Source organism: Chionomys nivalis, chromosome 24 (genome assembly GCF_950005125.1).
Source record: "Chionomys nivalis chromosome 24, mChiNiv1.1, whole genome shotgun sequence".
Classification (NCBI taxonomy): Eukaryota; Metazoa; Chordata; class Mammalia; order Rodentia; family Cricetidae; genus Chionomys; species Chionomys nivalis.
The window spans coordinates 38,534,396-38,605,325 of record NC_080109.1 but is presented as its reverse complement, the minus strand read 5'-3'; the positions used below and the strand labels follow the sequence as shown (position 1 = coordinate 38,605,325).

Here is a 70,930-nt window from a genome sequence, read left to right as displayed (position 1 = left end):
TTAGTGTTTGTGCTGCTGGGGTTATACGTAGGAAGTGTTCTCCTGTGCCCCGTGGAATATTTGTTAATGATGCAAAGATGTGTTGCATTCTTTTATGTTGCATTTGTTTGGTTCTGTGACTCTGTGTTACTTTGCCTTTCTAAAACACCTGATTGGTCTAATAGAGAGCTGGACAGCTAATAGCAAGGCAGGAAAAGGACAGTAGGGGCTGTCAGGCAGAGAATAAATAGAAGGAGAAATCTGGGAAGGGAATCAAGGAGCAAGAAAAGGAAGGAGAAGAGAACATCAGGGGCCAGCCATCCAGCTACACAGCAAGAGACGGAGTAAGAAGTAAAGAAGGGTAAATAGAATAGAGAAAAATAAAAGCTCAGAGGCAACAGGTAGATAGAATGATTTAAATTAAGAAAAGCTGGCTAAAATAAGCCAAGCTAAGACCGGGCATTCATAAGTAAGAAAAAGTGTCTATGCGTGATTATTTGGGAGTGGGGTAGCAGGCCCCTTAAGTAACTGCTGCCCTAATCGGCAATTGCAGCTCCACAGCTACCAGTAGCAAATCAGCTACACTGGCCATAGCCCGGCAGGAATTCTGTTCCCCCTTACAACAGTTCTATTACTGCCTCTAAAGGAAACTTTATCTGCATCTATCCCTCCATAGAACTCAGGATTCAAAACTTCAGGTGAAATTCTGTTCGCTCAGAGAGGCTGAATAGCAAGTAACTAACCTTCTCCCCTAGCTCGAGTCTCCCCCAAAAAACCAGGCGCCCTTCTGCTCAGTCCCCACTTAAGAACCCTAGCTACACATGGTTCCTCCCTATCACTCCCTGTCAGCTAGCTGCTGACTTAACCTCCTGAACCCAGGTTAATTTGATTTAACCAAATGTAACACATCTTTGCATCATTAAAAAAGTATTCCAGAGCATAAATGAATGTCGCACATCTTAAATTAATATTTCACAACACTGCAGCCTGCCTTTGTTAGAGCTGAGGCTGCATTCCTGCTTCAATAGCGATGTTGACTAGACACACCAGATACATTATGGTCTAAAGAGCCGTAAGATACATAGTTACCATTAAAGATGATAGATAGATAGATAGATAGATAGATAGATAGATAGATAGATAGATAGATAGATAGATAGATAGATAGATAGATGATAGATAGATAGAATATATATATATATATATATATATATATATATATATATATATATATATATACCCTTTACAGAATAAGTTTGTCAAACCCTGGTCAAGGTCACTGAAGACTCAGAATCAGATAATTGACATGACCTGTAGTGAGGGAGTAGGTCATATCTTCGGGTTTACTTAGCATCATGGAAAACCAGCAACTGCAACCCAACTGCAAGAGATGTTTTAACTTGCCTCAGGGAGATCTCTGAAATACCAACTAGACTGAGATCACCACAGTATTCACTGTTGTTTGGCCATTGGCTATTCCCATAGTTTTCCAGTCCAAAGCCAAAGATAGATCAGGGGCATGGTAAGAACAACCTCGTCCACTTCTTGGTCTTTAGTAGTGCTGCAAATTCCAGGATTGCAGTTTTCATGACTGTTGTTGTGCCTTAGAGAAAGGGACTACCAGCTCATCTACTTGGTCCTTTCCACTAAGGTATTTCTCCATAGGTCAGGGATCCAGTGTGGAGACTCTGAACAATGGATTCCAATGATGCCTCCAGAAACTTCGGTACTACCTGCAAGGTGAACTGAGGGTCCTGCTGGGCCCAATAAGAGGTGTGCTAGCCCCCAATAAACTGCTCCTGGCAGAAAGGATAGGCATCCAAACATGCTCTAGTTTTGCTCAAAGCCAATTTCCAATGTTCTCTAAAAGACCTAAAACACAGCTTCTTGGGGATTGGCTGCAGAGAAAAGTGGGGAAATGTCCACAGTATCTGTATGCAACGATATTGTACCTCCTTCCTTCCAGGAGCCTGGCCTCCTCTTCCATCAAGGAGCTCTGGGACTTCCAATATCCACATAGATATGACCACTAACTCCCATGTGGCTTGCCTCGGGCCACTATTGCTGACCCTGGAGTTGGTGAGAGTCGACTGTGACAGATTTGTGGAGTGCCCACTGCCTTCAGTCTTGTGCACCCATGAATGAGCACAGTCAGATCTGTGTGAATTAGTCACCTCCGAAATCTGTTTCTCACACTTTGATCTCTGCCTGATGTGATAAGCACGCTGGATTTGCTTCTGGCAGAGTCGCTGCCACCTAGGATGTCAACACCACAGGCATAAGAGCTTCTGCTGCACCAGGAACTCCTGTCATTAGCATTCTAAACCAGGGGAAGCAATTAGTAAATGGACTCAAAAAGACTCCAGGCCCTGCAGGAAACATACTGGATGGGCTGAACTCAGCAGTTCTCTCTTGAGTCCCTGCTCCTCTGCCATGCCAAGAGATTTCTAGCCCTTGTCACCATGTAGCCTGAGCCAACAATTGGTCCAGGCTCTGCACTGGGCATCGAAGGCCTGCACCAGAATCCTAGCGCATGCTGAGGCCATCTGTAAGGACATCAGGATCAATCAAATTTGCTGGACTTAAACTTAGAGCTTGTGTTCCTATGTCAAACATTTTCAAGATCTAGCCCTATGATCACAGCCCATTTGGTAAAATGAGTTGTTCCCTGTGATTTTCAGGATAACTGCTGGATCTTTTTCCATGCTGAATTGTACATAAAATGATGATCAGCAGAGAACACAGAAGTGCTGGCCAATGGGGGAAATGCTAGCTAGCTCCAGGAGTGACATTCTGGACTCATTACAGAAGAAAAGTGCTGCTTGTTTGGAAGAACTTCATAATCGGACATCTTCCAGTCCCTGCACAGTCCTAGATGTCTCTGTTTTAGTTAGAAGGACACATGGTACTCTTCTCATATGCCATAGACACAAAGGAAACTCATATCTCTCTCTCTCTCTCTCTCTCTCTCTCTCTCTCTCTATCTCTCTCTCTCTCTCTCTCTCACACACACACACACACACACACTTTCTCTCTTCACAGGTGCCTCCTCCTACCTCAGCTTCCTGAATACTAGGATTATAGGTATTTGCCACCACATCTGGGTTGAAATGAATTCTTTTTTTCATGTTCATATAGACAATACGTTCATCCTATTCTTTGAAAATTCTAAAGACTTGAGGATGTTGACCCTTGCATTAAATTACCTAACATCTTTTGAAAGAGCACAGTTCCCCTCCGCTGTTTGCCTAGGATATTGGATGGATGCCTGTGGCTCTGGCATACAGCCTCAAACAACACAGTTGCTAACTTGACTGGCTTCCCATCTGAGCACTGTGGTCTGCAAGTTGTCAATTAGAAATTGAAGTGGAAGTCCGTGCCTTCCATTGACTCAGAACTGAAAAGTATTCAAACACCCTTCCTGAACCCTTGCCCCTTGTTCTCTGAAACCAACCAGGGACCCACCATGGTAAATGCTAGAATCTAGCTTTGAATAATCAACAGGAAGAGGTCAGTGGAAGGGTGAAGAGTGACTCCATCACCAAAGGCCCTGTAGCTAGACACTCATCTACTTTAGAGGCTTCCCTTTGGTTGGGCATGGTGGCACACGCCTTTAATACTAACACTCAGGAAGCAGAGGCAGGTGAATCTCTGTGAGTTTGAGGCCAACCTTGTCTAGAAAGTGAGTTCCAGGACAGCCAGGGCTGTTGCACAGAGAAACCCTGTCTCAGAAAACTGGAAGGGGAGGAAGCTTTCCTTCTGGACATGCCCATGAGCTGACGCAATGCCTTCCCTCTTCAGACAGTCAACCCAAGATCCAGGTTTTTAGAAAACAATCTATTGGCCAAGCCTCAGAATATACTGAGCCAGACCTATGATAGGGAAGGAGTCATTCATCAAAAGAGAAATGAGGCCATTATAAACAAACAAGACAATAAATAGCAATGCCTTGAAAACCTGTTGAGGATAGTAAATGTCAAGCACCTAACAGCTGGCCTCAAGCTGCTGCCTGTTCCTCTTCCCGCACAAGACCCAGCTGCTAGTGCCTTACAAATGCTTCTTATCCAGCAACGCCTCCAGAATTGAAGTTTTTAATGTTTTTATTTTCTGAGAAACAATGTGCAGTCCCTGTGGTACAAATATTTTAAAATGGTCTCAAGTATCTTGAAATCTAGCTAGGAGGGCAGGTGCACAAATGAAACATGCCCTCTAAAGCGTGTGCTATTGTGTGATGAATAAGGCATAGTATGTCTGCTAGAGTTTCTGGAAATGTGAGGACAGCAGCATTTAGGAGAGGGGACTGACTGAAGGAGAGTCTTCCAATCAGGTTCATCATGAGCTAAAGCGTGAAAACCAGATAATTAGAGCAAGGTGGCTCACACCGTTAAACCCAGTACTTGGGAATCACAGACCTTTAGTCACAGCACGAGGGAGGTGGAGAAGGAAGGGATATGGCTGTGTGGAGAGAGGAATAGAAAGAGGGAGGAGGGCCGGGCGGTGGTGGCACACGCCTTTAATCCCAGCACTTGGGAGGCAGAGGCAGGTGGATCTCTGTGAGTTCGAGACCAGCCTGGTCTACAGAGCTAGTTCCAGGACAGGCTCCAAAACCACAGAGAAACCCTGTCTCGAAAAACCAAAAAAAAAAAAAAAAAAAAAAAAAGAAGAAGGAGGGAGGAGACAGGAGCTAAAATCTCTGTCTGAGGATTCAATCTGAGCAAGCAATCTGAGGTTTTGTAGGTACAGCAGTCAGTCTGAGGATTTCATATGGACAGGATCTCCCCTTTGGTTTGAGTATTGGTAGAGGTAAGAATTCTCTAGTGATTGGCTGCTTTGCTTCTCTGACCTTTCAGCTTTCATCCCTGAAAACTGACTCTGAGTTTTTATTAATAAGACCAAGTAGAATTTGTGCTACAGACAAAATTCCATTCAAACCACCACCTTCCACCTCCTATCCCCCATAGCCACATGGCCATGTCATAATACAAAGTGCATTTAGTCCAACTTCCAAAGTCTTATAGCCTTTCAGTCTTAACACAGTTTAAAAGTCCAAACTTTCTTCTGAGACTCAAGGCAGTCTCTTAATTGTAACTGCCTGTAAAAGAAAAGAAAAAATTACATATTTCCAACATACAATGGCACAGAATATGCTTTGATATTCCAAAGGGAGGAATCGGGACATAGTGAGGAAAGGAAGCAAAGCAAATCTGAAACCCAACAGGGCCAACTCCAAATCCTGCAGTTTCATGGCTGATGGCAGAGGACTCAAATGGCTTGCCCCTTCTGGCTTTCCCGCCTGCAACACGTTTCTCCCTCTTGGACTGACTTCACCCACTGAGTGCTGAATTCCTTGTCAGACAGCCCACATCTCTGTCACCACTAACATTGTGGGGTCTCCAACTCAATCCAGGCTTCCCTTTCACAGCCTCAGGCATGGTCTCTCAGGAAGACCCATGCCGCATGCCTGGCCTCAGAGGCTCTCCCCAGGGAAAGATTCTATCACCTCTTTATGTTCTCTTCCTGTCTCTCGAGCCAGAACCACATGGGCAACATGGCCCAATCCAGCTGCCCTCTTGAGATGGAGCCTGGCCCCCTTGAACCAAATTTACAGCAGCTTTTATTTTTTGTTAGTTTTAGGGGCAGAGAATTCCTTAGTCCTTTTCTTTTTCACGTTAGAATCTCTGCTGCATGGGGTCTTGTCCTGGGCTACCCTTCCCCTTGTCTCATTTTGATCAAGTCTTTCTTTAATTTTTGCATCTCTTTCAGCACAGGCCTTGACTCCAACATTAAAATTCCTGGAGATTTTTTTCTATTCAAGCTGTATATTTGCTTAATTTTTTTTTACCTACTTGTTTTTTTTTTTTCATTGTAGACCTGTATAAAAGTGATTACTAAGAACCACAGAGTCAATATTGCACTGTCTTGAAATCTTATCTACCAAAGAAACTAATTCATTACTTTTAGTTAACTTTGGGAATATTCTTAGGACAAGGGCATAAGCTGCCATATTTGCCAAAATATAACAAGAATGGTCTCTAACCCAGTAAATATTGTTTCCCTCTGAACCCTCTTGAACTACACCTCCACAGTCCACATTGCTCTCTCCACAACTGTCTCCTAAGCTTCTAGAATGTTCCATTAAGCTCTGCTTACAAAATTCAACCACTTTTCTAATCCAAAGTCTCAAGGTTTTCCACATTCAAAGAGAGAGAGAGACACCAAATAGTTCACCCTTTAATAGCAGTACCCCACTCCTGGTACTTAGTTATTTTTCAATTGCTGTGAGAAAACGTCATGGCCAAGGCAACTTATGAAAGAAAGCATTTAATTTGGCTTACTGTTCCAAAGAGTTAGAGTTCATAATGGTGAAGCAAAGCCATCATCAGCACAGTTGATAACTCTTAAGCTAATAACTCACCTCTTGATCCGCAAGTAGGAGCCCTAGAGAAGCATACTGAGACTGGCATGAGTCTTTTGAAACCTGAAAGTCCATCCACAGTGACACACCTCCTCCAACAAAGGCCACACTTCCTAATCCTTCCCAAACAGTTTCACCAGCTGGGAACCAAGTGTTCAGACATATGCACCTGTGGAGGTTATTCTTACTAAAACCACCAAACTCTCTGCATAGTGGAGTGTTGATGTGACAGACCGGACCATGTGTTTGGAGAATTTTAGTCAGAGTTCTTTGATACTTGGGGAATTGAGTGTTGTCTTAATTAGGCTTCTATTGCTGTGCTAAAAACATACTAACTAGGGCTGGAGAGATGGCTCAGAGGTTAAGAGCACTGTCTGCTCTTCCAAAGGTCTTGAGTTCAATTTCCAGCAGCCACATGGTTGCTTGCAACCATCTGTAATGAGATCTGGTGCCCTCTTTTGACGTACAAGCAGAACACTGTATAGATAATAAATAAATAAATCTTTAAAAAATACTGACTAAGATCAATTTGGAAAGAAAAGGATTTGTTTAACTTACAATTTCATTAGATTGCCCATCACTGAGGGAAATCGGGGAAGGACCCTGGAAGCAGGAGCTGGAGCAGGAGACATGAAAGAACACTGCTTACTGGCTTGTTCCTCCTGACTTGTTCAGTTTGGTTTCTTACATACAGCAGGACCACAGGCCCAGAAGTGGCACCACCCACAATGGGCTGGACCTACTTAATCAATCATCAATCTAGAAAACGCCCCACGAGCTTGCCCACAGGTCAATCTGATGAAAACTGGTTTTCCATTGCAGTTCCTCTTCAGAGTTGACTCAAGTTCCTGTCTAGTTGGCAAAAACACAGGACAGGTGTAATTAAAAGTCCTGCTAGAGCTGAGTAGAGCATATTCTCATATTCTCGGAATATTAAACAGCCATGGATCTTTGTATTAGTTGCCGTCTACTACAAGTAATCTGAGAGGGTTGACAGATGCCCTAATCTATGGGTCTGAGGGAGAACTCAGAAGGCAGTTCATTACTTTGTCCATTTAGAAGGATGATAGTATTGGGCTAAACCCTATGACAGAGCCAGCCATGAGGTTTTGGCCTGGTTAATAGAACAAAGCATGAGTTTCATACTGTGGATCAGACCTTAAATCCAATCCAAAAGGGATTGGCCACTCCTGTAACATTTATGTCACTATTCTACCAGTGGGAATATCTAGTAAGGACAGTTATTACTGAAGCTCATGGGGTTCAAATCTGGGTAAGACTATTGATTATATATCCCCCCCCCCGGTAGAATACAAAGAGCCTTCTAGCACTGTGAAAGCTAGCTAGTAAGGAAGGGAATTCATGGTCAGTACCAGCTTGATCTCTATGTCCTATGAATCAAGTATGTAGCATCTTCAGCATTAAAGCCTTACCATTAAGTTCTGCAGGGTTACCAAGAGCAATGGCAATAGCTGTGAAGTTTTTGTGGGGGCAGAGGGATTATGTGAACTCACTGACCAATGACTGAAAAGGAGGTACCCAATACAAGGCACTGAGTTATTTTATTTGATAGCCTGTGGTGTCTGGGAAAGTCATTGTCCCCTGTTATATGGTAAATCCATTTAAACTCCTTTTATGTATGTATTTTAGGAAGCGTCTATCATAGTAGGTTTCTGTCTTAGGGTTTCTATTGCTGTGAAGAGACACCATGACCATGAGAACTCTTATAATGGAAAACTTTTAACTGGGGCTGGCTTACAGCTTCAGAGGTTCAGTCCATTATCATCATGGTGGGAAGCATGGCAGCATGCAGGCAGACATGGTGCAGGGGAAGGAATCTTGATCTGCAGGCAGCAAGAAGTAAACTGACTTGAGCTTCAGAGACCTCAAAGTCCACCCTCTAGGGCCACACCTCCTCCAACAAGCCACACCTCCTCCAACAAGGTCATACATCTAATAATGCCATTCCCTCTGGGCTAAGCATTCAAACACATGTGTCTACGGGGGCCATACTTATAGTTTCCATATTTTTGTTTATTTGTTTTTTTATTTTTCTAGACAGGATTTTTCTGTGTATCCCTGACTGTCCTGGAACTCACTTTGTAGAAACCAGGCTGGATTCAAACCCAGGGATCCACCTGCCTCTGCCTCCCGAGTGCTTGGGTTAAAGGCGCTGCCACCACCGCCCCAAATCAACTCTTTCTGATTGATTTTTATTTTCCGTGCATTGGTGTTTGGCTGCGTGTGTGTCTGCATGAGGGTGTTGGATCCCCTGAAACTGGGATTTCAGACAGTTGTGAGGTGCCATGTGGATGCCCAGAATCGACCCCAGGTGCTCTGGAAGAGGAGCCAATGTTCTTAACCACTGAGCCATCTCCCTAGCCCCTCCATGTGGTTTCTTAGCATTTGTAATCCATATTCATATTCCCTCTTTCACCTAGCCCTCCTGTCTTCTCTCATAATTAACCTTTTTGGTCCATTATTCCTCTTTCTCTTTTCCTATAAACTGCATTCTATCCCTCTTTACTTGAGACAAGGTGGTGGAACTGTTTGAGAAGAAGTAGAAAGCATGGTTTTGAGGTTTCAAAAGACTCTCACCATTTCCAGTGTGATCCCTCTTCCTTTTGCTTGTGGAACAAGATGTGAGCTCTCAATTGTTCATACTACCATGCCTTTTGGTCCATTATCATGGATGCTCATCCTCTGAAACAATTAAATGCTTCTTTTCATAAGTTTCCTTGCTCATGATCTTTTGTTACAGCAATAAAAAGTAACTAAGACAGGAATTTGTACCAGGGAGTGAGCTATTGCTGTGAAAGGATGGATTGTGGGGTTTTTTTGTTTGTTTTGAGGGGAAAGTGGAAGACTTAAGGATTTTGAACTAGAAAAGTGGTTGGATGTTGTAACTGTTACATCTTCCTAGGAGTCTGAAAGACAGTAGTGCTGAAAGCAAAGTAAGCTGCAGAGGCCCAGCTCAAGGGCTTTTAGGGGGGGAATAATTAGCAACTGGACTAGAAACCATTCTTATAATATTTTGGCAAAGAATGTGCCTGCTTTTTGCTCTGTCTTACAAATTTCCCTGAGGCTAAATTGAATTATTTCTTTTGTAAAGATTTCATGACAGCCTGATATTGACTCTGTCACATGATGGTTATTAATCATACTTACACAAGCCTACAATATGACAAGAAAAAGATCACCAGGCCAGGAAATTCAGTGTTAGAGCCAAGGCATGGGCTGAAAAAGATATATAAAAAAAAAAAAAAAAAAAAAAAGACCAAGATGAGATCTGACTTGTACTGAGTAGACATGACCCACCCAGCTAAGCATTCAACTTGTGAAAGCAAAAAGTCCAAAGAATCATCTGCTCCCACAAAGCAACAACAGAAACCTGCTGCAAATGTAAACCATTGGGACCAGACTCCTGCCCAAGTGGGCAGCCTAACTTAGCATCCTTGTCCACATGGTTTTAGCTTAGAGTCATGAGGGAAACTCAAGCAAAGCAATTGTGGAATCCTTATCCAAGGTTAAGAAGAACAGCTGGTGCCAGACACATCCAGGGGAGGAAGTCTCTATGTGGAGGCCATGAGAGGACGCTGGTGCCAGACACATCCAGGGGAGGGAGTCTCTATGTGGAGGCCATGAGGCCAGAACATTGTCTGAAGCTGTGAAAGTGAAGCTTGGATTGAGCTGAAGACCCCATGATGTTAGAGATACCAGAGCCATGAGATATTTGCCAAGGAGAGATGCAAACAGTGAGGGGAGTCATCTAAAGCCTTGACATCAGACGTGGAGCTACAAGACTTGGAGTTTATTCTGCTGTGATTTGAACTCACTTTGGTCCAGTGTTTCCTCATTATGACCTGTTCCTCCCTTTTGAATGGTAATATACATTCTGGGCCATTGTATGTTGTAAGTATGTAATTCACATTCTGATTTTACAGGGGGTTACAATGAAGAGATTACCTTGAAGCTCAGAAGAGGTTTTGGCTTTGGACTTTGAAACAGCATCAAGACTAATTTGAACTTGAACTAAATATATTTTGCCTTATGATGTGGTCATGAATCTATGGAGTGTAGTATGGTGATTTGAATGAGAATAACCCTCCTCCGGGCTAATGTGTTTGAAGATTTGGTCCCCTGATTGAGAAGGATTAGGAGGTGTGGCCCTGTTGAAGGTGTGTCACTAGGGGCAGACACCATTCCAAGTTAGGTCTGTTCACCTCCTACTTGCAGATCAAGATGTAAGTTCTCAGCTCTGTTTCCAGTGGTCCATGTGTCAGGCCAGACTCAACAAAAACACCTCTTGCCAGGGTAGGGTTGTGGGGGTTTAGAAATATAATTAAAGAATATAAAGACATGTGAAAAATAATAAAACAGAAACCATAGAATAGTATTGGGAATGACTTCCAGTGAATACTGAAATCCCTGCATTTAATTTTTCATGTGCTTTTATATACCAATACAAAAGGGGGAAGAAGGCAACAAAAGACTGCTTTAACATGATACAAAGGACAACTTGAACAGTTCATTGCTTTAAGACCTTGAGGCATCAAGTCATTAGCATTCGGTTGTTTAGGCAGTGAAGCCACTCTAGACCAAGTATCTTGAAGACAGCCATTCCCCAGGTAACCTCATATTACATTTAGTGACTAAGATACGTTTTTCATCTCTAGTAAACATTAAAGTAGAACTGTGCATATGGAAATAAATTAAAAGCAGCTGTTATTATAAATGAGTATTCTGTGATCCAACTAAAACATGTAATATTTGTAGAGACAGTATAGGGCCTCATGGTATATTCTGAGGGTAGGGTGTGGGTAGAGGGATCAAGCCATCCAAGCAGACTGACAATAATGCCTATCTCTTCAGTTGAAACAAGGACAATAATTTGAATGTTTCTGTAGAAAGGGCTCAGCCGTAAAAGTGCATGCGACTCTCCCAGAGGACCTGATGCTGTTCCCATGACCCAAGTCAGGTGGCTCAGCACCACCTGTAACCATAGCTCCAGAGACCTGAAGACTTCCTCTTAGTTACATGCCTCATGGCAACAAACCTGCCTGTCACTGTTGAATTACTTGATTGTCTTTTCAGTTATTTCAGTCTTGCCTCACGCTATTAGAATTCGTTGTTACACCCATATGAATTTGTAATTGTTTTATTTTCTTAAATAACTTGACACTGCATTATACAGTTGGCTTTTCTACATATGTATATTCATGAAAATTTCATTTTGATTATTACTCTAACCCCACTTTGTTTATTTTATAGTTGTTTATATAGCATATCCCTAAACTTTCAGCTTACTTGTATTTCTGTAATGTGTATCTACAGAAGAGAGGTTATAGTTGTATCTTTATAAGTTCTCAATAACCACTTTTGCTTTTAATTTGTTTAATCCTTTTATATTTGGTATTGTTATTAATGTGATTGCATAAGTGTGATGGATAGCTTTGTCAATATGACATAACATAAAAAAAAAGAAAAAGAAAAAAGAAGGAACAAAAGTGTGCTTGCATATCCTGACTATCCTTCAGGATGGAATGGATCTACCTATATGCGTCATCTTAATGACAAAAGAACTAAGTAACCATATCCTGATTGAGGATGTGTAAATCACTTGTTGTCAACAGTTTTGAGCAACCTCCAAACTCTCTGACCATCAGACGAGATTGAAATAGGCTCACATTTTTGGGCCTCCACACCCGTGCATTTAACATCTGCTTTACAAAAGGTGAATTCATGCCATATGAAACTGTTGCTTCCTTTAAAATCTCTTCAAATCTAATATTTCTATAGGATCCCAGTTAACTTATGAATAGCTTCATAGGTGCCTATCATCTGGTGGTCATTCTTTTTTGTTTTTGGTTGGTTTTGGTTTTGGTTTTCAAGACAGAGTTTCTCCATGTAACAGCACCAGAACTCACTCTGTAGACCAGCTGGCCTCAAACTCAGAGATCTGCCCAACTCTGCTTCCCAAGTGCTGGGATTAAAGGTATATGTCATCACAGCTCCTCCACCACCCAGCCTGGTGGTCATTCTTGAGTGGTAACTGGATAAATTAAGGTTGAGTTTCTAATGACCTTGTGTCACTCCTCTTCAGTTTCATAATTCAGTGGTGCAGATGGCTCTGCTCTAAACTCCTCTGTCTGTGTGTGAATTTTTTTTTTGTTTCATTAGTAGGTCTTTCTAAGGATTGTATCCTACCAGTCAATGCCTCATATTTAGCACCAAAATCAAATAATATTTTAAAGAATAAAACACGAATTACCGAACTGATAAAACTCACTATTATATCGATTCCAGCTGAGTTGATTAACCCTTCATTTAATTGTTCCATTTTTAAACCATCCATTGTGGAACTATACAGAGACCTAACTCCCTGCATCATAATATTGTCTCCCTTTTTAATGTTGGGGGAAACTTTTTTAAAAACTAATTTCACCCTTAAGAATTTCCAGGTGTCTCACCAGATCTGTTGATGATGACATTGAAGGATAAGGCTGACTGTGGCTTCATAGCTCAGCTGACCAGAGAACACAGGTGATGCACAGCCTGGCAAGGGCAGCTGCAGCTGCAACTGCTCACACGCAGTGGGGACTGAGAGTGTGTGGTGGATGCAGAAACAATAAAAGCCTGAGCAGATATTGAGGTGGCTGACCTGGTGGCAGTAGCCTGAAGAGGGAGTCCAGGGAAAGCCTGCAACCCATGGGGAAAGGGAGCCACCTGCCTGAAACGTGAACACAGGGGAACATGTGGGAAAATCATATGTTTTGGGAAGGGCACAGGGCTGACTGAAGGCAGAGCCATCCTGTGGTGGGTGGCTAATGCCAGTGGTGTTTGGAGCCCAGGCACCTGAGAAATTTGGGACCTGTGGAGTTTGGGGTCGAGAATGGATGGCAACTGGAGGCTGTTGTAGAGAGGCCACAACAGAAAAATCCTAGGCTCACTCAGAGGGCTTGGGGAGAGGGAAGAAAAGCCAGTCACAGTGGCAGGCAGCTCCAGTTGCTACAAAGCCTGGGGCAAGCAGCTACCTCATGATTTCATGCCCGGAGTTGAACACTAGATAAAGCATTTATCTATTTATTCTTTATCAATAGAAACTTGGAAGTCAGATAGTAGGGTAAGAACCTGAAGAATCAGAGAAGCAATCAGTGACTTACTCTTTCTCTCATTACTCAGTTCAAAAAGGGCCAAGACTCTCTCTATGCCCTGCCCTTCCTCTGATCTCTAATTTTGGTCAGCTAGTAGCTAGCTCCATCCTCTGATTCAAAGCAAACTTTATTGGCAGTCTTCAGAGCATCAGTGTGCAATCAAAATATTCCACAACAGTCAAATATCACTGTTGCTCCCACACAGGTCTGTCAGTTACCATTTTAAAAAGTAAGTCTGTTGGTACCTTTGAAAGAACAACAGTTTTTGTGTCCTGCTTATGAACAATGTGAGTAGTCTATGATTGTTCTTGATAATATCTTTTAATATTTTTCTCAGAAGTACTCTTTGTTTTATAGTTTACTTCTGAGATTGGAGGAACATCAACCTGTGTTTTCCATTGCTGCAACAAGTCACATCTCCATAAATTCATGTCTATGTTAGCTATATATGGTTTTAATTTTTCTATCTGTATTTCTTACTTTATACACTCAACCCCATGTTGTACTTTGTTTACCTGAGATAAAATTCCAGTCCCTAGGTACTGAAGAGGCCAATTTGGATGCCAAGATTTTTGATGAAAGTATTGTTACATCTGTATCTACCAAACCTTCGATTTCAATGCCATTTATTTGTATTTTTAGTTTTGGTCTCTGATTATTTATAGCAGTTTTCCAAAATATTTGATTTTTGGTCTCTCTGGAATGTTTTTCTTTATCTAGCTGTTCTGTCCTTGATCATATCAAGAGTAGTATGGTTTTAAACAAAAGGCATTTACCTTTTAATTGCTCTGTGGATGAGTTTCTCCAATGTGGAACAATTGAAACAAATTGACATTGGGGCCTGCATAAGGGTCCCTATGGTTTTTTTCCAATGACAAAGGGTTATCTTGACTGTCCCTTGTTGATTTGCACTCATTAGTCCAATACTGGCCTTTGCCATACCTTCTGCATACTCCTGAATGCTAAAGCCTTCTGTTTGGATTATCTCTATAAGAAATATTGTTTCTAGGAAAGCCTTACCTACAATCCCTTTTCAGATGACCTTGCTTATCACGATTAAAATATCTGACACTTTGATTTTTCTTAAAACTTTTAGAGGAAGCAAGCTTCACTGGGAGCAGAAGTCAGGAGCAAATCCAGACCCGGAAGCCAACCCAGGGACACTGGCCGACCAGGATTGAGCTAGTGACCTGACTCAGAGTCAGCGATCTACACCAGAACCGGAATGGAACAGAACCAGTTACCTAGGACAGAGAGTGAACAAGCTCCATCAGGAGCAGTAGCCAGGAGCAAATCCAGGCCCAGGAGCCACCCAGTCCTGGGACACTGGAGGATCAGGATTGAGCCAGTTACCAGATCCAGAGTCAGCAATCTCCATGGGAACAGATACAGGGGAATAACCAATGAGCGAGTGAGCCAGAGCCAGAAACTGCTGAGGGTCCAGATGTGATCTGGGATCTTCAAGGGAGTGAACTAAGCCAAGACCCCAGTGGGTCTGGGAGTGAGTCTAGGACCTACCAGGAACTAGGCCTGAGCCAGGACCTCTGCCAGTCTGGGTGTGAGTGAACCTGGGACTTCTGAGGGAATAGGCAGGAACCAGACATCTCAGCAGGGCCAGGCATGAGTCTGGGTCCGCAGGGGGAATAGGCCGGAGTCAGGATCTCTGTGGGTTCAGGCATTGGTCTGGGACATCAAAGGGAATAGGTAGGAACCTGGAACCTCTGCAGGTCAGAGCGTGAGTCTGGGATCTCTGAGGGAGTAAGCAGGTCCTCTGCAGCTGTGGGTGCACCCGAGCCGGGGACCTCCGAGGCAGTAGAGCAGAGCCAGAAACCTTTCCAGGTCCAACTCCAACCCAGGGACTTCTGCAGGAAGGAATCCAGACCAGGATTTACAGATACAGGTAAAAGCCCGTAACCTAGGCCTCATTTGCCCTGAGACAAGGAACTCCGCAGGAGTGGTTCTGAAGGAGACTCCTAGGTCAGAGAGGGCCGAGGAGACAACCTGCACCTGGAACAGCAGAAGCCAGGAGCAAATCCAGTCCGGGAAGCCAACCCAGTCCTGGGACACTGGTGGACCGGGATTGAGCCAGCAACCTGACCCAGAGTCCAACTCCAAACCAGGGACTTCTGCAGGAGGGGCAAAGCTGGTAACCTAGGCCAAAGTAGGCCTGAGACAGCAAACTCCAAGGGAGTAGAGCAAAGCACAGGAGTGTTGAGCTACTTCCAGGAATACCAAGTAACCAATAGGGTAACTAGAACCATGGCACTGACTGGACCACGAGGAACAACCATCTGAGCTTTGGATTCACTGGCACCTAGAAGATTATTCAACAGAATCTCAGACAGCCCCAACCACACCTATTAGAGGAAAAGAAGAATAGAAAAGGTAAGATCACATGCTACACCACAAAGAGCAACACAACACTAGTAAAGCCTAAAGACTCTACAACAGCAAGACCTGAATGAATAACCAAATATGGATGAACCAGAAGAAAATGACCTAAAAAATAACTTCAAGAGAATGTTTGAAATTCTTAAAGATGAAATGAGAAATTCCCTTAAAGAAACTGAGGAAAAGACAAATAGAAAATTAGGAAACAACCTTCCTCAAGACCCAGTAATACCACTTTCGGGTATACGTCCAAAGGATGCTCAATCGTGCCACAAGGACATGTGCTCAACTATGTTCATAGCAACTTTGTTTATCATAGCCAGAACCTGGAAACAACCTAAATGCCCCTCGATCAAAGAATGGATAAGGAAAATGTGGTACATTTACACAATGGAGTACTACACAGCAGAAAAAAATGACGTCTTGAATTTTGCAGGAAAATGGATGGAGCTAGAAAACATTATTTTGAGTGAGGTAACCCAGACACAGAAAGACAATTATCACATGTACTCACTCATAGGTTGTTTTTAAACATAAAGCAAAGAAAGTCAGCCTACAAACCACAATCCCAGAGAACTTAGACAGCAATGAGGACACTAAGAGAGACTTACATAGATCTAATCTACATGGGAAATAGAAAGTAGAAAAAGACAAGATCTCCTGAGTAAATTGGGAACATGGGCACCTTGGGGGAGGATTGAAAGGAGAGGGGAGGGGCAGGGAGGGGAGCAGAGAAAAATGTAGAGCCCAATAAATATCAATAAAAAATGGAAAAAACTTTTAGAAATTACTTCTTTTATCAAAGTAGTATCATATTCATGAGATTCAATATCAGTTGTATCTGTTGTCTATTCATCTACTGGTGCTGATCTTGCCTTGAAAGACCAAATCACCCTTTTGCATTCTGAGTTTTCAAAAGTCACAAATTCAAATAATATTTGTCTGACTTCTGGATCTGATGCTATTTTATTTACAGCTGAAGTTAATCTTTGCAAAAAAAAAATCTGTGAGGGCTTCTTTGGGGTCTTGTATAATGTTAGTAAGTGACTCAGATATCTTTCCTGAAGAATCAGGAATCTTCAACCTTGTCCCAAGCATTTAAAGCTGCTAAAGGACAGTGTGCCCAAGGTGTGATCATCAAATTCAAGCTGCCTTTGCAATTCAGCATGCTGGCCTTCACACACATAGTAACTGGTCTAGAGAAATATCAATAACTCACCCTATTTCATTGGTCCTAACATCGTCTTTCCACCATGTTCACCATTGTAACTGAGGATGAGCTTCCAATATTGCTGTTCCCAGATCTTCCCAGTCTCGGAGGATAATTCTGTCCTGAGTTGCCCATGAATTTAATATCTCTTTCACATAGATTAAATACATACTGTTGTAATAGGAGCGGCGGGCTGCGTCCCGCCACCCGGCTAGCTTTACCCAAAATAATCACACGGAAACTATATTCTTTTAAACACTGTTTGGCCCATTAGCTCCAGTCTCTTATTGGCTAGCTCTTACATATTGATCTAACCCATTTCTAATATTTTGTGTAGCACCACAAGCTGGTAGCTTACCAGGGAGGATCTTAACCTGCGTCTGTGTCCGGTGGGAGAATCATGGCAACTCCCTAACTCGGCTTCTTTCTCCCAGCATGCTGTTCTGTTTACTCCACCCACCTAAGGGTTGGCCTATCAAATGGGCCTAGGCAGTTTCTTTATTAATTAACCAATGAAAGCAACAGATTAATACAAGACCTACCTCCATCAACATACCATGGGAAATGATCACTTCCTTCAAATCTAACATTTCTATAGGATTCCAGTGAACTTCTGCATAACCTTGGGGGTGTCTCTCATCTGATGGTTGTTCTTCTGTAGTAACTGGACAAACTAAGGTTGGTTTCCTAATAACCTTGGGTCTCCCCTCTTCAGTTTTGCCATGCAGTGGTGCAGTAGGTTCTTGTCTAACTTTCTCTATGTCTGAATATTCTTCTTATTTTCATTAGTAGGTCATTATACCTTTTCAATTATAAGTCTTTCTAAGGTTTGTTTCTTATCAGTCAATTTTTCATATTTGGCACAGTAATTAAACCACTTTTTCAGAATAAAGTATGAATTACCAATTATAATTATAATCGACATTATTTCAATGCATCCCAGCAAAGTCCATTAGCCCTTCATTATTTTTTCCATTTTCAAGTCATCCAAAGTGGCACAATACAGAGTCCCACTTCCCTGCATTTTGATATTCCCCTCTTAATGTAAGAAACATGCAGTATTACTTAACTCCCTCCTTAAGGAGGGCTTCCCAGATGTCTTACCAGTCCTGCTGGCTTTCCAGTGTGTCAGCAGCAGAGGAGACAGCGACAGTGAAGCTGTCTGGGCAGCAGTGCTCAGGGCTGTGTAAGAGGCTCCTGGGGGTGCAGGAGGCAGGGTCATGGCAAGAGGTGAGGGCATGTATGTGAGTGGGTGCAGCACCACCTAGACGACCACGCCCCCAGTGGGCAGCTGCAGATCTGCAGGAGCATGCAGAAATCAAGTATCCTTTGTGCACATGTGGAGGACAAGTGGCAGGACAAGCCTGAGCAGGTGTTGTAGTGTGAAGGGATGTTGTGCAGTAGGTGTGCCCAGGTGATGGAGGAAGGTCATTGGTTAAAAAATAAAGAAACTGTTTGGCCCTCATAGGTTAGAACATAGGTGGGTGGAGTAAACAGAACAGAATGCTGGGAGGAAGAAGAAGTGAGCTCAGACTCGATAGCTCTGCTCCCTGGGATAGATGCGATGAAGCTCCGACCCAGGATGGATGTAGGCTAGAATCTTCCCGGTAAGCGCACCTTGGGGTGCTACACACATGAATAGAAATGGGCCAAGCAGTGTTTAAATGAATAGAGTTTGTGTGTCGTTATTTTGGGGCATAAGCTAGCCAGGCGACCAGGAGCTGGGGTGGCAGGAATGCAGCCCACAGCTCCCACAACACCCAGGGGCAGACACAGGGACACCATGAAGGGAAAAGCCTGTGACCTGCAGGGAGGGCTTGGGGTGGCGGTAGAGAAGCCACCGGGAGCATGTTCTATTATCTAAGTTGTTCTGTGTCCATAAAGACTCGGGAGTCAAATATTGGGGTAAAAACCTGATAGATCAAAGAAGCGGAGGAGGAGTGGCCAACTGACCTTCTGAGATTTTGTTGGAGATCCAGCAAGTGCCTCTGTCTCCACAAGTCTCAGATCGAAGAGACTATGAGATCTCTAATCCCCTCCCTTCTCCTGCCTATGTGTCTTACCTATCCATGTTCTTGGCTTCTCTATAGCTAATTCGTGTCAGTTAGTCACTAGCTCTGCCCCACATTCAAGGTTAACTTTATAAACACAGTTTTGGGGTGTCACAATATGATCAAATATCCCACAATAGTATATAACTCATATCAGATCCCATACGGGTCTACCAGGCCCTCTAGCACCAGATAGTGTTTTAAAAATAATTGATCAGCTATTTGCAAGAAATGTGTTAGAAGCTTCAGAATTTCAGAGAAAAAAACCCTGTTTATAGAAAAGGTTTGAAGAAAGAGTTTCCTGTCACTTGGCAACAAGACAAGTAAATTAAAAGGAAATGTCCTACATGTTCCTTGTATAACCGAAATCCATTACCTGCAGAAATCAACCCAAAAGGTACCCAAAGAAATAAAATTTGGCAAATGGATGTGTTTCATTTTGTAGAGTTTGGAAATTTAAAGTCTGTTCACCATACCCTAGATACATATTCAGGGTTTCAATGGCCAACTGCTTTGAGTTATGAAAAGGCTGATTCTGTAATTACACATTTATTAAAAGTTGTTTCTGTCATGAGAAGACCTCTCCCAATTAAGACTGACTATACTCTAGCGTATGTCTCTAGTAAGGTCAAAGTTTTAGGCAGACTGCATGTTTACTACACCTCTACTTCCTGCCTGGTTGCCCCACCTGTACTTCCTGCCTAGCGACTGGCCAATCAGCATTTTATTAAAAATAACACAAGTGACAGGATAAAAGACCATTGTACCACAGCAGAAATTGGTCTTTTTTTTTTTTTTTTGGATCCTTGTGTGGTTTAGGTATCTGGGCAATTGTGGCCTCATTAAAAGAATTAAGCAATGTTCCTCCCGTTTTGACTTTGTGAAATAATTTGAGGAGTATTGAAATTAATTCTCCTTTGAAGGTATGGAAGAATTCTGTACTGAATCCACCTAGCCTTGGACTTTTTTTGGTTTTTTTGTTTGTTTAGGTTTTGTGTGTGTGTGTGTGTGTGTGTGTGTGTGTGTTTTGGTTGGGAGACTTTTAATTACTGCTTTTATTTCAATAGGAGGTTATAGGTTTGTTTAAATTGTTTTTTTCATCCTCATTTAATTTTGGTAGGTTGTATTTATCACAAAATTCATCCTTTTTTTAGGTTTCCAAGTTTAGTAGAATACAAATTTTTAAGTATGTCCTTATGATTCTCTGAATTTTCTTGGTTTTCGTTGAATTGTTTCCGCTATAACCTGTAATTTTATTAATCTGAATCTTCTTTCTATATATTTTGGTTAATTTGGTTTAAGATTTACCAACCTTGTTGATTTTTTTTCAAAGAATCAGCTCTTAATTCCACTAATTCTTTGTATTGTTCTTTGTTTCTATTTCATTGATTTCAGCCTCACAGTTGATTATTTCTTCCCATCTCTTCTTCTTGGCCATGGTTTCTCCTTGTTTTTCTAGGGCTTCTGAGTGTGTTAATATAATATATATATATATATATATATATATATATATATATAATATGTTAATATAAGATTTCTCCAGAGTTTTTTAATGTAGCATGTAGCACTCTGAACTCAACTCTTAGAACTGCTTCCACTGTGTTCCGCAGGTTAGGGTATGATGCGTTTTCATTTCCATTCAGTTCTTAAAAGACTGAATTTTCCTTCTTGACCCAATTTTCATTCAGTAGTGAATTGGTCAGCTTCCATGGGTTTGTATACTTTCTGTTTATGTTCATATCCAGCTTTAATCCATGGTGGTCAGATAGAATGAAGGATGTTATTTCAATTTTCTTTTATCTATTGAGATTTGTTTTGTGTCCTAATAAGTGGCCAAATTTGGAGAAAGTCCCATGAGTTGCTGAGAATAATGTATATTCTGTAGTGTTTGGGCAGAATGTTCTGTACAAGTCTGCTAGATTCATTTGAGTTATATTACTTGACTCCAGCATTTCTCTGTTTAGTTTGCCTGGGTGGCCTATCTATTGGCAAGAATAGGGTATTCAAGTCATCCACTATGAACTGTGTGTGGTGGTTTGGATGATAATGGCTCCCCAGGCTCTTTTGGCTGAATGTTTGGTCCCCAGTTGGTGGAACTGTTTGGGAGGGAGTAGGAGGTGTGGGCTTATTGAAGAAGATGTGCCCCTGGGGTGAGATTTAAGGGTTCAAAAGCACACACCATTTTCAGTACCACATCTGCCTGAATGCTCCCCACCATAATAATGGACTGAACCTCTTAAACTATAAGCCACCACCTCAATTAAATGTTTTATTTGTAAGAGTTGCCATGGTTATGGTGTCTTTTCACAGCAATAAAAAACCTAAGACAATGAGTGACAATAATTACCTTAAAATCATCTTTTTATCATAGATTTAACCTCATTATTAAATTTGCCAGTTCAAAATTTGTTCATCACTTTTCATCAGTTCCCCACACACCCCTTTTTTCTTTTTCTTTTTTTTTTTTTTTTTTTTTTTGGTTGTTTGTTTGTTTGAGACAGGGTTGAGATCTTTGTGTAATCCTGGCTGTCCTGGAACTTACTTTGTAGACCAGGGTGGCATCAGCAATCAGCCCCTATGAGTCACAGCTTTTGTAGAACCTGAAAGTGCCTGGTATTGCTGTCCATTTAACATCTCTCCCTTTGTATAAACACCATATTAGTTTGAATGTAAGTTGGTCTTGGTCACAGTTATCCAGTTTTCCATTGTGGTGACAAAGTACAAGACAGATATGTTCCAGGTGCAGAGAGGTGCTTCCTTCCTACGGCTGGTGTGTGAACCCAGGGTCTTCAGTAGGCTGAACACACACTTCCTCTGAGCCATGTCCTCAGTCTCCAGCATGTTCTTAGTTTTAGAATACTTTTAGAAGGTTGATGTAGGGCTAAGGATTTGGGAAGGTGACAGAGTGCTGGCCTAGCACACATGAAGCCCTGGTTTGTTCTCCAGTACTACCACCAAAAAAACACCCCAAAAGAATAATTTTTATATCCTCCAAAGGATATAACTTTTATCTTATGTGACTTATTCAACTTTTCAAAGCCCATTATCATATATTTAAGTGAGAATAATGGCGTGTGTATTGTGTAAGCATGGTTGTTAAGAAGTTAAAATATGGTGAGTTCCTATTTGTTACATAGTAGACTTAGTGACAGCTACTTCTAATAGGATTTTATTCTTCCTGCGCCAAGCTTTCCTTATATTAGTAGAAAATAAGGAATGACATACTCCTCATAATATTAGTAGGATGGCAAAATGAAATCTGCTGAGGTTGGGAGGCAGGGCTGAGAGGAGTGGAGGGAGGAGAAACTGAGGTCAGGATGCGTTGTATGAAAGAATGATGGTGATGGTTATGCCTCTAGATCCCACATGTCAAGGGCCTGCCCCTTCTTTCCTATTTCTCCTACAAAATGGTTTGCATGTGCGGGGCCAGTGTGAGATGGTAATCTGACAGCATAGAGAATCCACACAACCAAACTTTGGGGTGATGGGGTGTGGCCACCTCTTCTGGGGAAACAAGGAACTACAAGCACACCAGAAGACCTTGGTGCAGGCAGCAGGGCAAGTGGGCCTAGGACTTTTCAGCTCCTCTGCTCACGTAGGTAGTAAAACAGCTTCCTATTGGCCAAGGACAGCACCTGGAGAACCTGACTACACAATCCGAGTTCACTTCACTGTCATGAAGAATGACGACAGATGCAAAGAGAGCATGTCCTGAGTGTAAAGATAAAAACCCTGGGAAGGAAAAAGGAAACGTTGAGCATGTCTGAAGTCTCTGCTCCTCGCCTGTGAAACAGAAGAGGACTCGACATGGCGATTCTGGAAAGAGGAAGAGCTTCAGTGCCATGGTCAGCAGGCAGGGAAGGCTTGGTGACCACAGCCCTGCACAGTGCTCACTCACACCTCATGAGTTCTGGAGACCACACCCAGGGCTTCGCGTGTGCAGCATTTACAGAACAGAGCACTAAGAAAGTCTAGTGACTGTGGTCGTGTGCATCTGCGTCTGTGGTTCTAAAAAGAGTGGTCTACACCTCCAAAACAAAGCAAGATGTCACATCACACACTGTAAGACTAGTCTGCTAAAGTCTGTTTATTGTGACTCTAACATTTTTATGCGGTTGGTCCAGTATTTCTCACGAAAGTTAAAATCCATGTAGTCCTGAATAACCACCATCTGCAGTGCAGTACACAGACAACTGCAGGTCCTGAACATTCCCAGGACAGCTGCACTCCACTTGCCAGACAACAGTGCCCCGGATCTCCAGTTCTTATTACCATCCCATAAATCTCAACAGATGAAGCTGAAAAGCCCACATGGAATACAACACCTGAACCACATGAAGAAACATCCAAGGAAGGCGGTGTGCACCAGAGCAAAAATACAGAATATTTATTCATTTCTTTCTACTAGAAAGAACATGCTGTTCTTAGACAAATGGATCAGTTGTCAGGAGTTGCTTTTGGAGAATGATCAATGAATTCCTTCTCAAGGGTTGGGTACTGAAACCAGGGCCCGTCACCCCTGGACCGCATCAGTCTTCGAACTTCCTGCTCCTTTAACCTGAAACAAAGGGAATAGGAAGAGTGAGCGTGAGCATGGACACAGGCAGGTGCAGCCACTACTGCAGTCAGCACAAGGCTCACAAAACAAAACAGAACCGCCACAGCACACAGTTACACACAGCTGACCATCCATGCTCCTGTCCACAACAGCCGAGATATGGAAGCAGCCTAGCGGCCCATCGACAGATGAATGTGGCGCATGTGCACAATGGAGTTCTATTCAGTCACAAAGAAAAATGCAATCGTGCCATATGCAGAAAAACCCAGGAAGCTGGAGATCATCGTGTTAAATGGCAAAGCCAGATGAGCATACTGTGTTTGGATTCCTAGGTGGAATCCAGACTTCATACACACTGATGTATACAGATTATGCAGATATACACAGGATATCAAGGCAGATGGAAAACTATTGGGGGCAGCATGGGGCCCGTGGGAGGGAGGAAGGAGGGAGGAAGGAGGACAGGAAGAGATCAACAGGAAAGAGAGCAGATAAGAGAAGGTAAATGGGAGACGAAGATGATTAACATACAATGAAATGTGTTTATGAAGATGCCATCAGGGAAGCCATTATTTTATACACTAGAAAATTAATAAAAAAGAAAATGGTCCAACAATCCCAGCTACAGATTTAATCACTCATTGTACACGTGAGAGTCTGGCAGACATCCACTACACCTCTACCAAGTCAGGCACTCCTGACTTTGCCCATGTCACGTCTACAGCAAAAGCCTCACTTACACCAATCAGGGCTCCCCACAGGCCCCATGTGACAATGCTTGTCTGTCTTCCCAGAATGCCTACCAATGTGAGAGTCCTGTGCTGTGGGTGATATGCCCCCCTCATGGAAGGCCTGCTGTCTCTGCTATCACTGTTAGGAAAGGCAACTTCTCCAAAGGAACTGGAGTCTCTCTCACCAGCATCTGAGTGGCCTACATGTGACATTCAGTTGTTAAATCAGAAGGGGAAAATCAGAGCCAAGAAAAACATCCTCAACTCAGCGTCAAACTCAGCCTTCTTGAACTGGGTGACCTGGACTACACAAGAAGCCTTCCCTACAATACATCCGAGGCCACCCCTTCACTATCAACCCTTGACCCTCCAAAATACACAAATTAATCTTTTTATGACCAGAAATGGGCAACTGCAAAATCACTTCCTAGGCATTACCTACCTTTCTAACCATGAGATTACAGACTCTGTGCCTGTGACCTGAAGAGCTTACTTACTTAACTTTTTACAAACAACTATATTCAATCCTTCTTTTCCCTACTCTTCTAAATATAATTAAACAAATGGGTAACTATCGTAATTAAAGAGAGAGTTCAAAAATTTGAGGAGGGGAGGGGGAGAGTTTGAAGGGACCAGAAATGATGCAAATATAGTACTCATGTAGAAAGTACTTATAAAAATAAAAAAAAATTAAGTAACAAAACAAAATAAGATACAGCCAAAAAACAAAATAACAAAACCCCCAAGGCTGAGGAAATGGCTCAGTCAGTAAAGAGCTGGCCTTGCAAGGATGTGATTTCGATCTCAAAACCTATGTAAAATCATCTGGGCTCATATTCCAATGCTGAGGAGGCAGAAACAGATCCTGGAGGTGCGAGCCAACTGCACTGATGTAACCTAATATTAGATGAGCATTTCCTCTAGAGACAGGCCCAAAAGGGTTGTATATGGTAGTTTCTAATCGCCGTATTACAGGGCAGTTTCTATGACTTCTATGACATGTGGAGTGGGTGCTGTGTGCACAGAGTAGCTTATTCAAGAGTCCTTTCCAGGGCTGGAGAGACAGCTGCTGCCTCACATCTGCTGGCTCACAAAGGCCTGTAACTCTAGCTCCAGAAGATCTGATGCCCTCTTGTGGCCTCCCAGGGTCTGCACACACGTGATAAACACACACAGAGACAGACATATACCCATAACTATCAGAGAGAGAGAGACAGAGAGACAGAGAGACAGAGAGACAGAGAGAGACAGAGACAGAGACAGAGAGAGAGAGAGAGAGAGAGAGAGAGAGAGAGAGAGAGAGAGAACATTCCTTTCAATATGAGCCAGCATCTCCCCAGTGGCCAACGCAGGACTCCTTCCCACAAGGCACGCCTTCTCCCCAGCTTCATGATCTAGTAATCCTTCCCAGCCCTTTCTCCTACCTCAATTCAGCCTTTTCAGACTCAATCTGGAGGATAGCCATGGTTTTTTCATAATTCTTCTCAGGACAATCATAGAAAGTTCGGGCAATCCATCTTGATATTGGGTGCTAAGGGAAAATTTGTTTAGAATCAATTACCTTCTGAAGGAAGTCTGCTTTTCTGGTTGACTGCTGTTTATGTCAACAACTTTCACACGTGTTAAATCATGTCCACCACTAGGTTCACACTCTTTTGCCCCACGTCTGAGATAAGCACCAAGGTGACAGCATTTGATCAGTCTGCTTCAGTTCTGAGCCATGTGCTTCCTTCACACTGTACTTGGGACTGCAGCTTAAGGGCAGAGCAGGGCAGGGGGCAGACCAGAGGCTACTGATCCAATGCAAAGATCTTTCCACCAGACTGCATAAATAAGCAGATTTAATTTAGCCTATAAGGCTTAACATAATTTTTTAATGAAAAGGTACCAAGAATCTTTACTTACAAAAAAATTAAAAAATATTGTGGGCTAGGAAAGTGGCTCAACAGTTTAGATCACTTGCTGCTCTTGCAGAGGATCTGAGTTCAATTCCCAGCATGCACACAGTGGCTCACAGCCATCAGTAACTCCAGGTACCCCTTGGGTACCAAGAACACATAGTGGCTCACAGCCATCAGTAACTCCGGGTACTCCTCGGGTACCAAGCACACACAGTGGCTCACAGCCATCAGTAACTCCAGGTTACCCCTCGGGTACCAAGCACACATAGTGGCTCACAGCCATCAGTAACTCCGGGTACCCCTCAGGTACAAAGCACACATAGTGGCTCACAGCCATCAGTAACTCCGGGTTACCCCTCGGGTAACAAGCACACATAGTGGCTTACAACCATCAGTAACTCCGGGTACTCCTCAGGTACCAAGCACACATAGTGGCTCACAGCCATCAGTAACTCCGGGTTACCCCTCGGGTAACAAGCACACATGTGGAGCACATTCATATATTTAGGCAAAACACCCAATCATATAAAATAAATCTAAAAAAGAATTCTTACGTTTAAAATGCACCATCTACTTGATGTAAAAAAACTGAAAACCTATATCATAACTGCCTAATTAAGACATTTACCACAACATTAATAAGCTATCCAATAAGAATTCTAAAGAGCTATGCAAACCTTGTAATACTCCCAGTGTTCTGGGATGTAGCCTTCTGGGATTTCTGCAAGTTCAGCTTCACCTAGTGAGAGAAAATGATGATGACCCCAGGTTAGCACTGACGGCCACCAGTTCCACACCAGCTCTTCACGCAGTCAGCAGCCAGCTTCTCATGGTTCCACGGGCTGCTTCCTCTAATGTGCTAATTCATGGGGAAGATCAGTCCCCTTGGGAGGAGCTTTTATCCATCTTCTAAGTGTAAGACGGGACCTCCAACGTCTCAGCAGAGCCTTCCATTTTGTTCTTATATAACGAGACATAATAAAGGACACACTGTTTGTTTTTACTTTTTGCTCCTCTGTAAATCTACCAGAGAGAATATTCTAAGATTCAAAATAATTCAGTGATGTGGGGTTCCCCTCTGTATGCTGTGAATACCATTGGTTAACAAAGAAGCTCCTTTGGGGCCTATAGCAGCACAGAATAGGGCAAGGCGGGAATTCCAAGAAGAGATAGAAGAGAAAAGAAGGCAGAGTCAGAGAGATGCCATGTAGCTGCTGCAGGAGACAGACGCCAGATGGAACCTTACCAGCAGGCCACAACCACATGGCGATACACAGATTAATAGAAATGGGTTAATTTAAGATATAAGAGCTAGCTAGAAATACACTTAAACAATTGTCCAGACAGTATTGTAATTAATACAGTTTCTGTGCGATTATTTCAGGTCTGGACAACTCGAAAACAAAAGAGCAGCCTCTTCCTACAATTCAGCATTTTAAGACACTACTCAGAAGACCTTTGGTGTGTATTCGATGTTAGAGACTCAATGAGTCAGTGCCTGTCTCTGTCTGTCTGTCTGTCTGTCTGTCTGTCTGTCTGTCTCTTTCACTTTCTTCACCACTGTTACTCTATTTCCCTGATCCAGCTTGTCGAGGCTGACTCTGGAGAAGGAAATGTAGTGGTTTGAATAAGAATGCCCTCCACCACACCACCTATTTGAATGCTTCACCACCAGGGAGCAGAACTGTTGAAAGGATTAGGAGGATAAGGAGGTGTGGCCTTGTTAGAGGAAGTGTATCATGGAGGCTGGGTTTTAAAGTTTAAAAAGTCCACACCAGACGCAGCTTCTCTTTCTGCTTATGGATCAGGATGTAGCTCTCTCAACTACTGCTCCAGCAGCATGTATGCCCCCATGTCCCCACCATGATAATGGGTTAAACCTCCAAAACTGTAAGCAAGTCAATTCAATGTTTCTTTTCTAAGTGTGGCCGTGGTCATGGTATTGCTTCACAGCAATAAAACAGTGGCTAGGACAAGGGAGAAGGAAGATGAGGCTTCAAAAGCCACCTCCTCTGTAGAAATGTGATGAGGGATTCCCCTCTGTATGCTGTGAATACCACTGGTTAATAAAAAACTGCTTTGAGCCTATAGCAGAGCAGGGCAGAACAGAGGTAGGTGGGGAAAACTAAACTGAATGTTGGGAGAAGGAAGGCAGTGTCAGGAGAAGCCACGTAGCCCCACCAGAGACAGATGCCAGAACTTTACCTGATAAGCCACAGCCACGTGGCGATACACAGATCAATAGAGATGGGTTAAATTAAAATATAAGAGTTAGCCAGAAATAAGCTTAAGCTATTGGCCAAACAGTATTACAAATAATATGGTTTCTGTGTGGTTATTTCAGTTCTGAGCTGCCAGGTGGCTGGGAAACAAACAAGTGGCCTCCTTACAAGAGAAATGTCCCCACAGGCTCATGTGCTATTTTAAAGTTCCCAGAGCTGGAGAGGGGAACTAGTGACTAAGAGCAATCTTTAAAGTCAAGACTGCCCTGGTCCCAGCAAGCTTCCCTTGCTTCCTGGTGCCTTCCCACTCCAGCATCCACCTCATGGCAGACCAGTGTCTCTCTGAAACCATGACAAAATGAACCTTCCTTCCTTACACTGTCTGTGATAAATGTAACTAATGGAAATGTTCATAATTTCCTTTTAAAAAAACTTGTGTATATGTTTACAAATGTTATCATTTCGTGGAGTGAGCCCAGATGATGTACTTACCAATAAATACGTTCACCAGCGTTATGCCAATCAGAACTGGAACCCCGGTCAACATAAGGTAGAATTTCTATGAGGAAAAAGAAAACAGTTTCCCATGATCTTTCCTTCTTCTCACACTGAAATTATCCTCATTCAATTTCTTTAATATCCTTACTAAAGAAACATGTCAATTTGGGAATCAGAATCACTGATTTCTGTTACTTTCCTCTCTCTGATTTAGTTCTTTTTTTTTTTTTTTTTTTTTTTTGGTTTTTCGAGACAGGGTTTCTCTGTGGTTTTGGAGCCTGTCCTGGAACTAGCTCTTGTAGACCAGGCTGGTCTCGAACTCACAGAGATCCGCCTGCCTCTGCCTCCCGAGTGCTGGGATTAAAGGCGTGCGCCACCACCGCCCAGCTCTGATTTAGTTCTTAAACACAACTATTTAGTACAATACAATATATGTGAAATGACTTTTGACATCTTGGTTAAAGCAATGCAATAAAGAACACTATGTCTGAGCTGGGCAGTGGTGGCGCACGCCTTTAATCCCAGCACTCGGGAGGCAGAGGCAGGCGGATCTCTGTGAGTTCGAGGCCAGCCTGGTCTACAAGAGCTAGTTCCAGGACAGGTACCAAAACTACAGAAAAACCCAGTCTCGAAAATCAAAAAAAAAAAAAAAAAAAAAAACAAAACAAAACCAAAACCAAAACAAACAAACAAATAAACAAAAAACCAAAAACACTCTCTCTGTATTGGGACGAAGTACGGAAACAGCAGCAATTCAGCCACTGAATGTCACTGGAGTGGTCATGGTAAGAAGACACTCATGCCCATGACAGCACACACCTGGACCCAGCACTAAGAGGTAGAGGCAGGAGGAACAGGAGTTGAGTCAGTCTTGGCTACATAGCAAGTTTGAGGCCAGTCTGGGATAACACAAGGTCCTATGTCAATTTTTAAAAAGAGGACTAAGAAGAAACAGTGAGAGCAGTGGGGAGGGGGAGTCTCAGGCAGCTGGAGTCTGTGGGTGAGCATTTCAGGGGCACTGAGAGTCCAAACAAGCCTCCATTTTAAGCCTCTGGTTGTTACTTCTTTAAGACGATGAGATACACACAAGTAGCATTCTAAGTAAGCGAGATTATTTGCGCTACTGCTATATTAAGAATATTCCCTTAAAAATCAGTACTCAAATAAAAAATCACATCCTAAAATAGAGGTGCTTCACTAGAAATCTTCCAGCGGGTCTTTTGCAGATTTATTTTTATACTTGAAGAGGAAACACACTTGGGACTTCAGACCCCATCCCCAGCAGCAGGAATGGCTGGCACTTGGTCTGCAGTCAACATGAATCCTTGCTTTGAAAAGGTTCTAATTAACTTTTAAAAATGTATCAGCAAATCAAGACTTTACTACACAATCTCAGCATCCCGAAGGAAAATAGTGATTTTAAAATGAAAGAAGCCTCCGAAATGGAACCCCCCCAAAATTCTGTAGTTAAGAACATTTTCAACTTACCAGCAACCTCAAGAAGCGACTGTCATAGTATGAAGTAGGCTTGATGACAAACAGTCTCTTGCCATGGTCCCCACTGTGCCGCACAGGAGCTGGAAATGTGAGACTGTTTAACAGGGCTCGTGCAGGGGGTGGGCAGAGGAGACCCTGGGCACTGAGTAAATGTGCTTTGAGTGCACATCAGAGGGGGCAGGGCACACTGCAAAGGCTGACTGGCTGCTCCCAAAGACAGCCCCTGCTGCTGCTGCTATCTTCTTCTGTTTCTAGCAGTAACCAGGTGAAGCCCAGTCTTCACACATGCTGGTACTCAGCTCAATTCCTGTAGCAGCATCGAGCAATCGTCTCAGTGCACCTTAGAAGCCGGCAGGAAAGGCAGACGCTCCTAACGTATTGCTAACCTCTGCCTTCCCGACAATAAATGAACATGCTAAAGCTGCCTAAAAGACAAAGGTGAACAACACCTCCTAGCACAAGAACGTGGAGGGCAGGAAGCTGCTGCAACACAGACGGACAGGACTGGCAGTGTCTACTCCAATCTCCAGCAGAAACTTGATTATTACAGACTAGACTACACACTCTATCGTGTGTGTGTGTGTGTGTGTTGTGTGTGCATGTTAGACTAAACTCAGGTCTTGCATATGCCAGTCAGGTATTTCTACCACCAAGCTATACCCCATCCATCATATCATGACAAAATCCATTTGTAAGTCATCTCTGACTTAAGAATATCCTCCTAGACGGGCGGTGGTGGCGCACGCCTTTAATCCCAGCACTCGGGAGGCAGAGGCAGGTGGATCTCTGGGAGTTCGAGGCCAGCCTGGTCTACAAGAGCTAGTTCCGGGATGGGCACCAAAACTATAGAGAAACCCTGTCTCGAAAAAAACCATAAAAAAAAAAAAAAAAAAAAAGAATATCCTCCTCCTCAAATCAAAGATCTGGAATGATTTCAGCCTTGTTGGAGATAAGTGGAGGTGGAGTGTGGCTCCTGAATCCCTTCCCTGCTCTTGTCCCATGGAGACTGACAAGACGCCATCAAGCCCAGAAGGACCACTGTTATTCAGAGGGGATGGCTAAGCTTCTGCTCAGATTCCCACTGAAGCAACTGCACCCATCACAGCAAAGGAAACCCAAAAATGAACCCACCTGAAATTCCTAGATGGCGATACTAAGAAGATGTAAGATGTAAGAAAGAACGGTACCCTCTATTCGTGTTCAATGGCAAGAACTGCCCCCCCCACTCTCACCCCCACCCCCGCCTTTTAGGACCACAGAACATATCCTGCAGGAAGCTGATGCTGTTCCATCAGATGACATGCTCCCTTTGACATGCCATGTGCCCAGGGATGTGCACAACTGTCCTTTGGTGTCAGCATCCATGAGGAACTAGTTCTGGATACCATGGATACGAAAATCTCCAGATGATTAAGAACCTTAAATAAAATGGCATCGGCACAAGAACCCACACACATTCTCCTATATCCTCTAATTTCTAGGTTTATAATACTGAGTACAGTGAATGACATGTAAACCATTGCTACATTGTATTGTCAGGCGAATAATAACAAGAAAAGGGGTTACAGGAGCAATTTATTTTTCTAAATATTTCAAACCATAATTGGCTAGATCTGTGAATGCTGACAAGTAAGTGAACACAGAGGGCTATAGTTAGCCTAAAAAAAAAATGCGATCCATGCAAAGGATCTCTAAAGCCCCAGGATCTAGACTCCTGTGAATGACCTAAGTGGGTACAGACAGTGTGGTGGCTTGAACAAGAATGGCCCCCATAGATTCGTATCTGAATGCTTAGGGAGTGGCCTTGGAGGAAATGTCACTGGGAACGGGCCCTGGAGCTTCAGAGCCCAAGCCAGGCCCCGTGTCTCACCCTTCCTGCTGCCTGCCTATCTAGTGGAGACCTCTGGGCTACTTTCCCAGTACCCACCTTTCTCTTTCAACCAGAGAACAGAGAAAGGATTAAATTATATGCAGCTTCAGTGAACGATCATTATAGCTGTATAGCAAACACAAAACAAACAACGGGCACTCAGGAGGCAGAGACTGGAGGAGAGTTCTAAGTTCGAGCCAACCGGGGTACCCGGTGAGTGAGACCTGTATCAATGTTTCATGCCCCCAAAAAAGAACAACGGAAGAAAGCTTGGACTGGCTGCATTAGAGGAATATTAATGAGGTTAGCAAAGTGAACTGCTTTCTCTTTCTTAATACGATTACCCAACTGTTTAACAATCACACTTGGTTAAATACACCTGATGACTGCTACTCCCACCAGCCGTCCTGAAATCTGCTTGAGAGTAGTCAACTTCCCACCACCTGAGGTCTCTGCTGAAGTGGGAGGGCCATCTGAAAACAGTAGAACGAGTACAGCTTACAGGACTAAGTCTTCAATAAATGATTTTTTAAATTGTTTTTTTTTAGGTGTGGGTGGGTATATGCAGCTGCCTATGGAGGTAAGAAACATGGCGTCCTGTAGTGGGAATCTAGTGGAGTCATTCATTGTACCTAGGGTCAACCTTAGGATGTAACAACTGTTTCTCATTGTATTTAGGGTGACAGTAGACTGTTTAAGGTACCTAGACCTTGAAGAAATAATGGTAGAGAACAGTGATTGTTTCCTATGATTTATGGGGTTGTTTGTCTGAGGAAGTTTTCCATCCATTGCATGACACTGGTCACAAGACTGTCCAGGCACACTTGGATGTCTTGAATTACTGGGTACCACACACAGTACACAATAAGGTTGAGGGGTGTGAGGATTTCCTTCAGAGAACATAAAGAATAGATCTAAGGGGCTTTGGTATGAGGAACTTGTTGTACCCCAAACACAACCTTTGTGTACAATCAATAAGTATGATTCTGAACGGAGGTTTGAGGTTCAGTTCACAGAAACTGTTCCTCCCTGCTGCCAGAGAGCCTGAAGTTACATTCTGGGGTGAATATCCTTCTTTGAATGGCTTGCACAACACAGAACACCAGACAGGGTCCCTCAGAAGCTAGAATTAAAGGCTATTGTAAGATATGCAATGTGTGTACTGGGAACTGAACCCAAGTCTTCTAGCAGATCAGCACTATTAACCACAGAGCCATCTCTCCAGTCCCCTCCAATAAATGGTTTTAAATATGTGAATCACTCAGGAAAGCTATTTAGAGTTTGCTGACTATAAGTGATGTCAAGATTAAGTAAGACAATGTAGCAACTTTCTGCTTGTATTTCAAACAATCAAAAACTGATCATTCATTGTCTTTCTCTGGATTCTCAGATAAAAGTACCATTTTAATTATCTGGTCTAAAAATCTAAGTCCTCGTCCTTATACCTGTCAGTCTTTCAGCACTTAATGACAAATTGATAATTCTAAGAAGGGCTAGTGAGGTGGCTCAGAAGGGAAGGGCACTGCAGTCAAGCTTGATAACCTGAGTTTGGTCATCCGATCCCACACAGTGGAAGAACTGATCCCCACAAGTTGCCCTCTGACCTCCACACATATAGGCACTTCAGCTTTGTGTCCAGGTCCTCCTCCACCCCAGTTAGGTCCTCACCACCTTCGGTCCCACTCTCTCAACATCTAGGTCTCCCAAAAGTCCCACATCCAGACACCAGAAAACCCACCCACTACTTCTGCCAACTCTGCCTGTTAAAATGATTATCTTCATTTTACTACCCCTTGTCTTAGTTCACAGTACTTTGTCCATATATCTGTTGGTCAGCTTTCCTCTACTTGAAAAATATCCGTGATGCATTAGCTTTAGAATGGAGAGGGCCTCAGAGTTTCCCATTCGTAAGCTGGAAGTCTTGCTGGTTGAGCCTGTTGCAAAGCATGATGGGAGTATATAGCAGCACAAACTTCTCATCTTCTAGTGGCCAGGAAGCAGAGAAAGGAAAAGGAGGGGCTGATGCCCCAGTATTCCCTTCAAGGACACAACTTCAATGGCAGGAAGACCTTAGACTGGAATTACACCTCTCAGATGCTCAATCCAGCTACTTGGAAGATTGGGGCAGGAGCATCACAGGTTCAATGGTATGCAGTAATCTTTGTACACTGTAAATATGTATTACTGTCACTGGTTAATAAAGAGCTGACTGGCCTACAGCTGGGCAGGAAGAGACTGGGTGGGAGGGTCAGACTAGGAGGGATCTAGGAAGAAGAAGGGTGGAGTCTGAGAGTCAGCAGCTAGACGCAGAGGGAGCAGAATGTGTACAAATGAGGTAACAAGCCATGAGCCATGTGGCCGCAAATAGATAAATAAAAGAGTTAATTTGAGTTATAAGAGCTAGTTAGTAACAAGCATAAGCTATCAGCCAAGCCTTTATAATTAATAAGTCACCGTGTCGGTTATTTGGGAACTGGCAAGTGGGAAAAGAAAAGTCTGACTTTTCTTCATTCAGACAGCCTGCAATGCAGAGTGCATTCAAGACCAGCCTGGGCAACTTAGTGAGGCTCTGTCTCAAACACTTACAAAGAGAAAGGAAAAAGAGGGCTTACGGATGCAGCCCAGGGGAAAGAACTCAGCTGACTTGCATATGCAAAAGCTTGTATTTCATCAGCAGTACCCAAGAAATAAGAACATAAAATAAAATAAAATAAAATAAAAGGACAAATGTCATGCTATACTTTCTAATTTGTTTTGAAAAGACTAATGCATGGGTACAGGCGCATGGTGCCAGAAATGTCTCCTACTCCGCCTTTCACAGCTGCTCTGTAAAGTGTCTACGATGATCATCTTCCAGATGAGGAACGAAGAGCAGGACCAAGAGGTGTGCACTCAAGGTCACGGAGTTCTAAATTCTGCAACAAGGATTTCAATCAAGGCAGTCTAGTGCCAGAGAAAAGATGGAGGAGGGGCTTAACAACCTTTCTGTTATTCTCAAGGAAACGGTGAAAGAGATGAAGACTTTCACGAGACAAAGGCACAGGACGCCTACGAAAGCAGCGATACAGTGAGACAACCACGGTCAGAACGAGCAGCTACTAGGCATTCCCTGTTCTCATCAGAAAGATCATCGACCACAAGGGTAGGGAATAGTACAGAAGGAGGAACCTGGGAGTCTTCAGTTTAGCTAGACTCCATCAAGCCCTCTTTGGGGGAGATTTTGAAGGTTCTCCACTTGGATATCTAAGGATATTTGTAATAAGAAAAAAATGGTTTGCAAAAAGATTTTATCAAGTAGTGTTAGCACATGGAGTTTGCATTAAGCTTAAATTTCTGCTGGCAATTTTGAAAGCACTGATCCTGTCCAGCATAATCCAGAAGGTTCCTATGCATACTGCCTCCTTCCATAATGGTGCCACTTAACTTGGGAGAGAAAGGGTAAAACGGCACAAGATGTTTAGAGACTGGAGAGAATGTCTTTGGTTTTAGGGTAAAATTTTCATTTCTCTGTACTGCACAAGGCAAATAAACAGTATATCTCTGACCAAGAGGATAAAATGAATTAACACTTAAAATGGTGCCTAACACTTAACAGACGATAAATATTGGCCATCATTATTGCTAACATAGTAGAACAGCAAATTATTTTTACTATTAGTTAAATTTGTTTCCTCTTTTGTAAAATGAGGGAATAACATTGCATTTACTTTTCAGAGTCTTTGGAGAGAGAGAAAACAGATCGAATACTAAATAAAACCATGCTTACTCTTCTAGGAAGCAGAAGGACCCAGGTCAGGTTCCTAGGCCCTCACTATGACTGTCCTGAGCCCTGAGCTCTTTAGTCCTCTTAGGCTCCTTCCAATCGCTGCGACCTTTTAAGGTAGTTCCTCATGTTGTGGTGACCCCCAACCATATAAAATAGTTGTAATTTTGTTATTGTTATTAATCGTAATGTAAATATCTGTGTTTTCCAATGTCTCAGGAGACCCCTGTGAAAAAGGTCGTAACCCACAGGTTGAGAAGTACTGCCAGAGAGTAAAGTTACCGATGCATTAACATACAACAGACACAATCTGGGCTCAACTTAGCATTTACACAGTCGTTAACACTATAGTCTTTTAAAAAACAAACAAAAATATTTTTGTGGACTTCTAAAACGTTGTGAGCTCCACGGGAAGTTACTATTGTGCCTAAGGCAGCTGTCACCTGGTGGTGCCTTTCTACACCCGTGTCTATGAGCATCATCCCAGCCTTCACTTCAGTCTACCTGCGGGTTAGAACCAGTCGCAGGTACCACCTATCCAGATTCGGCCGTGAGCCCGGCCTGCAGCGCAAGCCTGTAGTCCCAGCACTGGGGAACTAGGGTGGGAAGTTCGGACCTCCAGTCTCACTGGCCGAGACCTCGTCGATAACAAATAAGTGTTGCCCTGGGAAACGCGGACGGCAGCTCCACGCCTCTCTGGCCTGGCCGCAAGTAAGCAGCAGCCGGCACGGTGAGTGACATCGTGCTTCACACACGCTAAAACAAGGCCATCGGATTTCTGCTGCAGCCCCTCACACAGCCAGTCTAGAAACCTCAGCCTCGTCTAGAAACCCCAGGCCAACTTCGTCCCTGCGCCCCCGCTCGGAGGTCCCCAAGGTCACCTGGAAACAGCCCTCCCACCTCTCACCCGCGTCGCCGAGGCCTGCACCCACCGACAGTTTTCGGAAAGCTCCGTGTGAGAAAGCTTCCGACTCCGAGTCTAGCGCCAGCACGGCGGACAGACAGCGCTGTCAGCGCGGTGACCGAAGCCCGCTGCAGCAGGCTCATGGCCGCCATGGCTACTCCGGGCAGGGGAGGAAGTGGGGTGAGCAATGGGAGCCGGGAGGGACAATCCACCTGTGAGGGCAAAAGCTAGCGGCGGCCATGTTGAATAAGGGCAGCGGCCGGTTCCTGTTCGCTTCACTTATGGGCGCTCGCGGGCAGACGTGACGGCGTCGTAGGTGGGGAGCTCGAAGAGGGCCGATAGAAGCACTATGGTGGATAAGGGGTTGGAGGTGGAAACAGTGAGGACGGCCATGTTTAGCAAGGGCAAAACCTGTTCGCGTTTGCTTCACTTGTCTGCACGCAACAACGGAAGTGACATTGTGGGCACCGGCACAGTGGGCCTGCTTTAGAAACATGGCTGCGCCCACGGTAGTGGGTATTTGTAGGAGAGTCTCGGCGTTCCTGAAGGCTGCGGGTTCCCTAGTAAGTCCCCAGGCGCCTGCTCGTCCCGGGTAAGTGAAGAAAGAAGGATGACCGCCCGCCTTCGGGTGCCTGTTGCTGAGTGCGCAGCTCTGGCCGAGGGCGTGACCTTGGAGTCGCCCACCTTGGCGTTCGGGCGCCGCGGGCCTGGGGGGTTCGGATGCTCTGTGCTGCGGATGGCTGGGTCGGGACAGACGCTTCCGAGGGGTCGAGCTGGGACGGAAGGCGTCACCGGGTGTGAGACGAACGGATCTGCACCGTCGACTTCGGACCAGATTGTCCGGAAGGTACTAAGTGACGGTGACGAGAGAAGTGAGGGGTTTCTGCGAGTGTGAGAACAGGCAGCTTGCTCGTCTTGGACATTTGCGTACATGAGCCGAGTTTTATACATGGTGTACCTCAGATCGTTCGGCTCTACACGCAGCTGTCGTGCCTCTTTTATGCTCGGTATTATTAACGCTAACTTCGGAAATTAGCTTTTCAAAAATTTTGCAGAGTTGTAACTTGATCAGGGTGACAAATTTGAATAGTTTCGTCTTTCATTGTCTTTTTTTCCCCCTAACAATGAAAAAAAAATTGGAGCTGGAGAGATAATAAAATAATTTGCTGTTCAGTGGTTAAGAGAACTTATACTTGCAGAGGACCCAAGTTAGGTTCCTAGCAGCCAGTGGCTCATCTTTAACTGGAGACCCAAAGGCATCAGCCACACTCCATGGTGCACACATCTGAAGGAAGACATTCATATACATAAACCTTAAATGTTTAATGAAGTGGTTGTTATGTGTTTTTTAATAAAATAAATACCTGCCACTCAGAGAGCAAAGAATTTGAAAATGGTAAAGGCAGTTGTGCGCTCCCAGATGACACATTGCCATTTCTTCTTTAAGTTTGCAGGTGTACATGCTTTGTTTGCCATTATTTTCCCCAGAACAACAGCAAAGTTCTTAGAGTAAAACAGTAACCGAGTCCCTTCACCGAGTAAGCAAGTCATTGGCATTTAGTCACGTTTTCAAGATCACTGTGTTTATACTCCTTTTCCTGCACTGTTTGACAGAAGTCAAACTTCAAACGTAGAATCAAGGACATTTCCTTACAAAGTATGACCCAGTTATCACCCTCAGGAATACACTGCTGTTAGTTAGCATACAATCAAGAAAAACCTGCACTAATAATTCCCTTCTTCATTCTTTCTCTTTCTGTTTCTTTGTCTCCATTCTTTTCTTCAGGATCCAATGAAGGATCATTTTTTGACCTAGTTGCCATTAATCCAGTATGTTTCTGTTTTCCTTTGTCGTGATTACTGGCATTTTGGGTAGGATTAGGGTTTTTCTTTTTTTTTTTTTTTTAGAATATGTCTCCATTATTTCATCATAATTAGATTCAAGTCAAGAGTTGGGGATGTAGCTCAGTGGTAGGACACAAAAGCAGAGTCGAATTAAATAAATACCCTAGGTTCAGAAGATAGCACTTGAGAAACATTTCACATTTATTTTGTTTTTAGGTCATTTTACCAGGTCATTAAATATTTTTAGAAACATATTTTCTAAATTACTACGTAAGATTTTTATGCAGTGGTATGACGATTAGCAATTCCCTAGTTGTACGTTTATGTAATTAACAGCTCTTTGATATCACATTTAATTCCTTTGTGGCTGTCTTAGTCTGTAAGTTCCCTTCCCTGATGTTGACAATCTCTAGATACAGAATTACTGGATTAAAGGAGAAAGCCTTGTGCCTCTCTAAGGTTGCAGAGTTGACTTTCGCAATGGTTTTGATCTGTTCATAGATTCAGTTGCTACAATGGAGGAAGCACCTAAAAATGTTACTCTGAGATGTAATTGTGGGGGCAGCGAGATGACTCAGGAGGTAAAGTGCTTGCGGTTCAAGCATGTTGACCTCAGCTTGACCCCGAGGTCTATGCAGCAGAAGCTGCATGCAGCAGCACCCGTCTGCGTCTGCCGTCCCAGCATTCCTGTGCCCAGACAGGAGGCAGAGAAAAGGGAAGCACCCGGGAGCTTTCATGCCTGCTGGCCTGGCACACTCAGCCAAGCTGCAGAAACCAGAGCTTCAACAAGGCGGAAGAGGACTGACCTCTACATGTGTGTCCTGGCACATGAGTGTGTGTACTCCCACACACATACATTAATAGTAAATAAAATTTAAAAAAATGTGTAAATATGTTGTCCCTGAAACTGTAGGGTAGCGATCTGTACAATAAAAGTACGTTCTAACACATTTTAGAAGTTTACTACTTTGGGGGCCCAATTACTGGGTAGAATTTTTGACATTGTAATAAATGTTTCTTACTTATAAAATCTGAACATTATAAACTCTAACCATTACTTACTGTGTTCTCTTGCAGGTTTCCCCTTAGTTTGTTGCAGAAGAACACACACCATGTCACATCTTTTCTGCAGTGCAAATTACTTCATACTACGTTGTCAAGGAAAGGACTAGAAGAATTTTTTGATGACCCAAAGAACTGGGGGGAAGAAAAGGTCAAATCTGGTGAGCTATTTAGAATGGTCTGTAGTAATTGATTGAGCCCTCCATCATCCTAGGATTATCCAGTTTAGGATTTTTTGTTAGAATTTACTTTGGATTTTAAAGGTCATTCTCATAACTGAATAAAAATATTTCCTCACCAGATTGGTGGAATGTTTAAAAGAAGTGTACTTTGAAAATGTTAACTAATATGAGGTTTGGGTTTATTTTAGTTGACACTTTTTTAATAATAATTAAAAATAATTTGTAATGAATAATTAAAAATAATTTAAGGAATGGAATGCATTTGACACAAATATTAGCAGCCTTTGAATGCTGTTTGTTGCCTGTCATGTTGCTGATATTTTCATGTTACTTAATTGAATTCTAGTCATGTTAATATGATTCCGTTCTGTATTTTACAGATACAGAAACAGATTTCGAGAGTGGATAATCAGCCAGGGGCATAGAGCTAGAAGCATCATTTAATGTTACACATTTCTCATTCTCATAGGAGCTTCATGGACCTGCCAGCAGCTAAGGAACAAAAGTAATGAAGACTTACATAAACTTTGGTGGGTGTTGTGCATGCTGAAATGTTACAGTTTAACAGTGGGGTCAAAACTACACCTGTGTGATAAACAATTGGACAAAATGATTTGTTTCCTGGTGCAGTGGGTGAGCATATGAACTGTGTGTGTGCGTGCGTGCATGCGTGTGAGTGTACAGCAGTGCCTACCCAGCGGTCAGTGTACAGCAGTGCCTACCCAGCGGTCAGTGCATAGTAATACCTACCCAGCGGTCAGTGCACAGCAGTGCCTACCCAGCGGTCAGTGCATAGTAATACCTGCCCAGCGGTCAGTGCATAGTAATACCTACCCAGCGGTCAGTGCATAGTAATACCTACCCAGCGGTCAGTGCACAGCAGTGCCTACCCAGCGGTCAGTGCATAGTAATACCTACCCAGCGGTCAGTGCACAGCAGTGCCTACCCAGCGGTCAGTGCATAGTAATACCTACCCAGTGGTCAGTGCACAGCAGTGCCTACCCAGCGGTCAGTGCATAGTAATACCTACCCAGCGGTCAGTGCACAGCAGTGCCTACCCAGCGGTCAGTGCATAGTAATACCTACCCAGCAGTCAGTGCACAGTAGTGCCTACCCAGCGGTCAGTGCACAGCAGTGCCTACCCAGCGGTCAGTGCATAGTAATACCTACCCAGCGGTCAGTGCACAGCAGTGCCTACCCAGCAGTCAGTGCATAGTAATACCTACCCAGCGGTCAGTGCACAGCAGTGCCTACCCAGCAGTCGGTGCACAACAGTGCCTACCCAGCAGTCAGTGCAGCAATGCCTACCCAGCTCCTCATCTTTCTGCTGTTACTCAGCCTACTTCACTCATGATTGTTATCTGTTGGGCATTCTGGTAGACATTTAATTTTTTTATCCCAATTTGAAAGAATTACATACATAGTGTTTACAAAAAACTGCTCATGCTGTGCTTATTAATTATAGAAAATGAGTTTTAGTTAAAGCACTGTTATGAGCTGTCGATAAAGGTGAACCTAGGACTGTCCCAGCACTTGCTGTGCTAAGGCCAGTGTCTCTGTCATTCCCTCCCCCGGGACTGTAGACCCTAGTGTAAAGTTCTGGGTTCCTATGTCTCACTCGCCCTGCCCTCCACAGTTACTGCTTTAGTTCTGAAACTGGGGTGTTCACAAAGCCCCTTTCCCCAGCTCAGCCAGGTCAGTGCTTTAGAGTCTGGCTGGCTTGTCCCCTTCTATCTTATTTTTTTTTTCTTTTTTTTTTTTTTTCTTTCTTTTTTTTTTTAATTTTTTTTTTTTTTTTTTTTTGGTTTTTTTTTCGAGACAGGGTTTCTCTGTGGCTTTGGAGCCTGTCCTGGAACTAGCTCTGTAGACCAGGCTGGTCTCGAACTCACAAAGATCCGCCTGCCTCTGCCTCCCGAGTGCTGGGATTAAAGGCGTGCGCCACCACCGCCCGGCTCCCCTTCTATCTTAAATCTTGTCTCTAGGAAGCTCTTTCCAGTCCTTAGCTGTCAAGGAGATGTCGCATATCCCCCTTAACTATTGTGATACATGTCGTCTCCCTTCCCCAGTAAGTCACATTGACATGGCATTGCAGGCTAGAGGTAGAATTCATCCAGAGGATCTGAGATTGGAATCTAGACTTTGCTTTGTGACCTATGATCGTAATTCCTGAGTGTGCTGAGCTGTCTTCATTAGAGAGAGGATTTAGTAGTGCCAACTCCAAAGGCTGTGAAGATTGGAAGTGCTCAGCACTCGGTGTGAACTAGCCCCTCAGCAGATGTTTGTCCTCTTCCTCACCTGTGGAATGGCGGGCAATGACTGGTGCGTTAACCCTCCAGCATGCCTCACAAGGTGCAGGCAGCTCTTTGGGATGCTGCCTGTGTGAGGTTTCCAAAGGACTTCAAGACTTGGAGCTTTTGGGCTGGAGATGGCTCAGTGGTTAAGAGCACTGCCTGCTCCTCTAAAGGTTGCAACCATCATGAGATCTGGTGCTGTCTTCTGGCCTGCAGGCATACATGTAGGCAGTACACTGTATACACAGTAAGTAAAGACTTGGGGCTTTTAATTTTGATGTAAAGAAATCACTATAGAACAGTATCATGGCTTGTGTTTGGTACAGGTATGTCCTTCTGAAGGAAAGAAACATGCTTCTGACTCTAGAGCAGGAGGCCAAGCGACAGAGATTGCCAATGCCGAGTCCAGAGCGGTTAGAAAAGGTAGGCTTTGGGAGCTAAGACTCCTGGACAGGGTAAAGCTAAAAGGAACGAGTATATGGCTCTTACATTCAAACCTTCTTCTATCTGTGTGGTTCTTTAGTGAATTTACAGAGCTTTATATGCCATCCCAGCAGTTTCTCTTGAGAGTGCTTATCACCCCCACTCCCCCACCTCCCCCCCCCAAGCAAGTGCCACACCCCCTGCCGTCTCCCACCCCCCAGCAAGTGCCACGCCCCCTGCTTTCTCCCACCCCCCAGCAAGTGCCACGCCCCCTGCTGTCTCCCCATCCCCCCAGCAAGTGTCGCCCCCCTGCTGTCTCCCTGTACCCCCAGCCAGTGTCATGTCCCCCTGCTGTCTCCTTATTCTTAGTGGCAGCTTCCAGCCTGCAGATGGGTATTTATTTTGTTTGTCTTGAGCAGCTACCTGGGAGTAGAATTGCCAGCCCGTGTGGTAAGTCTCTTGAACTATGGCAGCCATGTGGTATGGCGCTGAGCTTGGTGTCCAGCTGCCCCATTGTACATTCTACCTCCAGTTTGGCCATTCACCAATAACTTGACCCATTTTTTAGTGTGCAGTTTTTTGTTGTGTTTGCTTTTCTGTGGTTTTACTACCCTCCCCCATCCCAGATTGGTTTAAAGGTCAGCACATGATCTTTCTGTCGTCTGCAGTCAGTGCGAGCAGAGCTGAGCCTTGTCGCTGTTGCAGTGCAGAGCCTTGCCTCAGCTCCCCTCCCTCCCTTCCCGCCATCACCGCCGTTAGTCAGCGTTCTCACCACACTGCCCACAGAGGGCAGGACATGGTGTCCCTGCAGGAGTCAGACAGGAGAAACAAACTCTCGGATATCATGACTTCATGAGAATTGAGTTTGATTGTGAGTTTTCAAACTTGATTTCATGTAGTACTAGATGTGCAGAGAGTTGCATGGACAGTACCAAGACTTCTTGCAGCCTTCACCCTGATTACATGTGTTCCTATTCACGGTGTGTTATTCTGTCCCCCCCCTCCACCTCCCCACACAACGTTTTTCTTGACTGTTTGAAAGTAAATAGTCCATTTCATGCCCCTTTGTCTACATAATTATGCATTTCCAAATACCATTTCGTATATAATCATTTTACACTTTTAAAGTCAGGAAATGAACATTGATGTGATCGTATAATCCATAGGTCTTATTTCCCTCATATAGAGCATCCTAACAATATCATTTACATCAAGAGATTCCCGGATCATGCCTTTTCTGTTTTTGTGATCCCCTTAATCCAGGGATTCAGTCTTTATATTTCACGACAGGATTGTTTTTGAAGAGTATGGCCTGTTCCTTTAGTTGGGGTTGTTTGATTCTCATGGTGAGGTGGATAGATTAGCTGGGCTGTATTCTTGGCCAAGTAAAATTTATAAACTAAAAAGTCTCTTTGGAGGAGGCTTGCTTTGAGTGAGGTATACCTGCTTGGTATGTACTGATAAGTGTTCTTTTTGATAAACTTGGGCCAGTAGTATTTCCAGTTTGGGGTTTTTTTTGGTTTAGTTTGTTTTTGTTTTTAATTTAGAGATATCAGTTGATTATCCCTAGCCTGAAATCCAAAATGCTCCAAAGTCAAAACTTTGAACATTGAAGTGCGGCTCTGTTGATATACAGTTGGTATAAACATGCAGTGCTGAGTCACACCATTGGTGTGAATGTGTAGTGCTGAGTCACACCATTGATGTAAACATGTAGTGGAGTCACACCATTGTATAAACATGCAGTGCTGAGTCACACCATTGGTGTAAACATGTAGTGCTGAGTCACACCATTGGTGTAAACGTGTAGTTGAGTCACACCATTGGTGTAAATATGTAGTGGAGTCGCACCATTGGTGTGAACATGTTGCTGAGTCACACTGTTGTTGTAAATGTGTGGTACTCTGTAGACTCAGCAGCTGTGGATAGCCAAGCTCAGTAGAGTTCAGGTGGCCCTTCAGGCCTGCCCTGGCTCCATTGTAGGCCATCAGCGGTCACATTACAAAAAGGTAGGACAGTCCTTCAGAATTCCCTGCTTCACAGGAAAGTCTGTAGACCAGAGTTGGATGCCCCGGTGTTACATAGGAACTTTGGGTGACTGTCCAGGTCATTGGGTAACATTACTCCTTTCTGAAGTCTTTGATAGAGTTAAATAGTTAAACTTATAGTTTTTCTTAATTGTGAAAGCAAATTAGGTATAAAACTTTAAACTCATCAAGATAAGATAGATAATATAGTATTTTCTCTAATTTTGCTAAATACAAATAGACTAGATATTGTAACTGTAATTCTTACTTAATAACTGTTTTATTATATATAGTTTTACTATGTTAAGATTAAAACCTTTCTTTTTAATTAGACCAAAAGGAGGAGATGCTGTGAAATAATCCTTCTATACACTGTGAATGTGTATTATTCTCATTGGCTAATAAAGAAGCCGATTGGCCTATAACAAGGCAGGATAAAGTTAGGCAAGACAATCAGACTGACAATGCTGAATGGAAGAAGGGCAGAGTCAGAGAGATGCCAGCTGGCCACCAGGCCACTAGAGCACTACATGTAGAGAATGAGGTAACACGCCATGAGCCTGGCAAAGCATAGACAAGAAATGTTGAGAGTTAGGTGGTTAGCAGGCCTGTGTTATCAGCCGAGCATTTGTAATGAATATTAAGACTCTGAGCGGTTATTTGAGAGTGAGATGTACCATGTTCGGTTGATATCCCTGGAAGACCTGCCCTTTTCTGGAGGGAAACTGAGGAAGAGTGGGTCTAGGGGAGAGGAGAGTGGGGAGAAAGACTGGGAGAAGAGGGAGGGGAATTGCAGTCAGTATATGATATATGAGGGGAGAAGAAGAAAAGTGTCTTCTTGCAACTTAATGAATCCTAACATTCTTCCCTGTGAGAACTAGAGTTACCAAGCAGGCCAGGGTACCTGCTGAGCGTGAGGACCGCAGTGGTCCATCAGGGACAGGTGCATCTTTTGCTCTGACAAAGGGCAGTAGCAGTTATACGTCTCATTAGCTTACTGCATTCAAACGGCATTAGAGCTCTGTCTGCTCCAAACAGCTGGTACATGGCAACCAGTTATTAAGAAAAGAAATGATAAAACTTCAGATGTTACAGAAAGTCATACTGTAGACACCCGTGAGCATACACACACACACACACACACACACACACACACCTGTGCCAAAAGGGCTTTCTTGAAAGTACTAGAAAGAGCAGTTTCTAAATAAAATGTCATAAATCGCCTGCTTTGTAAATCTTGAGCTCTGGAATGCAGTCTTGGTGAGGATGGCTGAAGTTGGCTGTGTTGCTGTCACCTCAGGTTGTTGATTCCATGGATGCCTTAGATAAAGTTGTCCAGGAGAGGGAGGATGCTCTGCGGCTTCTTCAGACCGGCCAGGAGAAAGCAAGACCTGGTGCCTGGAGAAGGGACATCTTCGGACGAATTATCTGGTACATGATTACACTGTACTTCCAAGAGTAGAGATCGTTGCTTGAATTGGTATCCCTCTCTGTACCTTTAAAACTTCTCCCTGTGGCTAGGTGTCCATGGCTTTTAATCCTAGCACTCAGGAGGCAGAGGCAGGCGGGTCTCTATGAGTCTGAGGCCAGTCTGGTTACAGAGTGAGTTCCAGGACAGGCAACAAAGCTACAGAGAAACCCTGTCTCAAAAAAAAAAAAAAAAAAAAAAAAAAAAAATTCCTCCCTTTGGATATTTTAGAGATCGTATGTAAAGAAGAGAAGTTCCCATCCCCTAGAACACAAACTATGCACTGAGTTTTCTGTGTCTGTTAAATTCTAGACCACACAACTCATCCCTGTGTGTTCTTGTCTTTGTGAATTGTGGGTCCTTTCAAGAATTTCATAAAAGTTGGATACTTCTGGCAGAAAAATCTGCCTATACACATGTAACTTTGGATTATAAAACTCAAAGAGCTAATTTCAGATACTCCTCTGCCTACCTTACCCACTAAGAACCTGGGACTTGAAAGTTCTGAGTGCAGGGTCAGTTTGCTTATTTAACGGGCATTGGGATAAGTCCTGAGCCAAGTAGTGAACAGCATACCTCTTTCCAGGGAAGGATCTGGTTGTCATCATTGACTCTGAGGAGCCAGTATAAGCTAACACACCCCAGAGGATCCAGGATAAGCTAACTCATGGCCATGTAGTACCTTAAATGGGAGTCAGCAAGTGTTGAGGCTTGAGGTATCTAGACAGTCCCCGAACCTTACACACAGCACCTTCTCACTTGATGTGAAATTCCGTCCAGTCAAGAACCATCTCATCCAGCACAGAAAAAGAAATTGCCAAAACCTCTCTTAAAGCTCTTCCAAGGAGCTGGGCAGTGGGTCCACACTTGGGAAGCAGAGGCAGGCTGACCTCAAAGTTCAAGGCCAGCCTAGTCTAGACTGAGTTCCAGGACAGCCAGGGCTACACAGAGAAACCCTATCTCACAAAAACTAAATAAGAAAAAAAAACAAAACAACAAAAAACTCTTCCAAGGATTAAGGGATGTACCTGTGTCTGTTGTACAAATCTCCAGCAGGAATTTGAATTGTATTTTCTAATAACTAAAAACATTGATTACTTTACCTATTTGTGTGTGTCCTTGTATGTGCTTATATGTGGCATGTGTGGAGGTCTCTGCCCCTGTTCACACGTGTCCTAGGGACTAAACGCAAGTCGCAAGTTTCTTCTTGTTTAGCTGTTTTACTGGACCCATTTTCTAATATTTTTTATTTGGATTAATTTATTTGAGGCCAATTAGGAAACAATGAAAAATGTAAGTAAAACTGTATGAAATATTTTGTGTAAAGCAGTAACCACTTTTTTGGCAGGCACAAATTCAAGCAGTGGCCTATACCTTGGTACCTCAATAAAAGATACAACAGGAAACGGTTCTTTGCGATGCCCTATGTGGATCGCTTTGTCAGGTGAGCACAGCATCCTTGTTGACAGAGCTGCCCCTTACACCAGGTGGCTTATGCCCTCAGCTCTTTCCACCTTGATTTCTATTATGTAAGTAATATATTTTCATTACTTTAAAAAGAAAAAAAACCCACTAGTTTAAAGAGAAAATTGAAGCCATATATCTAACCTCCATGAAGTCACTGTGCCAATGGTGTGTATCCCTTTAGAAGTTGTATGACTTCCGTATGTCTGAAATAAGAGTGAAATCCACTGCACCATGTGGACTGCAAGCTCTTATTCCAGGGCCCATGGGAAAGGGATGAGCCTGAGATTATGCCCTGCTGCATTTCCCATGGCAGATTCTGCACTGAGCTTACATGAGACAGAGAACGTGGTGCTTCTGTTCCAGGATTGTAGTTGCCCAAGCACCAGCAGCTGATACCTAAGGAACTAGACAAGGGTCTTCTGAAGCTACTTACAACATGGAATCCATCCCCAAAAGCAGACAAAAGACAGTTTAACCCCCAGCCGCACTTAGAAGGGAGACAGGGAGATGCAAGATGGCAGTGTCAAAATGAAAGGTGACGTGCCCACGGTACAGAAGCATCCTGTAGCTGGGTACACCTGGGGCCCCAGCACTGAAGAGGCTGAGGCAGGAGGACTGGGTATAAGACCACTGGCAGATAAAACCTGCTAGGGATACTTTCTGTTCTCAGCAAAGTTCCTCGCAAACTAATGTTTCTACCCCAAAACTTAACCCAGAGAAAAAGGAAAAGGAACTTAATTTTGTTTGCCCATGTTTGTGCACATACATACTGTCCTAGTATGATCTGTGTGAAAGAGGACAGCTTGCAGGAGCAGCTCTCTCTGTAGTCTGGGTTCAGGGGATCAGGATCAAGTGGCTCCACCTGCTGATCCCTATTCACCAGCTATTTGAGACTTACATTAAGATGTTTAATAAACTTTAGAATCAATTTGAACTTTTTACCTTCCTATCCGAACCAGCTCCCTCTGTTCCTTTGATTGGGTCTGTATAGCCCTGGCATCTGCCATACCAGTGCATTCTAGGACAGAGATCTGCCTGCTGGGATTAAAGGCATGCATACCCAGCATCATCACTTAAGAGTGCACTGTGCAGTGGGGACCCTAAAACCACCTCTTATTTCAGTACCAGTCTTGTGGGTTCAATCCATCCTTCAAGTTCTTCCTGCACTGTTTCGAATCTGCCTTCTTCAGTGTCTACTCCAGTATAGCCCCTTACTCTACTATGCTTCATGATTTTTCAAGGCTTTTATTACATTGTTTCAAAACTATACGCTAGCTCTGTGTCTCCAAAATACCTACCTTCATCAGTGAGAACTTTACTGTCCCCTAACACCTTGCTCATTCCCAGCCTCTGGTGTTTATCCATACTCATGACCTAGTCAAGATGCCAGGTGGCTGGAGAGCTCTGCTGCATCGCTTCCCTTCAGTCTCTGCGGGCACAGTATTGAGGTGCTTTGACCTCCACTATCTTGCATTTGTAGTGACGCTGTTAAAGCTTGATTTATACACGCCAAGAACTGCTGGCATGACTGGCTTTTCTATAGTTGGCATGGGCACGCTTTGAGAAATGGGGGGAGCGGTTTTGTCTAAGTTGCTGTTATATTTTTATTCTAGACTGAGAATTGAGAAACAAGCCCGCATTAAAGCAAGAAAGGAAAGTTTACAGAAAAAGAAAGAAAGAATTCTCCAGGCAAAGTTCCCGCACCTCTCTCAAGACCAGAAGTCAAGTACTGTCCAAGATGAGACCTACAAGTCAAACTCTGTGTGAGATGAGACCCAGAAGTCCGATTTCATTCTTGAAGCTGCCTGTGTCCTAATGTGAATATGTCTTTATAAAATGTTTTTGTTAAAATGATATCAGTTGTTCTTGTGGATAACATGGCATGTTAATTAACCATAGAAGCACTGCTGCTTCTATCAAAACCAGGCAGAGTTCAGGTTCAGTTCCCATATCCTGATATCTAAGCAGACTTAATAACACCCGAAGTCTTGGTATAAATCTGATGCTAGCTGCCAGAATGATGCTAGAACCAAAGCCGGTTTGGGAATGCTGTTTGCACCACTACTGTTAAAAAGTGGCCGGTGGGGAGTGGGGTGGTGCACAGGACTGGAAAGATGGCTTAGTGGTTAAGAGCACAAGTTGCTCAGGACCCAGATTCGATTCCCAGCACAAACAAGGCTTATAACCATCTAAAGCTCCAGTTGTGGAAGCCAACACCCGGCTTCAACAAGCACCAGGCACTAGTATGGTGCAAGCATACATGTGGATAAAATACCCATACACATAATTTCTTTTAAGCATGAAAGGGACATGGATACTGTCACTGGAACAGTTGATTGCTTCCTGTCATCAAAACAGTGGAAAAGCAGTACTGACAATAGCAAGGCACAACAGAGACAAGAATCCAAAAACCCTTCTAGGACGGGTGGTGATTTTTATTTAGTTTTGTAAGCCTAAGGTAAAAAGCATAGGCAGTGACTTTTACTAGTCAGTAAAAAGTAACTCCACCAACCCACAGGAGAGCTGGAAAGTACTTACTGAAAGCAAAATATTTAGAGAAAATAGACATTCATACAAAATTATAAAATGCCTGTAATAAGAATAAGTGCATTTCAAGGAAAGCACAAACTCATTTTAATTTATAGAGCCAGTTAAAGCCTTAAAAAATTTAAGTGGACATTGAAATATGCAAACATGTATAAACATTCTACAAAAGATGGTCGTCTTTTCCTGAGTGTACTAAAGCTACAGACATGAGGTGGCGGCAGGCAGGGTGGAGCCCTCAAGGGCATTTTCGTTCTACACACTGCTTCCCTCCTTCTTCATACTCCTGTTTGGAAATCCACATCTGCTGAAAGGTGCCCTGTGAGACAGAAAGCAACATTCCATTATGCCCACCCTTTATTAGAAGGCACGGCTTTTAACAACTACTGAACTATTAAAATTCCTCCTCCAAAATACTACTGTCCCCTATTCCTCCTACCTTCCTCTAAGACGGCCAGAGACTGCTTAGAAAACGTGACAAAGCGCCCTAAGGCAGTCATTAGGCCCACGTCAGTTATCTCAGCTCTTAGGAGGAAGAAGGGAAAGCTCTAGTCTAGCCTGAGACACAATCTCCTGACTCACGGTGGCCTTCCGTCAAGACCCAGCAGCCATCTCCCTGCCCACAGCCAGCTCTTGACAATCTCATCAGGACTTGGGTAACAACCAAACTTCCAAAGGGAATGGCTTAAACTAAATGCACTACACCTAGGCCTGCCCAGTGCCAAAAGAGGTATTACAGCTGCCTCCCTGAACAGGGAGAGTCTGTGTAGACTGGCAAATGTCCACTCATAAGGTGTCAAGTGTGACGGTGCACACCTGTAGCCCAGCACTCTGGAGGCTGAGGAAGAAGACTGCAGGTTGGAGGCCAGCCTGAGGTTGGTAAAGGGGGGGACGTCATTATACACAATGTATTTAAGCAGATAGTCCCACCAGGTCCTCCATTCATCCATCTGTCAGTTTTAAATGTAAAGGTCAATGAAGCACTGAAATTCTCACTATATTATTAAATTTAGCATTTAATGGCATATTTAAATCAAATCATTTTGTAAAGAAAATTTCTGCTTATATATGGCTCAATGTTATCATAAATAAACCATTACCAGAAAAACCACAGTGCTGTTCTAGGAAAAAATGGGAATCATGGAAGGCTACTAATAGTGCCAAACAGATTTTTATCAGTACAGAATAAATATTAAAAGTATTATTGAGCCCTGACAGGTAAAAAGATGGTGTGTTTTCAGATGATAACTAACACTCTCTTCATAAACTGCTGCACATCAATCAACCCCCCTCTCAACTCTATTCTTATAAAGCAGTTTGTCTACTTACCAAAGATGCCAAAATGGAGCCTCCAATCCATGAACTAAACCTCCGTTCCACCGTCGTGTTGTTTGCAATCAGTTTCAACCGCATGCTCTACAACAGAGGAAGCATTGGGATATTAGAACAGCCACGACAGCCAGCCTGGGACTTGGGTGCTGAGAAACCTCCATGGCCATGCTGGCACCAACACTTAATCCCAGCACTTGGGACACACTGACAAGAACATCTCTGAGTTTCAGGCCAGTCTGGTCTACAGCCAGGGCTAGCTAGCTGGCCTCCACTGGGCACAGCCACCAACAGCCCTCCCTCTCACATACACGCACACACACACACACACACAAAAAGGGGAAACCAGTAACTTTACATGGTATCAGGTAGCTAAGCTAATAGTTGACACAGGAAAGGTCTTAATGAATACAAGGTGAGAAAATGAACTGTGTAACTCAACTGAGCAAATACAGGCATGCGGCACCTCGCCAGGTAGGAAAAACTGGACTGAACTGAAATCGGAGCTCTAACTCACTGTCCATAGCTTGTCTGAATGCCCTCAGCATGTCACTCCCCTGTGCCTTTTCACTTCCGCAGCAATGAAGGAAGAGATTAGGTAGAGCTTGGAGTCCTTCCCTTGAACAGCTCCACTAAAAATGTCTTACGATGCTCCTTTAAACACTGGCACTGTTACTTTGTCATCTCATTTAGAGATGTAAAGGCAGAATTTGTGTGTGTAACTCCTTAACTGTTAAACATAACAAACTGACAGGGCAATAAAAACAAAAACTTCATACACACACGCACTTCAAAAGATGCCACACCAGATGTCATTCTCGCTGAGTCCCCACCACCCCGAGTGCCTGCATCTCGACTCTCCCCATCAAAGTGACAGATTTACATTGCCTGTCTTCCAAATCAGTACTTCTGCCCAGCAGGGTAGCTCATAGCTGCAACCCCAGCATTCAGGCTGATGGGGGCGGGGGGCAGAATGCTGAGTTAAGCAAGCATGCACTTCAATAGGACAATGCTTGCCCCATCTCAAAAAACTAATAACTCAGTGCTTCTGTTCTGAAGGCAGTATAGCCATAACTTAGTATTTCTGTTCTGAACGCGGTATAACCATAACTCAGTGTTTCTGTTCTGAACGCGATACAGCCATAACTCAGTGCTTCTGTGTTGAACATGGTGTAGCCGTGCTTCTGCCTCCCAGTGGCTATACCACCAGGCCTGGTTCAGTCTGTATTTATCTCACTTTCTATAATAAGGGACTTTCCCCCGCTCCCTAGAAATCTGCCTCTGGGGATAATTTCCATGCGAGACACGCGCCATACACCACATATATGTGGAGCATTTTCAGAGAAATAACTGCGGTGGAGTAGAGCATAGTACCACCTGTACCTGTGTCGGTACAAGTGTCTGTTAAGGACAAAAGTATCTAAATTACTCTTAAAAAAGAAAAAATAACCCTCATTTTATTACTGTAATTATGTGTATGCCTGAGTGAGGGTATGTTCACATGAGTACAGTTGCCTGAAGAGGCCAGAGAGGGTACTGGATGTCCTGGAACTGGAGTTACAGGAGGCGTGAGCTTCTCAATGTTGGTTCTGGAAACTTCACTCCTCTACTGAGTTTATGCAGGTGAGGCTGAACCATACCTGCAGTTCCTAAATTACTCTTTGAGAGACCTTGGACCATTCATTCCTATAGTTATATTTGTGGGTATCCTATGAAATCCAACGGTCAGAAAAACTACTGCTTGTTCCCCTTGACTAGTTGTGATTCTCAACCTGGTCAAGACCCCTTTGGGGTCAAATGACCCTTTTACAGGGATCACACATCAGACAGCCTTCATATCAAATACTCATATTACAATTCATAGCAGTAGCAAGATTACAGTTACGAAGTAGCAACAAAAATAATTTTATGGTTGGGGGTCAACACAACATGAGGGACTGTGTTAGGGTCACATCATTAGGAAGGTTGAGAACCACGGCCCTAGAGCATCATCTCCCACAATGCAGTATGCTAAAGGCAGATGTCAACCACGGCAGTGCATCAACACCCAAAGAGCACTAACTAAACATACAGCACACGGAAAACACGAGCAGCCAAAGCCAGACATTTTCTACAGACACACCCAACACCCTTTAAGCATATTATACCTGGCATTATTATGTGCTGTGAACTACTTCTCCAGATTCTCCTCTCCTGAAAATGACCACCGTGTGCCCTGTGAGTATATGGAGTGCATGTTCACGTGTGCACACCTATATGTGGATGTGTGTGTGTGAATAAGGTGGAGAGATAGAAAATAACTAATTTGACCTGTGGTCTCCAGACATACACACAGGGTGAATACACCCACACATGTGCACACAGCACACACAAACATTAAATAGATTCAAGTACTAGAAGAGGAACCAATGTAGGACATTTTGGTTATAATAGCTATTACTCATACTGTAAAGGCCCACAATTATCTATTAAATTCCTCTCAGTGAGAATGGACATAACTAAATAACACAAAGAACAGAAAAGCACTTACTGGGGGAGTTTTCTGAGAAAGCTCTCTATTTAGCCTGTCGGTGAAACTCTGTATTAGCGTGTTTCCTCCTGCTACAATCACACTGCCGTAGAGACCCTAGAAGAGAAACAATCATTTCCAAATGTTTCTAACAACCCCATAGTACTGCTTGTTGCTAGGAGTTGGACCCAGCTACTAACCTCATTGTTTTCCCATTTATTTGGGTTTGTGTCTGGGTGTGTGTGTGTGCGCGCGCACACGCGCGTGCAATTAGAGGACACTTGTGGGAAGTGGTTCTTCTTCCGGCCTGTGGGTTCTGGAGGTCAAATTCAGGTCATCAGGCTTTGGTAGCAAGCACCTTTACACACTGACCCATCTTGCCAGCCCAAAGGTCCATTTTATACTAGCCCTCATCTTTGGTCATCTGGAAGTCACGGCAGGATACTCTTTGCTCTTTCTCTTTGTAACAGGGATGTTACAACTGTTTTAGAACACAGGCTGAGCCTCCCAAGTAAAACAACTTCATATTCATAGGGATATATTTACTCCAAATTTGCATGTATTTATCAAAACGTAAATGTCAGCCTTCTCTTCTAATTGGCTATTTTCTTAGTTTTAGAACCTACTCAAAGCATCTAAATCACCTAAATTTTGAAACAGAAAAACAAAAATTTGGCCCCATCTGCTAACTTTAAGTAAACAGAAAACAATCTCAGTACAAACAGTCCCATTCTTGCAAATGTATTTAATTCCCTGCCCGCCCTGAAGTGACCTTCCACAAAAAAAAAAAAAAAAAAATTTCAAAACTTGGAGGAGAAAAACAGCTCAGTGGATTACAGGTACTTCTGCACACATTTGGACACATGAGTTTGACTTCTGGAACCCATGTGACAGTCATATATAACACACATGTGACACCACATATAACACACAAAAAATAATTTTTTAAATTCTGTACTAACACCCCGTTTTAGAAGTGGTAGAGGTTGTTAGGTCATGGCCACTCAAGGTCCTCTGTGAATATGTTGTATACACTCACATCTATTCACACCACACTTCAGATGTGAATATGTTGTATACACTCACATCTATTCACACCATACTTTAGATAGGATGTGGGTGTAGATTAAGGAGATTATGAAATAAATCTAGAGCTTAATAAATTCTAACTAATCTAAATGAATATAGTATATAATTAAGTCAATATAGCATATCAATAGTTTAACACCTGACATAGCAGAACAAATACAAAAATTATCTAATACAATCCATGTAAAAGTCACATACTTTAAAATACCTTTCTGAATAATACAAGCAGATGTCAAGAGAAATAACCAATTTATATGAACTTTGATTTACGACATTTTAGGAAATCTGGAGCAGCAATGTCCAAAGAAACTCTGTGAGGATGGAAATGTTCTAGGAATCTACTCCGTCCAGGACAGCAGCCACAAACCACGTTCACAGAAAGGAGAGTGCGATTCAGGAGCTGAGCTGAGCTGAGTGTCAGCAGCACTGGGCATTGCTGGTCCTACAATCCTTCCCAGTGTCCATCTTGTTACACATAGTTATCATCAAACTCAAAGCTGCAGACCTCGTCTGGGGCATTTCACTGCCATAAGACAGGAACAGGAGCCTGGCACTTACCGGTCTGATGTCAATGTCACACATTCCAACACTTGTAGTAACGACATGACTGACTCCCAGCATTGTGTTCCCGGATAATCCCTGGAACAAGAGTGCAAGTATTCACATGGGAAATCCCCATTGTCGAATTTAGTCTAATGTAGGCTATGATCCTGTAAATTCTCCACAGAGGAAAAGCTGCATCTTTTATGAAAGGGTCATAAGTATGTATCTATTTATATGAATTCAGGAAAGTCAGATAAAATTTTGAGAAACTGGCCTCACACCTTTACATTGGAAGGGTCAAATAATCCTTCAGGAATTTTTAGCCGTTCTGCACCAAAATCACAGTTGTAACCGTTGGGGAATTCGTAGTGGACAGTTGGCATCTGCGCAGCCACTCTGCAAACAGCAAATAGCATTTCACAGAAAGCAGAACAACGCTGTTCAAATGATAAACCACCTATAAGGAGTTACCAATCTGTGTGAAGTCAGAGCAAACACCTAAGAGCAGAGTATCAGAATGTACTCTATGTCTTTAGGCCAAACCCACAAGAGCCCTATTTCTGAAGGACGGTCAGTCCCATAGAAAACATACTGTTCGTCGTAGGTGGAGTCTGACACTTGAAGAACTGAAGCTTGAAAATCCTGGATGACGCACTGTGGACAGAAGGTAAGAAACAAGGTTGAGATCTGCTGTGCGACCTGCTCTCTGTGAGTCTGCTCCGTGACAGCAGACCAGCTTCATTCGGGTGAGTCATTTCAAGAGTGAAACTCTACCAAAGACGGCATCAACAGTTACCTGGGATTTACAATTTATAGCACAAATTTAATTCATTTCTATAGTTGTAACTACACAATTGAAATACATATCAATTATAATTTTTATTTATGAAATAATGAAAAGATTAAAAACAAGCAAGAACCTGTACCACTGCCCCACCAAACTAAACCAGCTTCAGAACATCATTCTTTTCCTTAAAAATTCTTTGAATTTTTAAAAGATTTTCTCCCCTGCATTTGTGACATGCAAACACGTCACACTCATACAGAAATTTCTCGTGACTGCTGTGAGATGAACATAGCCTACAGGCTGATATGGGAAAACCCTGTCTGACGTCAACACAGGATCCTTAGGACACGTTCTAACACATACAACACTGGGTGCAACATGCTCGCAAAATACACTTAGTCAATTATGTCTTTCATATCCTTTTGCTAGAAATTAGTATGTACCTATGGAACAGCAAAGGTACTAACCTCTCCCCCACATAGGTCCACACATTCAGACACTGTTTCAGTAAAAAGTCTCACTGGCTCATTGTTGAAGCAGTGAGATATACTTCTGCATGTCTGATTAATGCTGGAGAAGAAATCATACCTAAAATAAACTAAGTTCTATGCAAACTAAAAGCATCTTTCCCCCCCTTTTTATTCTATTTGGTTTTTGAGACAAGGTTTTTCTGTGTAGTGCTGGCTGTTTTGGAACTCACTCTATAGGCAAGGCTGGTCTTGAACTCACAGAGATTTGCCTGTGATGTGCCACCATTACCTTGCTAAAAGCATCTTAATGCCGGGCAGTGGTGGCGCACGCCTTTAATCCCAGCACTCAGGAGGCAGAGGTAGGCGGATCTCTGTGAGTTCAAGACCAGCCTGGTCTACAAGAGCTAGTTCCAGGACAGGCTCCAAAACCACAGAGAAACCCTGTCTCGAAAAACCAAAATAAATAAATAAATAAATAAAAGCATCTTAATAACAAAAACTATAAAATAGTATGCTTGTTTCTACCCTAAAACCAAAAACCTCTTCCATGCCTTCAAACTGCTAAGCAGTAGTAGTCTGTAGGGACTGCTTCAAAAATATTAAAAGTGTTCCCCACTCCAAACTACTTATGTTTTCAGATATTAAAAACACAGTTTAGAATCAGCACTTTATTTGTAAAGACAATACGGATTACTTACATTGCACATGTAATTGTGCCAAGACCTTGTAACCTGCGGCAACTTCTCTTTTCTTTTCCAGTTTGCTGGAGAACCTTCCCGAACAGCCTCCTGAGAACACCCAGAGCACATGATAATTAAGAGACTCACGACAGTAGCAGAAGTGGAAGGCAGGTCTCACTAAGAAACTTCACGTGCTGCTTACTTTTGATGCAATCATATACGGAGGAATAAGTTCTATGTTCATCTCCTGGAAGAGTTCTCTGCACTGCATGGTAATAAAGTCTCCAGCAAGAGGGGATTTCACAATGCCTGAGAATCAGATCAAACAAGGTTGAAGATGCCAAAAGTATGAATTCCTTAGGACTGTGAATATATTTACATATGAATAGGTTTCTTTTAGTAGAATTAACCAAACTATCCTTTCAAAGAATAGTCATGCATTCATTTAAAATATGTCTTGGGAATGAAAGGGCTCCAACAGAATTCCTAGCCTGTCTTCATTATCTGTGTCCTCACAGGGAAAGTCATCTCGTGCACTCATTAAGTAGTTACCTTGTTGAAGGACATAGCCGTCATGGACTGGAATTGCTGTGGTGTGGGTGGCTCCACTGTCCAAAATCAGCCCAGTAGAACGACCATTAGCAAATCTAGTTTAAAGCATTGAGGAAAATAAAGCATCAAGGCGCCAAGGATAGTGATGATTATAAAAAGCTGGCTCTGATAATGTAAGTCAGTTCTTTAAACAGACATTATCATTTACACTGTGGTTATTTTGGGGCTGAGCAGCCAGCAACTAACTAGCAGCCTCCTACAACAGGGATGTCTGGAAGGATAAAGGGGAGTCCACCCAACCTATCCTAGGGCTCCAATAGTAACCTGGGGAGGATGTAGGTGGAGTAGGGACAAGTAGGAAGTACAGGATGAAAGAGAACATGGCGGGCGGCTGCAGAAATAACTAAGTTCAGCAGTCTCATGGCAGAGAAGAGAAGGAACACACAAAACCATCCTGACTCAACAAACAATGATTTCAGAGAGTCCAGAAGGGCACAACAGCCTACAGAAACTGCACTCTGCTGCTACACATCAGACAAAGGACTACTATCTAGAACACATACCTAACTCAAAACACTAGACCAAAGACAAGCAACCTAATCAATAATGGCCTAATGAAATGAATACATAGCTCTTGAAGATGGATTACCAACAGCCAATACACCAGAGAAAATGCTCAACACCCTTAAAGCTACCACAAAAATACAAATTAAAACCACAATGAGATTTCATTTCACCCTAATCAAAATGGTTACCAGCAAAAGAACAGACAACAGAGGCTGATGAGGGTGTGGGAAAGGAGAATTCATTGCTAGTGGTAATGTAAATTAGTTCAGTCACTATGAAAATCAGTAAAGAAGGTCCTCAAAAAATTAAAAATTTACTTAGTCTCCATTTAAACCTACTAGGTCTATGCCAAAAGAACTAAGTCAACATAGAGAGAAACCTGCATGCCCGCGCTCATCACAGAACTACTTGCAACAGCCAGGTCATAAAGTCAGACTAGGTGTCCATTAACATGAAGAAAATGTGGTCTACACACACTCAAGCTTTGTTTAGCTGCAAGGAATGAAATAATCCTGCTTGCTTGCTTGAAAACTGGAGATCAAATTACATGAGACAAGACAAGCAGATGCTGCATGTTCAATGTTAATTTACAAGTCTAAGATTTCTTCAGATACATTAAAAACACATGCATTTGAGCACGTACATACACACACGTGCACGCACATACTCTCTCTCTTGTCTCTCTCTGTCTCTCTCTCTCTCTCTCTCTCACACACACACCTGGAAGGCAGAATGGAAAAGGAAAGAAGGGAGACTATTAGAGCAGGCAGGGGAGTCTAAGAAGCCAAGGCAGGTACAAATGGTTCAGGTACAGAATATATTTGAAGGAGATTGTGTACAATGTACAATGACTATATGTCAAGAACAGGGAAAAGTTTAAAACTACTCAGGGTAAGAAGCTAGAAGGAGGAGCACTTCCTCACTAGTGAGTGCACAGACAGAGAAACCCACGGGGAGGATACGCCGTCAAAACCGCAGTCTTGCACAGGAAGAACGCGGGGATGCCGTAGTGCTCGAACATCAGCTCTGTCAGCTTCTCCCTCTTGGCCCTTGTGTTCCACTGCAGGAGGGAGGGACCCGATTATTCACTGTGCAGTCATTACAGCACGGACCACTCCATGCCATACTGGCAAGAAATAATGTTAAAAACTACCTTTTTTAATAAATCATAAACTAAACTCTATTATTAAACAGGTAAAACTGTCAGCTGCTATGAGTTCTAGAAATAAAGACTTTTCAAATCACAGGAAAATCAAGATTCTAAAAACAAAAGTATTATGAGATATTAAATCTGGTAACCAAAATCCTAAATATGAATTTTAAAACATCCCTCTTGTAACTAGTATTCACAAACAAAGCCAATTATTTCATTTGCTGAAATGTTTTAATCATAATAAAAATTAAGCTTTCCCCAAATTCCAAATGTGAATTTCGTTGACTCTTTAAAAGCAGGACCAGCAAGAAGGCTCAGCAGGCTTCAGCCACCAAGCCTGGTAACCCTCGTTAGATCCCTGGGGTCCACATGGTGGAGAGAACTATGCCTTCAGGTTATCTGACTTTGACATGTGTGCTGGCACATGAGCACCTACGTATGTGCTCATGATAAATTAATGAATTCATTTTTAAAAAGAAAGGAAAAGAAAATCTTCAAGTGAGTGGGAAGTAAAAGAAGAAAAAGGACAGTGGGTCTCACCGGTGCTTCCGACATGAGAACAGGATGCAGGCTGGCTTCGGATTTGACATGCATCTTATAAGTATGATCCAGAATGGCCTGGAAACTATCCCATTCTTCAACTAGAACAGAAATGTCACAGTCTGAACCAAAGCTTAGCTGGTGATGAACGAATGAGCATCTTCTAAGACGGAGAGCCTGTTTCTGTGACGTCTAAATCAATGCCTGAATACAGAATCTACTTTACAGAAAAGGCCGCTACCATTTCCTACACAGAAAATCTCTTTTTGGTTCTTCCAGGTGGGCCTCCGATCTGCCCCAAATATAAATGGGGTGCTTAATAGACACTTAACAATTCTTGCTACAGACCAAGCGGGTGATCAGAAGAGAAAGAGGACAAGGAAAAGCAGCTGGTCACACTCAGAAGGCTACCTCCTTTGTGGAAACTAGCATGAACTCTCGCCTCCTCTCTACCATGTTTCCTGACCACGCCTACACAGCTCTTACCCAGGATACGGTATACAGTTTTCTGTGCATCACCAAACTCTCCTGACCAAGCTTAAGGAAAAGAACACTTCTTACACACCTTTGTATTCTCAGTACCCAAAATGTTTCTTTGTGGAATTAAAACAAACAACACCTGATACCCATCAGTTACTGTTTTATATCTAAAAGGACCGTGAACACTATTTACAATCAAATTCATACCCATGCCATTCTTGAGTGGTGAGATGGCTTCCATGTTCTCCCTGGGCACGCGGAGGGCATTGGTGTCTATGTAGTAGGTGGGGCCGCCCTGTTTGCCTTTGTCACCATCTATTTCCATCATGGTGCTTCCATCATCTCTCTCCAACACCACACCAATGGCCGTGGGGAAATCAACCTAGAGAGTTAAACACGGCATGAAGAATCACCTGCTTTCATGGCGGTTGGTAGGGTTCCTAATGTCTACTGTCATTTTTGCTTTGAGTTTCTGCTTGGATTTAATTTTGCACAGACGATTCTTGCCTATCTAAGTAATTCTTATCGCTGCTCTTACCTTGGGGCAGTCCTCGCCAGCATAGCCAGCCCTCACTGTATATGATCCAATGTCGAAAACAAGGGCGCCAACTTCATCTGAAGAGATTAAAAGAGAATTGCTGAAGAGACTAAAAGACAATTACACACACATACTTTAATCTCACTGAGGGAGGCAGAAGTAGAGGAAAACAGATCTCTGAGTTCCAGGCCACCTAGAGTGTCTACAGAACTAGTTCCAGGCAGTCAGGGCTACACAGAGAAACTCTGTCTCAACAAAGCAAACAAAAGGAAAGACAGAGAGAGAGAGAAAATTACCTCTTCTAACTTCTAAGTGTCCTACGAAAGTTAAGGACATATATATATAAAATAGAATATTTAAAACTCTGCAAACATTTATTACATTCATATGCTAGAACCTAGTTTTTGCTGCTGCTTTGAAGCAGGATCTCTCTATGACATTCTAGTTGTCCTGGAACTCACCAAGATCCATCTACCTGTCTCTGACTCCCAAGTGCTGGGATTAAAACCATGTGCTACCGTGTCTGGCTTGAACCTAGTTTTAAATTACCGCCAAGATTTACTTAATTAATTAAAATATGGCAAGTAATGTACTGTTTATCAGTAGAGGTTTAACCAGGAAAGACACAGTACATGAACAGGTAGTAAGTTCCCTTACTAAAGTGACTGTTTATAAACCTCTATAGTCACAGCATAAAAGGACAAACAGAAAAAAAATAAAACAGGACAAACAGAAGGGAGCGTCCATTGCCCTGGCAATCATTCGAGCTGGGAAACAAGAGGGAACTATTACCAGAACCTAAGAGAGAAGACTGTGGGGAGAGCATCCGGGGCTGTGACGCTGCAGAGCTTTGGCTGCCTGCTCAGACTCCAACCTCCAGGGAGACAGAACCCAGCATCTGAACTGAACACTTTTAACTTGGGTGGGGGGCACCAGCTTTTAATTTCACTAGAACAAGGCAGGGGCGAGAAGTACGGTTACCCTACCACCACCAAATCAAAGCTGAAACCCGAGGCTGAGACAGCCCACGGAGGCCATTTATCCAGGCACAGGAAGGGCGCAGATGGCAGCAACGACAACAAACCAAATGCACACACAAGCACACTAACTGCCCAGCAAATCAGAGGACCATTTAATCAATTTTAAGAAATTATGTTTCACGTAATCAAGAATTTCAGCACAACATGAAAACTGGAGAAAAGCATAGAGAATCAGACCTTAAAAGTGTAATTATACAGGCCAAATAAAAAGCATTAAATGAAGGTCTCACTGAAGTTACACATTCCAGATATTAGGAGATAGTTTAATGCTGAGTAAGAAAGCTGGCAAACTTTTTCAGTCAAATTCGGAGAAAAAGCTCCATTTACATTTTCCAAGTGCTTCACCACAAACAGCAGGCATCCTAGAATAATGCATTTGGTTTTTCAGTGCTCATTTGTCAAAGGGTTCATTTCCCCAACATTGAAAACGCTAATCCTATTTACCATCATTCAATTGCTAAGGCCTTAGGAGAAGCTCTTCTACAACGCTAGTAGCTAAAGCCATAAACCACAACAGCCAGTTTAGTGCTAGCTACAAAGAGGCACCCAAAGAGAAACCCCATAGCTATTTAGACCTCCAGTTTAGAGCAACTCCTATTTTACAAGGAAACACACGTGCAATTGTTTCAATGAAAACTGTCTCCTATCAGCTCTGATATTTGAACATCTGGTCGCTAAATCTAAATCTTTTGGAGGGAGATTTAGGTGTGAGTCTTGATGTAGCAAGGAGTCACTGGGGACAGGCTTTGAGTTTTAAAGTCCAGTCATTCCTGGTTAGCCAGTTTGCTTTCTCCGTTTCGTGCCTGAGTTTGAGTACGTGAGTTCACAGATTTTGGCTCCTACCACCATGCCTGCCATAACGGACTGCTCTCCCTCTGGACTAAGCTGAAGCACTTTTTTCCTTCTAGAAATTGCCCTGGTCATGGGGCTTGGTTACTTTGTTTAATCACAGGAACAGGAAAGGGACCAATAGACTGGGTAGTTTAATAACGTCTCTGCCTCGGTTTCCTAATTTGTAAACTGTACTTAATATTTCCTATCTCATAGGATTCTATAATGAGTAAATGTCTTCAATGTTTTAACGCATAAAAATGCTTCGAATAGTTCTGACAAACAAGCAGCACAATAAATATTGGCTAACTGTAATTATTACTGCCACACTTCCAGGCAGGGAAAAGACATGAACCTTAACAGTTTCTAGAGAAACAGCTACGGTTCACTCATACAAATCCTACACGCCAGTGGACTAGTGGACATTGATCTATTGACTCAATACAGACAAATCTGTAGTGTGTGTGCCGATACTATTGGGTGTATGCTACCGGCACATAGCAGAGAAAGAAACGGCCGCTCTGAAATGCCTTTTCCTCATCCCAGAAACTATTTGCTCCCAACCTACAAAGGAAATCTTTTAATTTTTGGCTTGTTTAACTTTTTCAATACTTTCTTCATTAGCGCGGAGAACAGCAGCCCCATCTCCTGTCAGCGTCCACGCAGAGAAGCGTCCTTAAACAGTTACACATGGAAAGACAAATACGTGGGAGCCCTGACTTCGTTATCGCCAGTCTAGAAAAGGCTCCTGCCCAGCTGGAGGGGAACAGCAGCGTGTACCTCAGCGCTCCGATCATCTAGGCACGGGACACACCAGCAGCGAGGTCTAGTCTGTAGCAGCTGCTGCAGGGTCGGGAGCAGCAGCCGCAACACCGGGTACGACTCGCACCCAGTGTCCAACCCGAGGGCCCGGAAGCTCCGCGATCTGCCGGGGACCAACGCGCGGCGGAACCAGTACGGCAAGGGACCCTGAGTGCCCGGTGACTGGCATCAGAGCCCGCCGGTCCCGGAGCCCCGGGTGCAAGAAGCGACAAGACCCTCCCCCGAGGCCGTCTCCGGGAGCCCACGGCGCGCGAGCTCCGGGTCCGAAGGGACGGGGAGGCCGTAGCCCGTAAGGGGACCGGAAGGACCGGCAGAAGACCGGAAGGGCCCGCCGGGGACCGGAGGGAAACGGAAGCGGCCAGAGACCCGGGCCGGTCGTTCCGGCCCGCAAGCCCCGAGGCGCCGCCGCGCTCACTCACCTCCGCCGTATACGCCACCGCTCATGGCTGCTGTCGGGCGGGGACTGGCCAAAGACTACCGGGGGGACGATAGCAGCGGCCGCGACCCCACTCCCCGCGAACGCTGGCACCGCAAGCCTGCAACTTCCAACGCCGCCCCCTCCGGCAACAAAGCAGCGGCCGCACGCCCGCTGCACAGCCACTCTTGCTGGTCTCTCGTATCAGCCAATGACAAGGGGCCCGGCTTAGCCTCTAGCCAATCAGACTGAGGCTCTGCTGCATCCTCGCGCGGTTTTGCCTTTTTAGCCAATGAAAGGCAGCTGTGGGGGCGGGGAGAGGTAGAGGCGACGGAAGAAGGGAAGGAGCAGGGGTGCTGGCAGGAGGGGGCGGAGCTGTGCGGGCGGGTAAAGTGGGCGGAGCCCCGGGGAGCGGGCGGCAGAATGGGCGGAGCTTCCACAAGCGGATGGAAGAGTGGGTGGGGCTGCTTCGCGCGAGGGTCCCTCGCGCGCGGAGTGAGTGGGCGGGCGATGGGAGGAGCTTCGTGGGGAGTGGGCGGGGCTTCGAGGGGGCGCTAACAAGGTACTGGGAGTTGCAGAGTCCGATTGGTCCGGCAACCGCGCTAGTCCTGGAGAGTGGCTGGCCCCGGAAGCCAATGGGAACTCAGGCGGAGAAAGGCGGGTGTCTGCTAGGAGTCTGGACATGAGTTAGAGTTACCTCATCTCGAGATCCCTGGCCTTGGATTGTGATAAATTCGGATTTTTTAAAAATTAGAATAAACTTCAACAAACATTATACTTGAAAAGTAAAAGTGTGCTACAATTTGTGAAGTAATCAGCAAATCAGATATAATAGATTCCAGCATTTTAAAAAATGGCTATCTATAATAAGAGATAGTATATTATTCCAGCTAGATTCAGATAGTACTTAAAAATCCATGACATCAGTTTCTTTCATTCAGTGAAAGTCATTCACCAAGCAAAAATGGAGTGCCATTCAAGGAAGCACCCAGTTCTAAATATATCCCCAATCTGTGTCTACTTTTTTAGTCTCCATTTCCACCAGTGTCGTCCAGAACACACTTTTCATCCCCGGATTACTTCCTCTTCACAGTCTTTTCAAACAGCTTGATCTATAAATATGCCCAAACTTGTAGTGCCGTTCCAAATGCTCAAAGATTAGGATTGCATGTACCTTTGTAACTAAAAGCAGTGCTTAAATTAAAGTGTCAAGGGTCTAAGGCACGTAGGGGCTACTCATGAACTTAGAAAGGTTGAATAAAACCCCATCCGTCTCAGCGCCAGCAAGGTGGCAGAAATTGACCTGTCACTGTCACAGCATGGGAAATACAGCCAGGAGATAACACTTTCCTGTTCACCTGACCCTACGAGCTGTGAGTTAACAATGATGGCTCGGGTTTGGGTTTTTTCAAACAAGGTTTCACTGTGTAAACCAGGCGAGTCTCCAAACTGTAATCCTCCTGCTTCTGCCTCTTGAGTGCTGGAGTCATAGGTGTGTGCCACCATGTATATCATTACATTTTAAGTGACTCAAAAACTTTTTAAGAATGCTATGATACCTGTCAGTAAACAGCTCCCCTAAAGATCAGTTTTATCAGAGCACAGCCAAGATTATTCTCTGCTTTGGCTCTCTAACAGCCGACCTATGTAGTAATAAAAACCCAGACAGCAGACCTATGTAATAATAAAAACCCAGAGTTTAACCTGAAGATCAGAAAAGCAAAGCAGCCAAGCCACTAGAGAGCTAAGAAACCCTCAAACTGAGAGAGAGCTAGTTTCTGTCTCATTCCAATTTATATTCCTCTCTAGTGCTGGGATTAAAGGTGAGAGCCTTTTACCACCACCTGAATCTGTTTACGCATTGATTTTGTGTAGCCCAGACCTTGTGACTTTGAACTCATAGAGAGCCTCTGTTGCCCAAATCCTGGGATTAAAGGTGTGTAACACCACTGTCTGGCCTCTTAGTGGCAAAATTTTACCTTCTGGTTTTTAGGCAAGCTTTATTTATAAAACATAAATTTAAAATATCACTATTGAGCTAGTACCTGTAACTGAGGCTATGTACCTGTTTACGCTGTAGATTAAGCATGTTTACTGCCAAGTGACCTACTGGAAGGGTTTGCTTACTTCTCAGACAACGCATAAGACACCTAACACAGCTTGCCTGAGTGCTGTGTGGTGTGGTCCTGATGATCACGGTTCTCCCTGGAGATCAGCACCCCAAAATAGTTCTATTTCCAGTTCGATGTTTGCATGTTTGACTAAAGAAAGCTGATGAGTAATGAGGGACTGTGAGTCCAAGTCAGGTATGATACCGCATATTTTTAATCCCAAATTTTGAGAGGCAGAGGCAGATGCATTTCTGTGAGTTTGAAGTTAGCCTGGTCTCCATAGTGAGTTCCAGGCCAGTCAGGGCTGCATAGTGAGACCCTGTCCCCCATCCCTAAACAAGTACTATGGCTCCAATAATGAAATATTGAAAAGACATTATTTTTAGTTTATAATAGCATTTAACCATTTTAGTTTATAATAGCATTTAAACCATTACAATTTAATTTACACTCATTTACACGTTTGATGGATTTACACATTGATATCCCTCATCAATAGTATCTGTAACATCTCCCATGAATGTCAGGGAATATACACTGGAATTATATACCTTTTTGGGCTGAAGAAGGATGAACTATTTGTCCCATTGGTCCAGAGTTCAACAGAAGTTATAACTGATCAGCAGGGCTGATGGTGGCATCCTGCGCTTGCTACACATAACCCAGGGGAACCCGAAGCCTCAGAGTAGGGTAAAAAGGTAAAAGAACACCTTGGTCCTGAGACCAGAGCCGAGGAAACACACCTTGCCCCTAACCAACTCAGAACTTGAAATATAACCAATACCTGAGCACAAAATCCAACCAATCTCTGAACTTGTCCCAAGCTCAGGACTTGAGATTTTTACCAATCCCTACCCTGAAAGTCTTCACCCTGGAAAGCTCTGCCCCTAAGAAACCCTCTATAAACCCTGGGTCTGTTCAGTTTGGGGCTGCCTTTTTCCACCTTGGCAGAGGCAGCCACTCCCAATAAATCTCTTAGCTGAGACTTATTGTCACGACTTTATTTCGACAACAAGAGGATTGGAGCAGAGCTGTACAACCTTCACCTGAGTGGAGCTCACCTGGAGCAGATCTGTAGCAGGAAGCCGCTTGTTTGTTCCCCACGACTTAGCCCGGAAATAATCACACAGAAACCATATTATTTGCAATACTGTTTGGCCAATAGCTTAAGTGTATTTCTGGCTAATAATAAAGTGTATATTTTAAATTAATCCATCTCCATTAATCTGTGTATCACCATGAGGCTGCAGTTTACCGGGTAAAGTTCTGGCATCTGTCTCTGGCCGGGCTACATGACTTCTCACTACTCTGCCTTCTTTCTCCCAGCATTCAGTTTTGCTTTCCCCGCCTATCTCTACTCTATCACAGGCCAAGACAACAGCTTCTTTATTCATTAACCAATAAAAGCTCTCTCTATATACATGTGTGTGTGTGTGTGTGTGTGCACCACACACACAGAGAAGGACTTCCCACATCAGTCTGTAACACTTTCCCTCGCTGGAGCAGAGGTGTTACACTGTAGCAGCAGAGCTGGGCAGAGCTGTAACACTTCTACCCGGATACCTTCCCTTCTAAGCTGTAGATATTCTTTGGCTTCCAACTGTCAGGATACCTTTATATCAGAGTTGTAACACTTACAACAGAGCAAAGAAGACAGCTTGAAAAAATGCTGGGAAACTGTGCCTAGTTGTTTTTGACAGAGTAAAAGATAATGAGAAAGCGGATCACTCATTTATAATTTCAGTTCAGCTGTCTCTTGATCTATCACTGGAATAGTGACTTCTTTTAATGAACCAACTTGGTGAATGTTGAATTAACTTCTTCACACTAGCCCGATTGTTAGGACTAGCAACATGTCAAATACATGAAAGTACAATTTAATCCTTTGATAATTCATTTTTGAGACAAGATCTCTTTGTTTGTTTGTTTGTTTGTTTGTTTGTTTTTTCAGACAAGGTTTCTCAGTATAGTCTTGTCTGTCACGGAACTCTGCTCTGTAGACCTGGCTGGCCTTGAACTCACTGAGATCTGCCTGCCTCTGTCTCCTGAGTGCTAGGATTAAAGGTGTGTGTCACCACTGCCCGGCTGAGACAAGACATCTTACATCCAGGTTGGTCTTGAACTCACTATGTGGTTGAAGAAGGCCTTGAATTTCTGATCCTCTTGCCTCCACCTCCAGTATTATAGGTATGCACCGCCATACTTGGCTTCACACTGTGCAGGGAATCAGATCTAGGGCCTCATAATGCTTGCTAAGCACTCTGCCACGTCAGCGAATTATTAAATAAAGAAACCCTAAAAATTATTGACCCTGAAGTTTTGAATTGCTAGAAAAATCTATTGAGAAGGAAAAACTAAGAAGCAGCCTAAGAGAACTCAGTAATCAGAGCATTACTTCCCTTGATATGATACAGTATGGCAGCTTGTGTGTGTGTGTGTGTGTGTTTGGCTGGTTGTTTGGTTTTGGGGTTTTGGTTTTGGAGACAGGGTTTCTTGACTGTGTTTCTACATGTGTAGGCCTGGCTGTCCTGGAACTCACTCTATAGACCAGGCTGGCATCAAACTCAGAGATTCACCTCCCTCTGCCTCTTGAGTGCCTCGCTGTAGCTTGTGTTTATTTAAATTCTTAACCGGTAGGAAACTTGGAGCTGTAGAGGTGACTCACTCAGTGATTAGAAGCACTTGTTGCTCTTGCAAAAGACCTGAGTACAATTTTCAGCATCCACATGACAGTTCACAATCATCTAACTCCAGATTCCTGGAGATCTGACACCCTCTTCTGACCTTCCCAGACACTGCACACAGAAATACACACAGACAGAACATCTATACACATAAAATATGTCTTTAAAAAATTAGAAAACTGCCAGGCTGTGGTGGCTCAGGCTTTGAACTCCAGCACTCAGAAGGCAGAGGCAGGCAGATCTTTGCGTTTAAGGCCACCCTAACCTACAGAGTGAATTACAGGACAGTCAGGGCTACACAGAGAAACCCTGTAGTAGGAATCTAGTAGAGACATTATATCTAGGGTAAATGTTAGAAAGAAAAGTTGTTTCTCACTGTATCTAGGGTAGCAATAGAATGCATTAGTGGTTGTACTAATATGAAGGTATCTATACCTTGAAGAAATCATAGTGGAAACAAGTGATTGTTTTCTATGATTTATGGGGTTGTTTGTCTGAGGAAGTTTTCCATCCATTACATGACTCTGGTCACAAGACTATCCAGGCACACTTGGAGACCTTGAATTACTGGGTACTGCACACAGTACACAATAAGGACTAAGGTTGCAGGGGTGTGATGATTTCCTTCAGAGAACATATAGGATAGATGAAAGGGGCTTTGGTATGAGGAACTTACTGTACTCCAAGCACAACCTTTGTGTACAATCAATGAATATGCTTCTGAGTGGAGATTTGAGTTTCAGTTCACAGAAATTGTTCCTCCCTGCTTCCAGAGAACCTAAAATTACATTCTAGGGTGACTCTCCTTTTTTGAATGGCCCACACAACACAGAACACCCAACAAAACCCTGTCTTGAAAACCAAAAAATAAATAAAAATAAACAAAGAAAGAAACAATTAAAAAGAAAAAGAAAAAGGGAAAGGAATTAGAAAACTACTATACAGTACATTAAAAAGAAAAATCCTGGGGCCTGATCCTCAGTACACCACAGAACACCAGAGACTGTTCTGTATGGTAGATACAGTACCTGAGAGCTCTACAGATCACGAGCAACTGTTCTGTATGATAGATACAGTATCTGAGATCTGTGAGATGCTTCTGCATGACTCTTTCTCCCCTTTAGCCTCCTGTCTACAGTCTTCGTTGGTCCTTAGTCGGTGTTACTGATAACTAGTCAGATTAAAGAGCAAAAACAACTCAAGACTACACTGGCTGTTTCTTTACTTCTCACAGGTACACCATATCAAAACTGGAAGGGCGTGGCATAGGGGAGTAGCCCGATGCCGGTGTGCATTGCTAGCATGTGCAGGGTTCTGGGATGGATTCCTCACAACTG

General features: G+C 43.5%; 3 protein-coding genes across 5 annotated transcripts; 1 reads left to right on the top strand and 2 right to left on the bottom strand.

Moving 5' to 3' along the window:
* Positions 1-23,266: 23,266 nt before the first annotated feature.
* Ndufb5 (NADH:ubiquinone oxidoreductase subunit B5) lies at positions 23,267-37,384 on the bottom strand. Its single transcript, XM_057757310.1, has 6 exons — positions 37,173-37,384; positions 30,599-30,687; positions 29,105-29,171; positions 27,068-27,129; positions 25,914-26,020; positions 23,267-23,758 (listed from the first exon to the last, which is right to left on the bottom strand). Exons 1-6 carry the CDS (start codon positions 37,294-37,296, stop codon positions 23,638-23,640), a joined length of 570 nt encoding a protein of 189 aa, XP_057613293.1. The 5' UTR covers positions 37,297-37,384; the 3' UTR covers positions 23,267-23,637.
* A 141-nt stretch (positions 37,385-37,525) lies between these two features.
* On the top strand, positions 37,526-50,330 carry Mrpl47 (mitochondrial ribosomal protein L47). 2 transcript variants are annotated; one of them, XM_057756964.1, is made up of 7 exons: positions 37,526-37,736; positions 40,067-40,212; positions 40,703-40,763; positions 42,851-42,947; positions 46,275-46,405; positions 47,791-47,886; positions 49,523-50,330. In XM_057756964.1, exons 1-7 carry the CDS (start codon positions 37,639-37,641, stop codon positions 49,674-49,676), a joined length of 783 nt encoding a protein of 260 aa, XP_057612947.1. In that variant the 5' UTR covers positions 37,526-37,638; the 3' UTR covers positions 49,677-50,330. The 2 variants fall into 2 exon arrangements, with proteins under 2 accessions (XP_057612947.1, XP_057612948.1); XM_057756965.1 differs by lacking the exon at positions 37,526-37,736 and having other exon boundaries at positions 40,080-40,212; positions 40,614-40,763.
* Positions 50,331-50,349: 19 nt separating this feature from the next.
* Positions 50,350-64,986, bottom strand: Actl6a (actin like 6A). Of its 2 annotated transcripts, none has more exons than XM_057756962.1 (14): positions 64,803-64,986; positions 61,691-61,767; positions 61,360-61,534; positions 60,673-60,773; positions 59,942-60,039; positions 58,413-58,507; positions 58,063-58,169; positions 57,879-57,968; positions 56,516-56,577; positions 56,205-56,319; positions 55,939-56,019; positions 54,313-54,408; positions 51,783-51,869; positions 50,350-50,772 (listed from the first exon to the last, which is right to left on the bottom strand). In XM_057756962.1, exons 1-14 carry the CDS (start codon positions 64,825-64,827, stop codon positions 50,692-50,694), a joined length of 1,290 nt encoding a protein of 429 aa, XP_057612945.1. In that variant the 5' UTR covers positions 64,828-64,986; the 3' UTR covers positions 50,350-50,691. The 2 variants fall into 2 exon arrangements, with proteins under 2 accessions (XP_057612945.1, XP_057612946.1); XM_057756963.1 differs by lacking the exon at positions 64,803-64,986 and adding an exon at positions 64,342-64,679.
* Positions 64,987-70,930: the final 5,944 nt, after the last annotated feature.

Excerpts from the sequence above, each read along its gene's own strand:
- Ndufb5 (XM_057757310.1), bottom strand. The coding sequence starts at position 37,296 with ATGGCGGCCATGAGCCTGCTGCAGCGGGCTTCGGTCACCGCGCTGACA. Across the intron at positions 30,688-37,172 it reads GAGCTTTCCGAAAACTGTCG|CTCCTGTGCGGCACAGTGGG; the intron begins GTGGGTGCAGGC and ends TCACATTTCCAG. Across the intron at positions 26,021-27,067 it reads AACACTGGGAGTATTACAAG|CACCCAATATCAAGATGGAT; the intron begins GTTTGCATAGCT and ends ATTTTCCCTTAG.
- Mrpl47 (XM_057756964.1), top strand. The coding sequence starts at position 37,639 with ATGGCTGCGCCCACGGTAGTGGGTATTTGTAGGAGAGTCTCGGCGTTC. Across the intron at positions 42,948-46,274 it reads GTCCAGAGCGGTTAGAAAAG|GTTGTTGATTCCATGGATGC; the intron begins GTAGGCTTTGGG and ends CTGTCACCTCAG. Across the intron at positions 47,887-49,522 it reads TATGTGGATCGCTTTGTCAG|ACTGAGAATTGAGAAACAAG; the intron begins GTGAGCACAGCA and ends TTTTTATTCTAG.
- Actl6a (XM_057756962.1), bottom strand. The coding sequence starts at position 64,827 with ATGAGCGGTGGCGTATACGGCGGAG. Across the intron at positions 58,508-59,941 it reads AAGACTGCGGTTTTGACGGC|ATTTGCTAATGGTCGTTCTA; the intron begins GTATCCTCCCCG and ends GCTTTAAACTAG. Across the intron at positions 56,578-57,878 it reads GGCACAATTACATGTGCAAT|TGCGTCATCCAGGATTTTCA; the intron begins GTAAGTAATCCG and ends TTCTGTCCACAG.